This window comes from Microtus oregoni, unplaced genomic scaffold (assembly GCF_018167655.1).
Source record: "Microtus oregoni isolate MIOR12 unplaced genomic scaffold, Mior012 000052F_ref0000163, whole genome shotgun sequence".
NCBI classification, from domain to species: domain Eukaryota; kingdom Metazoa; phylum Chordata; class Mammalia; order Rodentia; family Cricetidae; genus Microtus; species Microtus oregoni.
The window spans coordinates 1729357-1801445 of record NW_024543828.1 but is presented as its reverse complement, the minus strand read 5'-3'; positions in this window follow the sequence as shown (position 1 = coordinate 1801445).

The window sequence follows — 72089 nt, the reverse complement described above, 5'->3', positions numbered from 1 at the left end:
AGAGGCTTTCAGGGGACCAGCGCAGCGGCAGACCCAAGCGGCGGGGACAGGCCTGCAATAAGGAGAGCAGATCGTCCTACTACAATTGAATCAAAGAGGTAGGCGTTTGGTTGGCCAGGTCACTGGCACAAGGGGAGCCTGGTCCTGTCCTGAAGATCCTTCAGAGGGGTGAGAGGGTTCTTGGCCTGCAGCAGGAACCACGAAAGAGAGTGAGGGCATTTTGTAAGCAGAGCCCTTGGCCAGCAGGGAAACCTGATCCGTTTTTTTTTTTTTTTTTGATTTTTCGAGACAAGGTTTCTATGTGGTTTTGGAGCCTGTCCTGGAACTAGCCCTTGTAGACCAGGCTGGTCTCAAACTCACAGAGATCTGCCTGCCTCTGCCTCCCGAGTGCTGGGATTAAAGGCGTGCACCACCACCACCCGGCCCTGATCCGGTTTTTAAAGGACCCATTGGATAGGATCAATAGGAGGAGATGGGCAGGCGCCAAGGCAAGAATTCACCCAATAATCCAAAAAACAACATGAAAACATCAGAACCCAATGATCATACAACAGAAGTATTTGAACAACCTAACACAGAAGAAGTGGAAAAAATCGACTTTATGATGATAATAGAGTCCCTTAAACAACATGTAAAAAATGCCCTTATAGAAATGGATGAGAAGTATAACAAAAAGTTTGAAGAAATTAGTAAATACGTACATGATACCTTGGGAAACCAAGAAAAAAACCATCAAACAGGCAATGGAAACAGTTCAAGAATTGAAAACTGAAATGAAGGCAAAGAAGAAAATACAAACTGAGGAACAGCTGGATATGGAAAATCTAGGCCAACGAGCAGAGTCTACAGAAACAAGCATAATCAATAGAATACAAGAGCTAGAAGAAAGACTCTCAGATGCTGAGGACACCATAGAGAAAATAAACGAACAGATCAAAGAAAACAGCAAAGCCAACAAATTCTCAACACAAAACATTCAGGAACTATGGGACACAATAAAAAAACCAAACCTAAGAATAATAGGAATAGAAGAAGGAGAAGAGTCACAGCTCAAAGGCCCAGAAAATATTTTCAACAAAATTATGGAAGAAAACTTTCCCAACTTAAAGAAAGATATTCATTTAAATATTCAAGAAGCATACAGAACACCAAACAGACTGGGTCAAAGAAAAACATCTCCTCACCATATAATAATCAAAACACAAAATATACAGGTTAAAGAAAGAATATTAAGAGCTGCAAAAGAAAAAGGGCAAGTAACTTATAAAGGTAAACCGATCAGACTTACACCTGACTTCTCGATGGAAACTATGAAAGCCAGAAGGTCCTGGATAGAGGTTCTGCAGAAGCTAAGAGACCATGGATGCAAACCCAAACTACTATAACCAGCCAAGCTATCGTTCATTATCAATGGAGAAAACAAGACATTCCAGGATAAGAACAAATTTAAACAATACGTAGCCACAAATCCAGCCCTACAGAAAGTAATAGAAGGAAAATCGCAACCCAAGGAATCCAACACTCCCAACACTGCCTACAATAACCCAGGCATCTAATGACCCTTCACGAGCACATCTCAAAGAAGGGAGACACACAATCTCTACTACAAAAAGCAATAAGAATAACCGGAGTAAACAACCACTGGTCATTAATATCACTTAATATTAATGGGCTCAATTCACCTATAAAAAGGAACGGGCTAAAAGATTGGATACGAAAACAGGATCCAACATTCTGCTGTTTGCAAGAAACACATCTCAACCACAAAGACAGGCACCTACTCAGAGTAAAGGGTTGGGAAAAGGTGTTTCAAGCAAATGGTCCTAAGAAAAAAGCAGGTGTGGCCATACTAATTTCTAACAAAACTGACTTCAAACTAAAATCAATCAGAAGAGACCGAGATGGTCACTTTATACTCATAACAGGAACAATTCATCAGGAGGAGGTCTCAATCCTGAATATATACGCCCCCAATATAAAAGCACCTACTTATGTAAAAGAAATATTACTAGAACTCAAGGCAGACATCAAACCACACACACTAGTAGTAGGAGACTTCAACACACCTCTCTCTCCAAGGGACAGGTCAATCAGACAGAAACCTAATAGAGAATTAAGAGAATTATTGGAGGTAATGAAGCAAATGGACTTAACAGACATCTATAGAACATTCCACCCAAATAGGAAAGAATATACCTTCTTCTCTGCAGCTCATGGAACCTTCTCAAAAATTGACCACATACTCGGAAACAAAGGAAACCTCCACAGATACAAAAAAATATCAGTGTCCACCTGTGTCTTATCAGATCATCACGGGTTAAAGTTAGAAGGCAACAACCACGCTGCCCCCAAAAAACCGACAAACTAATGGAAACTGAACAGTCAACTACTGAACCACACCTGGTTCAAGGAAGAAATCAAGAAAGAAATTAAAGTCTTCCTTGAATTTAATGAAAATAAAGGGACAACATACTCAAACCTATGGGACACAATGAAAGCAGTGCTAAGAGGAAAGTTCATAGCACTAAGTGCCCACTTAAAGAAAACGGAGAATGCATACATTGGGGACTTAAAAACACACCTGAAAGCTCTAGAAAAAAAAGAAGCAGACGCACCCAGGAGAAGTAGAAGACTGGAAATAATCAAACTGAGGGCTGAAATCAACAAAATAGAAACCCAGAAAACAGTCCAAAGAATCAATGAAACAAAAAGCTGGTTCTTGGAGAAAATCAACAAGATCGACAAACCCCTATCCAAACTAATTAAACGACAGAGAGAGAACACACACATAAATAAGATCAGAAATGAAAAGGGGGACATAACCACAGACACAGAGGAAATTCAGAGAATCATTAGATCTTACTACAAATGCCTGTATGCCACAAAACTGGAAAATACAAAAGAAATGGATATTTCTTTAAATAAGTATCATATACCAATGCCAAACCAAGACCAGGTGAATGATCTTAATAGACCAGTTTCTCGCGAAGAATTAGAAATGGTTTTCAAAAATCTCCCTTCCAAAAAAAGCCCAGGACCAGATGGTTTCAATGCAGAATTCTACCAGAACTTCCAAGAAGAACTAATACCTATACTCCTTAATGTATTTCACAATATAGAATCAGAAGAGTCATTGCCAAATTCCTTTCATGAAGCTACAGTTACCCTGATACCAAAACCACAAAAAGACCCAACCAAGAAAGAGAATTACAGACCGATCTCACTCAAGAACATCGACGCAAAAATTTTCAATAAAATACTGGCAAACCGAATCCAAGAACACATAAGAAAAATTATCCATTATGATCAAGTAGGCTTCATCCCAGAGATGCAGGGCTGGTTCAACATACGCAAATCTATCAATGTAATCCAGCATATAAATAAACTGAAAGAAAAAAACCATATGATCATTTCACTAGATGCTGAAAAAGCATTCGACAAAATTCAACACCCCTTTATGATAAAGGTCTTGGAGAGAATAGGGATACAAGGGTCCTACCTAAATATAATAAAAGCTATTTACAGCAAGCCAACAGCTAACATTAAATTAAACGGAGAAAAACTCAAAGCCATCCCACTAAAATCAGGAACACGACAAGGATGTCCACTCTCTCCATACCTCTTCAATATAGTGCTTGAAATTCTAGCAATAGCAATAAGACAACATAAGGAGATAAGACAACATAAGGGAAATCAGAGAAGCATCACCTTTCACGATAGCCACAAATAGCATAAAATACCTTGGGGTAACCCTGACCAAGGAAGTGAAAGATCTACTTGACAAGAACTATAAGTCTTTGAAGAAAGAAATTGAAGAAGACACCAGAAAATGGAAAGACCTCCCTTGCTCTTGGATTGGGAGGGTCAACATAGTAAAAATGGCAATTCTACCAAAAGCAATCTATAGATTCAATGCAATCCCCATCAAAATCCCATCAAAATTCTTCACAGATCTGGAGAAGACAATAATCAACTTTATATGGAAAAACAAAAAACCAGGATAGCCAAAACAATCTTATACAATAAAGGATTGTCTGGAGGCATTACCATCCCTGACTTCCAACTCTATTACAGAGCTACAGTATTGAAAACAGTGTGGAACTGGCATAAAAACAGAGAAGTCGACCAATGGAATCGAATAGAAGACCCTGACATTAACCCACAAACCTATGAACACCTGATCTTCGATAAAGGAGCTAAAAGTATACAATGGAAAAAAGAGAGCATCTTCAACAAATGGTGCTGGCAAAACTGGATGTCAATCTGTAGAAGAATGAAAATAGATCCATATCTATCACCATGCACAAAACTCAAATCCAAATGGATTAAAGACCTCAATATCAGTCCGAACACACTGAACCTGATAGAAGAGAAAGTGGGAAGTACTCTACAGCACATGGGCACAGGAGACCACTTCCTATGTATAACCCCAGCAGCACAGACACTAAGGGCTTCATTGAATAAATGGGACTTCCTGAGGCTGAGAAGCTTCTGTAAAGCAAAGGACACTGTCACTAAGACAAAAAGACAACCCACTGACTGGGAGAAGATCTTCACCAACCCCGCAACTGACAAAGGTTTGATCTCCAAAATATATAAAGAACTCAAGAAACTAGACCGTAAAAGGCTAATCAACCCAATTATAAAATGGGGCACTGAGCTGAACAGAGAATTCTCAACAGAAGAAGTTCAAATGGCCAAAAGACACTTAAGGTCATACTCAACTTCCTTAGTGATCAGGGAAATGCAAATCAAGACAACTTTAAGATACCACCTTAGAGCTGTCAGAATGGCTAAAATAAAAAACACCAATGATAGCCTTTGCTGGAGAGGTTGTGGAGAAAGGGGTACACTCACCCATTGCTGGTGGGAATGCAAACTTGTGCAACCACTCTGGAAAGCAGTGTTTCGGTTTCTCAGGAAATTCGGGATCAACCTACCCCTGGATCCAGCAATACCACTCTTGGGAATTTACCCAAGAGAGGCCCTATCATACAACAAAAGTATATGCTCAACTATGTTCATGGCAGCATTGTTTGTAATAGCCAGAACCTGGAAAAAACCTAGATGCCCTTCAACGGAAGAATGGATGAAGAAAGTATGGAATATATACATATTAGAGTATTACTCAGCAGTAAAAAACAAGGACTTCTTGAATTTTGCATACAAATGGATGGAAATAGAAAACACTATCCTGAGTGAGGTAAGCCAGACCCAAAAAGAGGAACATGGGATGTACTCACTCATGTTTGGTTTCTAGCCATAAATAAAGGACATTGAGCTTATAATTCATGTTCCTAGAGAAGCTAAATAAGGTGAATCCAAAGACAAACACATAGGCATCCTCAGGAATATTAACCTTCATCAGGCGATGAAAGGAGACAGAGACAGAGACCCACACGGGAGCACCGGACAGAAATCTCAAGGTCCAAATCAGGAGCAGAAGGAGACGGAGCATGAGCAAGGAACTCAGGACCACGAGGGGTGCACCCACACACTAAGACAATGGGGATGTTCTATTGGGATCTCGCCAAGGCCAGCTGGCCTAGGTCTGAAAAAGCATGGGATAAATCTGGACTAGCTGAAAATAGCGGACAATGAGGAATACTGAGAATTCAAGAACAATTGCAGTGGGTTTTTGATCCTACTGCACATACTGGCTTTGTGGGAGCCTAGGCAGTTTGAATGCTCACCTTACGAGACCTGGATAGAGGTGGGCAGTCCTTGGGCTTCCCACAGGTCAGGGAACCCTGATTGCTCTTCGAGCAGATGAGGGAGGGGGACTTGATCGGGGGAGGGGGAGGGAAATGGGACGCGGTTGTGGGGACAAGGCAGAAATCCTTAATTAATAAATAAATTTAAAAAATAAAAATAAAAAAAAGAACTCAAATTAGACATCAAAATTCCAAATAATCTAATTTTAGAAATGGGGTACAGAACTAAATAGAGAATTCTCAACAGAAAAATCTCAGATGGCCAAAAGACACTTAAGGAAATATTCAACATCCTTAGCCATCAGGGAAATGCAAATCAAAATGCTTCTGAGATACCATCTTACACCAGATGGTTAAGATCAAAAACCCCAATGATAGCTTTTTCTGGAGAGGATGTGGAGTAAGGGAAACTCTCCTCCATTGCTGGTAAGAATGCAAACTTGTTTAATGACTTTGGAAATCAGTATAGCAGTTTCTCAGAAAACTGGGAATTGACCTACCTCAGAACTCAGCAATACCACTCTTGGGAATGTACCCTAAAATTTCTCAATCATAGTACAAAGACATTTGTTCAACCATGTTCATAGCCACATTATTTGTAATAGTCAGAACATGGAAATAGCCTAGATGCTCCTTAACTGAAGAATGGATAAAGAAAATGCAATACATTTACACATTGGAGTACTACTCAGGAGTTAAAAAAATGACATCTTGAAATTTTCATCTAAATGTGTGGAACTAGAAAAAAAAACATCCTAAGTGAGGTAACCCAGAAAGATGAACTTTGTATGTAATCTCTCATAAGTGACTACTAGCTATAAAGCAATGGATTACAAGCCTATAGTCCATAACCCTAAAGAAACTAAGTAACAATGTTAATTCTAAGAAAAACATATAGATCTACCTGGAAAGGGGAAATATACAAGATATCCCTACAAAATTCGGAGCATAGGGGTGGGAGGAGAATAGAAATTAGAAAGCTAGAAGGAGAGGAAAAGGAGAGGGGGAGAAAAACTTGAGTGAATTGGATAATCTAGATGTAGGAAGAACAGTGATGTGAACAAGGAAAGAGATATTTTGATTGAGGGAGCCATTATGGGGCTAGCAAGAAACTTGGTACTAGAGAAATTTCAGGAATCCACAAGGATGACCCCGACTAAGACACTAAACAATAGAGGAGAGGGTGCCTGAACTGGCCTTGCCCTGTAATCAGACTGATGAATATCTCAAATATCATTATAAAAGCTTCATTCAGAACCTGATGGAAACACAGGCAGAGACCTACAAAGGAGCATTGGGATGAGCTCCCAAAGTCCAGTTAAAGAGTGGGAGGAGTGAGATTATGAATAAAGAGGCCAAGACCATGATGTGTACACCCACTGAAACAGTTTACCTGAGCTAATGGGAGCTTATCAACTCCAGCCAGACATGGAAGGAACCAGCATAGGATCAAACTAAAACCTCTGAATGTGGGTGGCAGTTGTATGGCTAGGGAAGACTGTGGGGCAAATGGCAGTGGCACCAGAATTTATCCCTTCTGCTTGTGCTGGCTTTTTGGGAAATCATCTCTTTAGATGAATACCTTGCTCAACCTAAATACAGTAGGGTGCACCTTGGACTTTCCCCTAAACAACATTCCTTACCCTCTCTGAAGTGCGGATGGGGGTGGGATGAGGGGTAAGATTGATGGAATGGGAGAAGGGGAAGGAGTGAGAACTGGGATTGGTATGTAAAATAAAAAATAGTTTGTTTTTTTAAAAAAAAATAAAATAAAAAGGAAAAAAAGAATAGGCCTTTAATATGCTGAACCAATTTCTAGCTATCTCATGAAGAATAATAATGTGGAAACTGAAGACTGTTGTTTAAAGAAAAATGTGGGACAATACAAGCTGTGCCCTCAAATATTTAGAAAGCTGTTTTCAGACTCAGATGCCTTTTTTGTCACTTTCCACTCTCTTCTGAACTGGCATCTGATTGAGTTCAGGCAATGTCTGATATGTGCAAGATATTGCACTGAAGGAGGAGAAGCAAGCCATAGCATTAAGTTTGGACTTTCTGGTAGTTGTACTACTTTTCTTGTTATCATGGGTACTGTTACACTTCTTTCTCTTTTTAAGTGTTTGTTTGCTTGTTTATTTATTTATTTATTCATTTACTTACTTATTATGTATACAATATTATGCCTGCATATCTACCTTAATGCCAAATATAGCACCAGATCTCATTAAAGATGGTTGTGAGCTACCTTGTGGTTGCCAGGGATTTAACTTTGGACCTCTGGAAGAGCAGGCAGTGCTCTTAACCTCTGCGTAATCTCTCTAGCCTCTCTTTCTCTTTGATCTTCAACTCTTCCTGGAATATTTTTGTCCTGGCCATAACTTCTTAGCTCTAGGATATTTTGATCCCCTTTATGTCCACTTCATTAAATGCTGTGAGTGTTCCATCTGTTATCTGTCTAACTAATACTGAATAAATATTTAAAATGTATAAGATAGTCTAAACCATGGGACAGGAGACATTACTCACCATAAAGTTTTGAGTTTAGCCTCAACATTTTGCCACTAGAGTTCATTTCAAATAGGACTATGATAGAAGAAGGAGACCGTAAGGAGGGAATATTAGGTACAAGAGAGAGTAATGAAGGTAAATCTGAATAAAGTGTAATTATATACAAGGTTGGCCATGTCACAAGGAAACCATTCTTTTGTCATATTGACTAAAAGATTTAACTGAAAATGTTATGTCAAATTGTAGGGTTACTTATTATTGGAAGGGTTCAAGAAGAACTCTAGGCTTTTTTTTTTCTCTTTAAGGAAGGAAGTCTGAACACAGATGGGAATTAAGAATAGATCAAATGTCCTTTAACATGATTTAAGAGACAATAAATCGTTTTGAAATGCTTTATTTATTCTCAGTTTCTCGAGTTTGCCACTGCAAAGTAAGCAGAATTCACAAATTGAGTAATGAGCCATGCCATGGAACTGGGCGCTCCTCTCCTTTCTGAGTATTTTGTGTGAGTGGCATACTAATAGGTACACCAGGCAAAAGGTTAATAACAGACAAACTGCAGTCCCTTTCCAAACATAATTAGAACATCAGAATGTTTGCTTATTCTCAGGAATCTTTATAATATCTTATCGTCCTTTCTCCCTCCCTCCCTCCCTCCCTCCCTCCCTCCCTCCCTTCCTTCCCTTCCTCTCTCCCTCCCTCCCTCCCTCCTTCCTTCCATTTTGAATATTGTCTCAACTATCTTTATGTAAAGATGCTGTTTTAGAGATCTGGGGTGGGGGAGTGCTATGGCACAATGGTCTGTACCTTTTCCCTTATATTTTAAATATACGCTGATTGGCCAGTAGCCAGGCAGGAAGTATAGGTGGGACGACCAGGAAGGAAGTATAGGCAGATCAATGAGAATTCTGGAAAGAGGGAATTTTCAGTCTGCAGTCATCACCCAGACACAGAGGAAACCAGACACAGAGCAAGCATGATGTGACTGCCTCACTAAAAAAGGTACCAAGCCACGTAGCTGACCCCAGACAAGAATTATGGGCTAATTGTAAGTTATGGGCTAAATCTTAGTTGTAAGAGTTAATAAGATAATGGGATAATAGGCCAATCAGTTTATAATTATTGTAGACCTCTGTGTGTTTCCTAGGGACTGAATGACTGTGAGACTGGGCAGGACAGAAACTTCAGTTAACAGAGTGGTGTGCCAAATTCACGTAAAAACCCGAGAGAGCTTGGGAAGTTATTCTAGATAGAATAGAGTTAAGTATGGCTTTTTGATATCAGTACTTTCTTGGGTGGGCTCTGCTTGTTAGAGTTAAGTGCTCTCAGTTAAAAGAGGTTTTCTGGCTCAGCTTTAGCTGCAAAACCTTTCAACTCTTTTAATAGGTCCTGCCATGAAACACTTAAATGGTGTTGATGAAAATCTGACTGTATACTTTTTGGTGGTGGCAGGGACCTTGAAACACCATAGAGTTGCGGCAATAAACATGGCTCTAGCCAGTACCTTTGCCATGAGGCTAGACTCTCAGAAAAAAGCTAAGGAATGGGCTGGATCTAGTCATCAAAGCCACAGCTTTAATCCTACCATATCACTTAACAAAATAAAGACTCATGTGGGTCAGAAAAAGACAGATCTACAATAATGATAGCTTCATATGATGAAAACCTTTAAACTGTTTACACTGTGTTTAAAAATATGTATAGGCTTGTGAGAGAAGAAAATTGATAAAGTCCTTAAAAGAAAAAATAAAAAAAGAGAGTAGTTGAGTGTGCTGGCACACACCTTTAATCCCAGCACTTGGGAGGCAGAGACAGGCAGATCTCTGTGAGTTCAAGGACAGCTAAAGATACACAGAGAAACTCTGTCTCAAAAAGCCAAAAATTAAACATAAAAAAAAAGAAATAGAGGTTAAAATAAAGCCACATAAAATGAAAAATGCACAAAGAGTCTGGATACTGTATGCTATTGTGTTGTCTTTAAATTGTTTGATGACTGAGGAAGAAGCAAAAGCTGCTAAAAGATATTTGATTATAAATGCTGTTGGATTAATCCAAACACACACACACACACACACACACACACACACACACATTGAAAATTCTTTGACTTTAAGATTTTAGTCAAGCCGGGTGGTGGTGGTGCATGCCTTTAATCCCAGCACTCGGGAGGCAGAGGCAGGCTGATCTCTGGGCGCTCGAGGCCAGCCTGGTCTACAAGAGTCTGTCGGGACTGGCACTAAAGCTACAGAGGAACCCTGTCTCGAAAAAACAAAACAAAACAAAACAAAAAAAAAAGATTTTAGTCAAAAGAGAATGTTACTTTGGGAAAAAGTCTTATAAGAGACTTATAATAGTTTTATAAGAGAGGAAAGGCAGGCAGATGCTGATAAAATATCCTGTTTTTTTTTATTGAGAAAAGGAGAAAAAAAAACAAGTTTCCACCTCCTCCCAGCCTCCCATTTCCCTCCCCCTCCTCCCACCCTTCTCCCCCTCCTACCACCCTTCTCCCCCTCCCCCCACTCCTCTCCCCCTCCCTCTCCAGTCCAAAGAGCCATCAAGGTTTTCTGCCCTGTGATAAGTCCTAGGTCCTCCCCCCTCCGTCCATATCTAGGAAGGTGAACATCCAAACTGGCTAGGCTCCCACAAAGACAGCACATTAAACAGGATCAAAACCGCGTGCCATTGTCCTTTGCGTCTCATCAGCCCTCATCGTTCGCCATGTTCAGAGAGTCCAGTTTTATCCCATCCTTTTTCAGTCACAGTCTAGCTGGCCTTGGTGAGCTCCCAATAGATCAGCGCGACTGTCTCAGTGGGTGGGTGCACCCCTCGTGGTCCCGACTTCTTTGCTCATGTTCTCCCCCCTTCTGCTCCTCATTGGGACCTTGGGAGCTCAGTCCAGTGCTCCAGTGTGGGTCTCTGTCTCTATCTCCATCCATCACCAGATGAAGGTTCTATGATGATATGCAAGATATTCGTCATTATTGCTCTAGGATAGGGTCATTTCAGGTTCCCTATCCTCAGCTGCCCAAGGAACTAACTGGGGACCTCGGCTTGGGCACCTGGGAGCCCCTCTAGGGTCAGGTCTCTTGCCAACCCTAAAGCGGCTCCCTTAACTAAGAATTGTGGTTCCGTGCTCCCCTGTCCAACCTTCCTTTATCCCAATCCTCCTGTTTCCCCAAGGCACCCCCTCCTTCCCTTCTAACTTTTCTCTCCCCATCTCCCCTTACTCCCATTTCACCCCACCCCCAAGATCCCAATTTTCTCCGTTTTTATTTTCCTTAACTATTTTCTACATTTTAAAATTTTTCCTCTTATGGGCCAATGCATTCAGCTTTTTTCAAGCCTCTTTTTCACCCGTTGCTAATCCATTCTTCAGTTTTCCACATGGTTTTCAGATTCTGAAATACCACGGCTAAGCTGTTTCTTTGTACCTAATTTTCGTTGCCTGTCAATTTTCTTGAATCTCTTTCATAATGTTGAGGATGACACTTATTGAACAAAGGGAAATTCATACATATTGTTATCTGCTTCCAACCTAAACATATAGTGAAAGGTTTGTGTCCTGTTTTTCCTTTGAGAAAATTGAAGTTGTGAAAAAAATCAGGGAGAATTCCTATCAATGCACCATTGTAATAGTGGTCATTTCACACTGAGTAATCAAATAAAATTTAAAATAAAATAAAATGTATTATATTCTACATAGATACATAATAAGAAAGCATGCATCCAGAATCTTTCAAACATACTAATTATAACAGAATTCCTTTCTTCGAATATTTTAAAGAATGATAATCATGTTGATGTGCTTTTCAACCACACTGCCAAAGTTTATTTTGTTATGTTAGCTCTTTGAAGTGGTCTCTGAAGCTTTGAAAACTTCACCAGTCATTAAGAGAAAATTTTATTTACAAACACTGGGCTATGGATTTAGAATTTCAAAGAATCTTTTGATTATGTTGATTGATAAATGTGTATTATAGGAAGAAAGTAGGGATAAAATAATTGCAAAAAGAGTGTGTTGAGCCAACTAAAATAAAACTTGTTCTGCAAAAGAAGTTATTGTCTTCACCAGTCCTGGATCTCTGAGGATAAAAATGTAGAAAACACAGCACACTTGTAGTATTAACAGACACAATACCTTCACCATTCATTGTATGTAAGCCATTGTTTAAAACACACAATCTGTCAGATAGAACCCACATTATATTCTTTTTTTAGTCATTTAGTGCTGAATTAAAGATCTTATTTAAATGCATCTGTGTAGTATGCTACTAAACATGCAACATAAACTGACATGATGTAAAAGTGTGGAATATAGTCTAATTTTGAAAGGCTTGATTTCATGTTAGATTAACTTTTAATCATTATTTTTCTACTATTTCAGAATCTAAAAAATGTATGTCTCTCTGTGTCCCAGATCATAGTCTAAGAAAATGTAACTATATAGATACCTTGTATTTTTTTTATATCTGTCTTTCAGCACAATGTTGATATAGATGGTAAACATGAACATCAACTGTATAGACTTCTAATGTTCTACATTAAAACTACTGGATGAATATTACAATTTGAATTTAAATTAATTAAAATGAAATGAAGAGCCAGATTCTTCCAGTCATGTTAATATACTTCATTTTACATTAAATTAACATGAATAACATTTTGATGCATAATAATGCATTTTCAAACATTTTCCTTACTGTCTTTGCATCATGTATATCTTCCTTTAAATTATATGTGCAGTAAGTTGATTTTACTCCTGCAAATACAGGAACTTTTTTTTTCTTTTGAGACTAATCTTTTTGATGATTAAAATGGCAGATTACTGCATTTTATTTATTTTTAATGAGTCTAACACCTTTTACCTATTTATTTATTTTTTTTATTTTTTTATTTTTTTTTGGTTTTTCAAGACAGGGTTTCTCTGTGGTTTTGGAGCCTATCCTGGAACTAGCTCTTGTAGACCAGGCTGGTCTCGAACTCACAGAGATCCGCCTACCTCTGCCTCCCGAGTGCTGGGATGAAAGGCGTGCGCCACCACCGCCCGGCCAACCTATTTATTTTTTAATTTATTATTTTGTTGTTTTTCTCGAGCTATATTTTTTCCACACTCACTTCCCTTCCTCCCTGCTCCCCCTACCCTTTTCCATTATCCTCACCCATCCAGTTTACTCAAATCTTGTCTTTTTCAATGTCCTTCATAGATTACATCCATGTATGTCTCTCTTAGGGTTCTCTTTTTTGTCTAGGTTCTCTGGGGTTGTGAATTGTAGGATGGTTTTTCTTTGCTTTATGTCTAAAAGCCACTTATAAGTGAGTAAAAATTATATTTATCTTTCTTGGTCTGGATTAACTTACTCAATATGATGTTTCTAGATCCATCCATTTGCCCACGAATTTCAAGATGCAACTGCAGGAATTTCTAACACTATTTCAGCATAACCTAGTTATATCTCTATAAAATAACATGTTTGGGCAGGTATGGGCTCAAATATCATATTCCAAAAGTTCACTTTGAATATTGGCTTAAAAAAATATATATATCTAATTACTAAGTATAATTATGAATATGTGGAACATAAACATTTTACTAATATTTTATGGAGTTAGAGAGATGACTTAGCATGTAAGGGTGTTTGCTACTCTTCCAGAGAACCCAAGAAGGCTTCCTAGCTTAAGCTTACAAGTTGGGTGGCACCCAACTTCCTGAAATTTAGCTCCAGGTGATCTGACACTCTTTTCTAGCCTTTATAGGCATCTCTACACATGTATACAAATATACATATATGCACACATATACATAAATAAAAACAATATAAATATTTAAGATTATGACTTTTGTCTGATTTGTATAGCAAATTCTACTTGTTTGTATTATGTTTTTAGAGATCAGTAAATTATCAACCTCTGTTTTGACCAAAAGCTTTATATATTAGCTTGGATATTTATTTGAATATGAAATTTGTGTGACTTAAAATCTAGTATGTTTAGTTTTATAAATAAGAATTGTTGTGCCCAAGTTGAGACCCCCAGAGAGACCACCACCAGAATCCAGACAAGTCCAGAATGCAAAAGCAAGGTTTATTTAACAAGCTCTCCAGCTAGTCTGGGGGTTCAACCACTACTCAATGCAGCACAGTAGGGAAGAGAGCTTCTCATCATTTGGGGTTGATATTATATAGGCAAAAACAGCAAGCCAGGTTTACTCGGGGTCAAAAGGGTTAGTTTTGCTGAGTACAGAGTATAGACTACTTCTGTATACCCTCTTTCTGCTTTAAGTGGCTACTTCTGTTTCTGTGCATGCCCCCCCACCTCCCTCCAAGCAGTTATTTCTGCTCCTGTCTAGATCACAAAGCTGGGTGTTGACTGGGTGTTGACAGGAAGCTAGCTGCTAGGAGTAGTTTTTTTTTTTCCCTGCTAACTCCTATGCTGTTGCAAAGGGCATGTGTCTTAACCAGCTCCTAATCAAGTAAAGCTTCTTAAAGTTTTCCATGTCCTTACAGAAGCACTAGAAAAATGTTACCAGAAATTTAATGTTGTTAATGCAGCAACACTGACTTAACAGTCTTTATAGAAAACTAACTTAAAGAGGGATATGAGAACTTTAGGTCTTTTAATATTTACATTGAGTCTTTGATATCTCTGTTAATATCCATTTTTAAATCTTTGACAGTCTTTATTTATTGGTCAAGATTGATAAATAACAATTACATTACAATATAAAACAAACTGAGAGCATTTTTATACACAACTTTTACATTTACTTTTATTCATGACAAAACCTTACTTCCAAAAGCTATGGAAAGTGGAGCATTTAAGAACCTATGGCAACTACAGAAAAAAATATTATTCAGACGACTAAGGAAAAGTGGATCATTGGACTGTAAAAGTCATGTTATTATAATATTTTACCATTAGGCAATATATATTTCACTATCTGTAAACTGGTATTTGCAATATTGGTTGCTATGATAAAAAATTGAGAAATACTGTTATGAATAGTTATTTGCAGCACTGAATTTTTATACTATGGTATAAAATTTTGATTTTAAATTTACCAAGAATTTCCTTTATACTTGTTTTTAAATAATGACTTAACTAGAAACCATGTCTGAGAATAGTAGTATTGCCTAAGTGTAACACTACATATCATGTTTTATTAATGTTATTTAGCACTATAATATGTCAGTTTATTAAAGACATATGAACACATTCATATCCTCTTATTTCACATGAAGGGCTATTGAAGTAACTACCCTGTATGTTTTTAAAAGAATCTAAGATACCTGTTGATTAGAATATGAATATTTTCCCAGTTTATCCTAGAAAAATAAAATTTTGAAATCATGGAGGATGTTATTTTTCACAAGTGTTTGCATGTGCTTTATATAAGCAGAATCATATATGCAATAGTGTATTAAATAAAATAACTCTACTACATGTAGAATTTTCAGAAAATATTAGTGTTTAAAACTACACTTCAATTGAATACTATGTGAGAAAGTAATGTAAGTATATGTGATTTTTTCCTTATTGAGTAGTGATTAAAACATGCGGTAGAAAGGAACTGAATAGGTTATCTTGTCTTTTCTGCACTTCTGGAAAGGTTCACCAGGGTCATAGTTCTAAGATATTTTTTGCTGATGAATAATAGTACTCATAGTATTGTAGTATCTGGTAATTGGTAACCTAAATGTCTCCATTTAGCACTTCAAGGAAGAAAGACCATGATTTATTTTTATCAGTAGTCAGGGTAGTTCTCTGCTTCTTTTTATATCATTTGATCTCAAGTTTAATGTTCTATATATAGTTAGCACTAAACATAAGATGATTATTGAAGTAAATATATCACTATCATATAATGATTTATCACCAAAGCAATTGTTCACATAAACATTCAAGTGTTTGAGTGCTTGGCCTTAAACAGTGAATATTAAGGGAGACAAGAAAGAAAGAATGTCAGAACAAGAGAATAACGTGGTTTGCTAGGAAAAAAAATGCCTACTGGACATGCTAAGGTTACTGCTGTACTCAAAAACTCATTGTAGCTGTGGTTATCTGTTTGTGATCATGTGCATTAGTTTTTCATTTATGGATGGGGGAAGCCACATTAAGACTCATCACTCTCTGAATTGGTAGGTAAAGATTTTTAGGGAGAAGATGTCAGTTTCTCTAATGGCATATCCACTTGTGAGTTTCCCATGTTCTAGACATAACTTCACACACATTTATGTGATAAATACTAATTAAATTTACTTGGACACACATGTGTACATATAAACACACATATGTATGCACTAACAGTCTTTCTCTCAGCAAGTCAGAAGAGAAATTCATGGGAAGTATAACTTCAGCATTAGAAGGAGAAGGAATAAGAAAGGGGAATGGAGATGAAAATGATGAAAATGCGCATATATGCATATGAAACTGTCAAAGTATAAAAATTAATTAAATTCACTTTAAATTAAAAGAGAAAACTTAAGACTTCTAGCTAAGGTAGGAAGACAAGACCCATATTCAACTTCCTACCTGAAATTTTACATGTCAAGTAAATATGCATTACTGAGGGATGGAAAACATGAAAGCTGAATAATATAAGGATTGCAACTTTTCACACATTATCAGAGTTACTCAAGTATGCTGCAGACTCTTTTTATGAGCATACAATCCCTAGAATTGAAAACAAACAACTTGACAGTTTTAGAAAAAAATCTGATTCAATTCAGACAAGGAAACAGTCCTCAACCATGGGGTATTAGATAGAGAACTCAGAAGGAACTTGCCTCAATGGTAAGGAATAATTAGTCCTACTGAACACTTCAAGTGCCATTTATCAACTACATCTGAGAACAAAGTTCAAGAATATTTATAGAATTATAAAAAGAAATACTGACCAACAATTAATCAATTCTCAGGCAAGCAAAGCAACAGACCATAAATTACACAAAGAAGATAAAAATCATCATTCAAAAAGCTATCCAGACATAACACTGATGGAAGAATTAAGGAGATAAGGGAAATGAATAAATTGTGAAAATATTATATATTTTTAAAGGCAAGAAACAGATGCTATAAAAATCCACAAATTATTCAAAGTGAAGTAGACAATGCATTGAATGTATAAATGCCAAATAAACATTACAGAAGATAGGCTTCATCCCCACAACCTATGTGAAAAAAAAACCAGGTATGGTGGCACATGCTATTATTTTTGAAGTTCTGAGGAGGTAGGGATAAATGGAGTCATTGGACTTACTAGTTAGCTTTGCAGCCTAGCCCACTTGGTGAGTCTTGTTAAGTTACAAAGCCTGTATAAAAAAATAAGGCTGTCCTCCTTGTTATCTAGCCTCTGGGGCTGTGGATTGTAGGTTGGCTATCCTGTATTTTACTCCTAATATCCACTTATTAGTAAGTACTTACAATGTTTGCTTTTCTGGGTCTGGGTTACCTAATTCAATGTGATTTTTTTTCTACTTCCAACCATTTGCCTCCAAATTTCATGAGGCCATTGCTTTTATTTTTACAGCTAAGTAATATTCTATTGCTTCCCCTCCATGTCTCTTAATATTATATTAAGATAAGAAACAGAAATTTCAAGTAATAACATGAAGAAAGAAAGTAAAGTCATTATAAAATCCCCTCTAACCTCACCTGTCCAGATCCATGAGCAGAGCTGATCATATATTTGGTGGGATATTCCCTTAACTCCTTTATGACTTATATGATGAAGACCAGGTGGTTCCTCATGCCAAGTTGACACACATTGTAAGCATCTAGTATTAAAATTGTCTGTTCCAGTTATCTATCATGTTATTACTGCAAGGCAGATATTTCTGTCTATTGGTGGAATATGACATAAGTTATGATCCTTGATCTTATGAAATGTTTCTTAGGAAACAAATTGGCATACTATCATCAGATAAAGTTTATTATATTGCTTTATATACCACTGCATAAAATCTAGTCCAGAATTAATGTTTGTGTTCATAAGAACCTACTGGCATTCTGCAGGGTGACCAGCATCAATCCAATGTGGCATGATTTTTTTCTGTATAATGTTTCACTTATACATCTCCATCATCGGGTCTCTATATATTTTGTGGCAGATACAATATTTATTTGTCATCTCTACTACATACCTGCTCACAGTATCCAATATTTTCACAGTCCTAAGAGGGTACTCAAGTAAGAATACTAGAATATCCTCTTGTCAATCCCACTCATCTTCCAAAGCTGGAAGAGATTTCTGATGAAAGACATTAGTACATTGAACTTCAACATATTTTATTAAATCATATAATGATTTACATAGAGGCCTCCACTTAATATGCTTGTTTTCTAATACTCTGCCTGACCATATGGCCAGGCAATTGCCTACTCTATAGGAGCCAGAAAACACAAATATATGAGGTTTTTGTCTTTGATAAATTTTTTCCCAATGTTAAGAAAACAGCTTGCTATTAAACTCACTGAGATGACTTGATTTTTATTTTATAAAAGTAGTAGCTTTCCAAAAGGATTTTACCCTTTCATCTAGAACTGCAATCTATAAACAAAGCAGCTGTTTAGTGGTCTGTCGAGCACTGCTTTTAAGGCACTATGTAATGATAAAATTCAGTGGCTACTTATGAGGTTTTAAATAAGTCATATGGGGAAGGGACCCTTATTGTACCTCTTGCTTTGGCTCTCTTGATAGCTTTATCCTTTATAATCACATTCTACTTTATTACAGAACTACTATGGACTTTCATTTCATGATTAATGTTTCTATTGGCTATTATCAAAAAAATCATGGTTTCAAAATTATTTATGTTTTTTGATTATAATTGAAACAAGTAGCTTACTCTTGAAATGGAAACTTTCTAATCAATGCTATGGGGCCTTTTTTCAGGCAGGACAGCATAGTAGGTCAAATGATTTGTGACTATGTTGGTCTTTACAGTTATCTTTTGATAGCCTGCAGAGTACCTTCCCCTGTCAAAGACACTAGAACATATGGGTTAAGATTCTATTTACACATTAATTGACCTCTCCATTTACAATGAGTTACGTGGATGTTGTCTTCAGAAATAGGGCCTTGCTGTCAGTTTGTGGAGAGTTACCTATAGTCTTGGCAACAGTCTGGATTGTTTAAAGATTACCATGGATCCCCTTTGGTCAACAGCTCAATTGGACATAACCCAGTCCCAGTATAGGAAGTTTCATTTGGAGGTAAGAGATGACTAGGTGGGACTCTGTCTCCCCCATTACTTGGAGATCCCATGAGGATCACCTTCATGTATTATAAGAAGCTTCCACTGCTCTAGATTTTAATACCATTCCTCAAATACCTCTTGGTTCTAGCTGTGTCTCCCTGCATTCTCTTCTTCAACCCCATTTCCCCTCCTCTCTCCATCTGATACATTTCATACCTGTTCCCAGTCCACCCATAAAATCTATTGTATCTCCTACCTAGTTCCTTCCTCCATAACTAGCCTTTCTGGATTTTTGGACTGTAACTTGAATATTATTTATTTAATGGTTAATTTGCACTTATAAGTGAGTATTTACAATATTGGTCTTTATGGTTCTGGGTTACCTCATTCAGCATGATTTTTTTCCCTAGTTGCATCAATTTGCTGCTAATGTCATGAAATTTTTTTAAAGTAGCTGAAGAATATACTCTATTGTGCAAATGAGGAGCATTTTCTTTATCCATTTATTGGTTGAGGGATAGCTAGGTTGTTTCCATTTTCTGGCTATTACCAAAATAATTTCTATGAACATAGTTGAGCAAGTTTCCTTGTGGAAGGATGGAGTGTCTTTTGAATATATGCTCAAGAGGAGTATAGCTGGTTCTTGAGGTATAATGATTCCTAATTTCTGAGGAACTACCACTGTTCAAGTTTCCACTCCCACAAGCAGTGGAAGATTGTTCATCTTACTCCATATCCTTGCCAGCAGGAGCTGTCACTTCTGTGTTTTATCTTAGTCATTCTGACAAGTGTAAGACAAAATCTTAAAGTAGTTTTGATTTGAATTTCCATGATGGCTGAAGATGTTGAACATTTCTTTAAGTGTTTCTTAGCAATTTAAGATTTCTCTATTCAGAATTCTCTGTTTAGATTTGTACCCCAGGATTTAATTGGATTATTTAGGTTTTTTTGATATCTAGCTTCTCTAGTTCTTTATTTATTTTGAATCTTTGTCTTCTATCAGTTGTGGAGTTGGTAGAGAATCTTTTTTCCATTCTTTAGGCTGCCACCTTATTCAAATAATGGCATCCTTTGTTTTACAGAAGCTTTTCAATTTCATGATATCTTACTTATTATTATTGTTGATTGAGTGTCTTAACTATCAGTATTTTGTTCAGCAAGACTTCTCCTGTGTCAATGCATTCAATGTCATTCCCTACTTTCTCTTCTAACAGATTAAATGTATGATTTTAATTTATTTTTGATGTCTTTAATTCACTTGGACTTGAATTTTGTAAAGGTAGATAACTAGAGATCTTCTCCATGCAACTACTTTGACCAGCACCAAGGAAAAACAATGAAACAGATAATGGAAACAGTTCAAGACTTGAAAACTAAAATGGAGGCAATGAAGAAAACAAAAGCTGAGGGCCAGCTTGAGATGAAAAATCTAGGTAAACGAACAGAGACTACAGAGACAAGAATAACCAACAGAATACAAGAGAAAGAAGAAAGAATCTCAGATGCTGAAGACACTATAGAGAAAAAAACCACACTGATCAAATAAAACAGCAAATCCAACAAATTCTGATCACAAAACATCCAGTAAATCTGGGACACAATAAAAAGACCAAACCTAAGAATAGTATTGGTAGAAGAAGGAGAAGAATTACAGCTCAAAGGCCCAGAAAATATATTCAACAAAATTATAGAAGAAAACTTTCCCAACCTAATGAAGGATATTCCTATGGAGGTAAAAGAAGCATACAGAACACCAAAGAGAATGGATAAAAAAAAACCCTCTCCATATAATAATCAAAACACAAAAATACAGAATAAAGAAAGAATATTAAGAGCTGCAAAGGAAAAAGGTCAAGTAACTTATATAAGCAAACTGTTCAGACTTACACACGACTTCTCTATGGAAGCCATAAAAGCAATAAGGTCTTAGATAGATGTGCTGCAGAAACTAAGAGACCATGGATGCAAGCCCAGACTGTTATACCCAGTCAAGCTTTCATTCACCATCAATGGAGAACACAAAATATTCCAGGATAAAAACAAATTTAAATAATACATAGCCACAAATCCAGCCTTAGAGAAAATAATAGAAGTAAAATCACAAACCAAGGAATCAAACAATGCCCACAAATTCAAACATCTAGCGACAGTTCACCAGCACAACTCAAAGAAGGGAAATACACAAACTCTACCACCAAAAAAGAAGAAAAAAATAACCGGAGTTAACAACCACTGGTCATTAATATGACAATATCAATGGACTCAATTCACTTATAAAAAGGCACAGGCTAAGAGATTGGATATGATAACAAGATCCAACATTTTGCTGTTTACAGGAAACACACATTAACCTCAAAGACAGACACTACCACAGAATAAAAGGTTGAGAAAAGGTTTTTCAATCAAACAGACCTAAGAAACAAGAGGGTATGGTTATACTAATTTCTAACAAAATTGACTTGAAACTAAAATCAATCAGAAGAGATGGAGATGTACACTTTACACTCATAACAGGAACAATTCATCAGAATGAAGTATCAATCCTGAATATCTACACCTCTAATATAAAAGCATCCACTTATGTAAAAGAAACGTTACTAAAACTCATGGCAGACAATCAAACCCCACACACTAATAGTAGGAGACTTCAACACTCCTCTCTCGCCAATGGACAGGTCAATCAGACAGAAACCTAACAGAGAAATAAGAGAATTAATGGAGGTAATGAATCAAATGGACTTAACAGACATCTATAGAACATTCAATTCAAATAGGAAAGAATATATCTTCTTCTCAGCATCTCATGGAACCTTCTCAAAAATAGACCAACACACTTGGTAACAAAGCAAACCTTCACAGATACAAAAAAATCTTAGTAACCACCTGTGTCTAATGGGATCACCATGGAATAAAGTTAGAATTTAACAATAATTCAACCCCCAGAAAGCCTATAAACACATGGAAGCTGAACAGTCAACTTCTGAATCACCCCTGGGTCAGGGAAGACATAAAGAAAGAAATGAAAGTCTTCCTAGAATTCAATGAAAATAAAGATACAACATACCCAAACCTATGGGAAAATATAAAAGCAGTGCTAAGAGGAAAGTTCATAGCTCTAAATGCCCACATTAAAAAAAAAGATGGAGAAAGCTTACATTGGAGACTTAACAGCACAGCTGAAAGCTCTAGAAAACAAAAAAAAATAAAAGAAGCAGACTCATCCAGGAGGAGTAGAAGACTGGAAATAATTAAACTGAGCGCTGAAATCAACAAAATAGAAACACAGAAAACAATCCAAAGAATCAATGAAACCAAGAGCTGGTTCCTTGAGAAAGTCAACAAGATTGACAAAACTTTATCCAAGCTAATCAAAAGGCAGAGAGAGATCATGTAAATTAACAAGGTCAGAAATGAAAAGGGGGACATAACAATAGACACTGAGGAAATTCAGAGAATCATTAGGTCTTACTTCAAAAGCTTATATGCCACAAAGTTGGAAAATATAAAAGAAATGGACTTGTTTTTACATATGTACCATTTACCAAAATTAAATCAAGACCAGGTGAACAATTTAAATAGACCTATAAGTCGTGAGGAAATAGAAGATGTCATAAACAAACTTCTAACCAAAAAAAAAAAAAAAAAAAAAGTCCAGGACCTGATGGTTTTACCGGAGAATTTTATCAGAACTTCCAAGAAGAGCTGATACCTATATTCCTTAATGTGTTTCACAAACTCTTTTTATGAAGCTACAGGCATCCTGATTCCAAAACCACACAATGACCCAACCAAGAAAGAGAATTACAGAACAATCTCGCTCATGAACGTCGATGCAAAAATTCTCAATAAAATTCTGGCAAAGAGAATCCAAGAAAACATTTAAAAAATTATCCATTACAATCATGTAGGGTTCTTCGCAGAGATGTAGGGCTGGTTCAACATATAAAATGTAGGGATGGTCTAACGTATCAAAATCTATCAATGTAATCCATCACATAAATAAACTGAAAGAAAAAAATATGATCATTTCATTAAATTCTGAAAAAGAATTCAACAAAATTCAACACCCCTTTATGATAAAGGTTTTGGAGAGATTAGGGATATAAGGATCATACCTAAATATAATAAAAGCTGTATACAGCAAGCCGACAGCTAACATCAAATTAAATGGAGAGAAACTCAAAGCCACTCCACTAAAATCAGGAAAAAAGACAAGGCTGTCCTCTCTCACTATATCTCCTCAACCTATTTCTTGAAGTTCTATCAATAGCAATAAGACAACATAAGGAGATCATGTGGACTCATATCAAAAAGGAAGAAGTCAAACTTTCGTTATTTGCAGATGATATCATAGTATACATAAGCGACCCCAAAAATTCTACCAAAGAACCCCTACAGCTCATAAACACCTTTAGTAATGTGGCAGGATACAAGATCAACTCTAAAAAATCAGTTGCCCTCCTATACACAAAGTATAATGAAGCAGAGAGGGAAATCAGAGAAGCATCACCTTTCACGATAGCCACAAACAGCATAAAATATCTTGGGGTAACTCTGACCAAGGAAGTGAAAGATCTATTTGCCAAGAACTCTAAGACATTGAAGAAAGAAATTGAAGAGGACACCAGAAAATGGAAGGATCTCCCTTGCTCTTGGATGGGTAGGATCAACATTGTAAAAATAGCAATTATACCAAAGGCAGTATATAAATTCAATGCAATCCCCATCAAAATCCCAACAAAATTCTCCACAGACCTTGAGAGAAGAATAATCAAACTTATATGGATAAACAAAAAACCCAGGATAGCCAAAACAATCTTATACAATAAAGGAACTTCTGGAGGCATTACCATCTCTGACTTCAAACTCTATTACAGAGCTACAGTAATGAAAACAGTTTGGTATTGATATTAAAACAGAGCAGTGGACCCATGGAATTGAAGACCTGGATATTAACCCACAAACCTATGAACACCCGATTTTTGACAAAGCAGCCAATATTCAACAATGGAAGAAAGAAAGCATCTTCAACAAATGGTGCTGACATAACTGGATGTCAACCTGTAGAAGAAAGAAAATAGATCCATATCTATCACCATGCACAAAACTCAAGTCCAAATAGACCTCAATATTAATCTAGACACACTGAACCTGATAGAAGAGAAATTGGGAAGTAGTCTACAACACATGGGCATAGGAGACCACTTCTTATGTATAACCACAGTAGCACAGATAATAAGGGCAACATTGAGTAAATGGGACCCCCTAAAACTGAGAAGCTTCTGTAAAGCAAAGGAAATTGTCATTAAGACAAAAAGGCAACCTATTCATTGGGAGTAGAACTTCACCAACCCGCATCAGACAAAGGTCTGATATCCAAAATATATAAAAAAAAAAACTCAAGAAATTAGACATTAAAATGCTAATTAACACAATTAAAATATGGGGCACGGAACTGAACAGAGAACTCTCAACAGAAGAAGTTCAAATAGCCAAAAAACACTTAAGGTCATGTTCAACCTCCTTAGTAATCAGGGAAATGCAAAACAAACAACTTTGAGATACCATTTTACACATGTCAGAATGGCTAAAATCAAAAACATTAAGGATAGCCTATGGTGGAGAGGATGTAGAGTAAACACTTTTAAGCACTGCTTGGCCCATTATATCTAGCCTCTTCTCAGCTAATTCTCACATAATAATTTAGCACATTTCTAATAATCTGTGTAGCACTGCTAGGTGCGCTTACCAGGAAAGATTCTGCATGTCTGACCTGGCAGCTTGCTTCATCGCATCTGGCCTTGAGAGGAGCTGCATGATGTCTGTCTGAGGCATCTTACCTCACTTCCTCTTCCTCCCAGCATTCTGTTCTGTTTACTCTACCCACCTACGTTCTAACCTATGAGGGCCAAGCAGTTTATTTTTTAACCAATGACCTTCCTCCATCATTTCCCCTTTTTCTGTTTAAACAAACAAGGAAGGCTTTAACTTTAACATAGCAAAATTACATATAACAAAACATTTATCAAGTAAAAATTACAATATTTATATCTTTTTTATCTTTATCATAACTAAGGAAAACTACAACTGTAACTAACTATTCTTGAACACCATCAAAGACTCCAGAAAGATACAATATTACCTAAGCAAACAAGAAATAAGCAACTTCCAAACTCTAGAAATGACAGAGACATCTCGCTGCCTGGACAGTCACCCAAAGTTTCTCTGTACTGTTGGGGCATCCATCTTCAGCCTACAGGCCCATAGTATCCAGAGACATTTCCATGAAGCAGGAAATTTCAAAGTCAGTTCAGTCACTATCTGTTGTGTCCTGCAGAATGTCTTGCAGACTCCTCCATGAATCAGGAACCCCGAAAGATCATCTCACCTTTAAGCAAGTTCAGCAGTCCTCTCTCTGAGGGTTCTCTGTGTCCAGTTTATGCAATAGTCCAGGCAAAGAGCAGTTTCTTGCCCAAATGGCTATCAAACTCCATACGGAGTCTCTTCGATGCCCATCTTCCTCTTGAAGTAGATTGGTACTGCCAGGAGCAGACGTGTCTCATTGTCATGAAAATGACTAAGTTATTAAAACATTTAAAATGCCATATTCTGCAGTCTTTGAAAGATATGAAGAATGTATATCTAACTGAAACATATCTCTATATATCTAGAAAATATAACTAACATGACTACAAGCTTGACTATCATTAATGATTATCCATTAACAACCTATATACATTACATTTTTAAATGAACTACACAATCATAATATCTTAGTCAAGATCAGAAATACATACATACATATATATATACATATAACAAGATTGACCTTAAATTTAAATCACTAAAGCAAAATCCATATCAATGCAAATTATTCATATCTATATCATATCTCCCTTTAAATGTAAAAGAACATTTATAAACAATATTTGGAAACATGGGCACAGTTTTTTCTCTCCAAACTTCTTCCTGCTGAATGGGGACACTGTTATTTAGGTCTTTCATGGTATAACCTGTGTGCTAGATTTATCTCAGTCAGCAGTCGAGTGAAGTAATTTTTTGAAGGTGTTCACAGCAACCTTTAGGGAGGACGTGGTCTATCGTACCATATTGTGATAGAAGCAATCCACATGGTTTCATCCTCTGTGGAAATAAAAGAAGAAACTCCTTTCCAAAGCATCATGTACTTATATCCAAATTTTAAAGTCAAGGTATTTTCAAAATATCTATCTTGGATTGGTTCAGCAGCATTTATAAACAAATATCTTTTAGCAGCTGTTGCTCTTTCCTCAGCATTCAAGCAATTCAAAGAGAGCATAATAGTATACATTATCAAAATTCTCTATGTATTTTCCATCTTTGTGTGGCTTTATTTTAACCTCTCTTTCATTTATAGTGTTATTTTTTTTTTTTTTTTTTGCTTTTTGAGACAGGTTCTCTGTATATCTTTGACCTGGAATAACTCTGTCAACCAGGCTGTCCTTGAACTCTCAGAGAACTTCTGTTTCTGCCTCTCAGTCATTGGGATTAAGAGCATGTGTAATCTATTGCAAACTTGTGCAACCACTTCGGAAATCAGTGTGGCAACTTCTCAGGAAATTCAGGATCAACCTACCCCAGGATCCAGCAATACCACTCTTGCCAATATACCCGAAAGATGCCCAATCATACTACAGAAGCATTTGTTCAACTATGTTTATAGCAGCATTATTTGTAATAGTCAGAACCTGGTAACAACCTAGATGCCCCTCAATGGAAGAATCGATAAAGAAAGTGTGGAATAAATACACATTAGAGTACTATTCAGCGACAAAAAATAAATGACATCTTGAATTTTGCATGCAAATGGATGGAAATAGAAAACACTATCCTGAGTGAGGTAATCCAAACCCAAAAATATGAATATGGTATGTTCTCTCTCATTAGTAGATTCTAGTCATAAATAAAGGTCATTGAGCCTATAATTCTTGATCCTAGAAGCTAAATAAGAATGTGAACCCAAAGAAAAACATACATTTATCCTCCTGGATATTAGAAGTAGACAAGATTGCCAGGCAAAAATTAGGAACTTGGCGGTGGGGTGCAGTATGGGGAAGAGAAGAGGGGGTGAGAGAAAAGAATACGGGAGGATGGGGAGAGCTTGGGGGAATGAGATAGTTGGGATGGAGGCAGGGTGGATAAGGGAGCAGGGAAGTAGATATCTTAATTAAGGGAGCCATTTTAAGGTTGGCAAGAGACTTGACTCTAAAGTGGTTCTCAGGTGACCAAGGAGATGTCCCCAGCTTGTTCCTTGGGCAGCTGAGGAGTGGGTGCCTGAACTTTTCTTGTCCTATAGTCACACTGATTAATATCTTGCTTATCACCATAAAACCTTCGTCTGGGGATGGAAGAAGATAGAGAGAGAGAGACATACATTGGAGTACTGGACTGATCTCCCAAGGTCCAAATGAGGAGCAGAAGGACAGAGAACATGAGCAAGGAAGTCAGGACTGCGAGGGGTGTGCCCACCCATTGAGACGGTGGGGCTGATCTAATGGGAGCTCACCAAGGCCAGCTGGACCGAGACTGATGGAGCATGTGATCAAACTGGACTCTCTGAATGTGGCTGACAATGAGGGATGACTGAAAAGCCTTGGACAATGGCACTGGGTTTTGATTCTACTGCATGGACTGGCCTTGTGGGAGACTAGTCTGTTTGGATGCTTACCTCCTAGATCCGGATGGACCGGTGAAGACCTTGGACTTCCCACAGGGCTGGCAACCCTGACTGCTCTTTGGACTGGAAAGGGTGGGGGAGGGGGATTGAAATGGGAGGAGGTGGAAATTTTTAATAAAATGAAAAAAAAATAATAGTTGAAATAACCCTTGAGGAAAGCACAGTAATTTTGATATTACAATTTTAGTGCATACATAAACTAAATGGAAGAGAAGAAGAGCCATAATTTTGTGTTTCTTAATGCATAAAATCTGTTGATATAATTGGAGGTATTATGGCCAGTATATTTGTTATCACCATAATGGTGTAGTATTGTGTGTAACTTGTAAGAAAATGTTCCCGGCCTTATAGATGTCCCTACCTTTAAAATATAAGTCAGTTTATTGAAGCACTGTTCACTTTTTCCCTTTGGAAAAGATGCTTCCAGGAAAAAAATCAGTTTTAGGCTATTTGTGTTTTGTGGCAAAAAGAAAGCCCTCAAATGTTAAGGAAAATTTCTTAAAGGAATTTTGTCAATGTGCTGTTTTAAATACAGTACTCCTTTCTGTCCAACAAAGGCACTTCCATCAAGTGCTCTTCAATAACTCTATTATTTAAAAATCAGCAAAATGAAAGTAATGCAATAAGAAATTAGAGAAAAGTTCCTAGTTTTGATTTAAATAAACCTTAGATGACATTTTCCATACAATAATGGAACCACATTGTAAGTTTGGTGAGTTCTACAATTGGAAGTTTACGTTTTTTAAAAAAATGAATTATTTATTTATATTAAAATGAAAACAAACAATATTTTTTTATTTTGCATGCCAATCAAAGTACCCACTTCTTCCCTTCCTCCCCTTTCTTCCACCTAACCCTTCCCCCCATCCACTCCTCAGAGAGGGTATGGCATATTGCTTTGGGAAAGGTCCAAGGCCCTCCCTACTATACATAGGATGAGTAAGGTATCCATCCAAAAAGAAATATGTTTCAAAAATGCCAGTACAAGCAGTAGGGATACATTTGGTGTCACTGCTAGTGGCCCCTCAGTCTGCCCCAACCATACAGCTGTCACCCACATTCAGAGAGACTAATTTGCACCTATGCTGGTTCCTTCCCTGTCCAGCTGATTTGGTGAACTCCCACTAGCTCAGGTAAACTGTTTCAGTGGGTGTACACATCATGGTACTAATCTCTTTGCTCATATTCTCACTCCTCGACTCTTCAACTAGACTTTGGAAGCTCGGTCCAGTGCTCTGATGCAGGTCTCTGTCTCTGTTTCCATCAGGTGCTGAATGAAGGTTCTGTGGTGATATTTAAGGTATGCATCAGTCTGACTACAAGACAAGGCCAGTTCGGGCACCCTCTGCTCTATTGGTTAGTGTCTTATCTGGGGTCATCCTTGTGGATTCCCGGGAATTTCTCTCCTGCCAGGTTACTTGCTAGCCCCATAATGGCTCCCTCAATTAAAATATCTCTTTCCTTACTCTCATCTCTGTCCTTTCTCCATCTCTATTATCCTGTTCACTCAAGTTATCCTCCACCCTCCCCTTCTCCTCTCATTATCCCCTTCCATCCTCCCTATTCCTTCCACCCCCATGCTACCAATTTTGTCAGGTGATCCTGTCTATTTCCCGTTTCATGGTAGATCTATGTATGTTTTTCTTAGGTTTACCTTGTTACACAGCTTCTCTAGTATCATGGACTATGACCTCAATATCCTTTGCTTTACAACTAGTATCACTTATGAGTGAATAGATACCATGTTCATCTTTCTGGGTCTATGTTATCTCACTCAGGATGGTTTTTTTCTAGTTCCATCCATTTGCATGAAAATTTCAAAATGTCATTTTTTTCCACTGAGTAGTATTCCAATGTGTAAATGTGACACTTTTTTTTTTATTCCTTCTTTGGTTGAAGGGCATCTAGGTTGTTTCCAGGTTCTGGCTATTACAAATAATGTTGCTATGAACATAGCTGAACCAAGTGTCCTTGTACTATGATTGAGAATCATTTGAGTATATGCTGAAGAGTGGTATTGCTGGATCCTGAGGTAGGTTAATTCCCAGTTTTCTGAGAAACCACCATACTGTTTTTCAGAGTAGTTGTACAAGTTTGCATTCCCATCAGCAATGGAGAAATGTTTCCCTTACCCTACATCCTCTCCAGCATAAGCTATCATTGGTGTTTTTGTTCTTAACTTTTGTGACTGGTATAAGATGGTATCTCAGAGTAGTTTGGATTTGCTGATGGCTAAAGATGTTGAACATTTCCTTAAGTGTCATTTGGCCATTTGAGATTTTTCTGTTTAGTTCTGTACCCCATTTTTAAAATTAGATTATTTGGAATTTTGATGTCTAAATTGAGCTCCTTATATATTTTGGAGATCATTTCTCTGTCTAATTTAGGGTTGGTGAAGATCTTTTCTCAATCAGTAGGATGCCTTTTTGTCTTATTGACTGTGTCCTTTGCGTTTCAAAAGCTTCTCAGCTTCAGGAGATCCCATTTATATATTGTTGTTCTTAGTATCTGTGCTATTGGTGTTATTATATTTAGGAAGTGGTCTCCTGTACCCATGCATTGAAAGCTATTCCATATTTTCTCTTCTATAAGGTTCAGAGTGGTCAAATTTATATTGAAGTTTTTAATCTACTTGGATGTGGTGATGGAGCTGCGGGCAGGCCTGCTTTTTGTCCCGCTCGGCTCCCGCATGGTTAGCTTTACACCCAAAATAACAACACACAAATTGTATTCATTTAAATGTTGCTTGTCTCATTAGTTTCATCCTCTTATTGGCTAACTCTCACATCTTGATTAACCCATTTCTAATAATCTGTGTAGCACCACAAGGGGTAGCTTACCAGGAAAGATTCAGCATGTCTGACCTGGTGACTGGCCCCATAGCATCTGCCTAACTCCCTTCTTCCCAGCATTCTGTTCTGTTTACTCCACCTACCTAATTTTCTGTACTATCAAAGGGCCAAGGCAGTTTCTTTATTTAACCAATGAAATCGACACAAAACAGACCCAGATACAACAGTTGGACTTGAGTTTTGTGCATGGGTATAGGTATGGAATCTATTTTTATTCTTCTACAGGTTGACATCCAGTTATGCCAACACCATTTGTTGAAGATACTTTCTTTATTCCATTGTATATTTTATTTTATTTGTCAAAAATCATGTGTTCATAGGTGTGTGACTTAATAGCCAGGTTTTTGATTATATTCCATTGGTCATCCTGTCTTTTTTTATGCCAATATCAAGCAGTTTTCATTACTGTACCTCTACAACGGAGCTTGATGTCAGGGATGGTGATGCCTCTATAACTTTCTTTATTGTACAGGATTGTTTTGGCTATCCTAGCTTTTTGTTTTTCCATATGATGTTTCAAGGTCTTTGAAGAATTGTGTTGGGATTTTGATGGGGATTGCATTGAATCTGTAGATCACTTTTAGTAGGATTGCCATGGGAGATCTTTCCATTTTCTGGTATCTTCAATTTCTTTCTTCAATGTCAAAAAGGTTGTTCAATCCTTTGGTTAGTGTGACCCGAAGATATTTTATATTACTTGTGGCTATTATGAAGGGTGGTGTTTCTCTGATTTCTTTTTCAGCTTCTTTATTGTTTGTATATAGGACGGCTACTGGTATTTTTTTTTGAGATTATCTTCTATCATGCCACATTACTGAAGATATTTATCAGCTTTAGAAGTTCCATAGTAGAGTTTGAGGTCACATATGTATATCATATTATTGTCTGCTAATAATAATAGTTTGACTTCTTCCTTTCCAATTTGAATCCTCTTGATCTCCTTTGTTGTTTTATTGCTCTAGCCAGAGCTTCAGTAACTATATTGAATAAATATGGAGGGAGTAGACAGCCTTGCATTGTTCCTGATTTTAGTGGGATTGCTTTGAGTTTCTCTCCATTTTATTTGATGTAGGCAGTAAGACTGCTGTATGTTGCTTTTATTAATTTTACTTATATTCCTTGTATCCCTGATCTCTCTGAGACCTTTATTATAAAAGGATGTTGGATTTTGTTAAAAGTTTTTTATGCATCTAATGATATGATCATATGGATTTTTCTTTCAGTTTATTTATATTGTGGGTTACATTGATATATTTTCATATGTTGAACTATCACTGCATCTCTGGGATGAAGCCGACTTGATCATGGTGCATGGTTTTTTTTTATGTGTTCTTGGATTTGGATTACATGTGTTTTATTGAGTATTTTTGCATGTATGTTCATGAGTGAGATTGGTCCAAAATTCTCTTTCTTGGTTGAGTCTTTGTGTGTTTTTGGTTTCATGGTAACTGTAGCCTCATAAAAAAGAGTTTGGCAATGTTCTTTCAGTTTCTGTGAACACTTTGAGGAATATAGGTATTAGCTCTTCTTTGAAGTTGTGGTAAAATTCTGCACTGAAACTGTCCGGCCCTGGGCTTTTGGGGTTGAGAGGTTTGATGACAGCATCTATTTCCTTGCAGGTTATATGTCTATTTAAATTGTTCACCTGGTCTTGGTTTAATTTTGGTATGTGGAATCTATTCAGAAAATTGTCCATTTCTTAAAATTTTACAATTTTGTGGAGTACTAGTTTTTGAAGTACGGTGTAATGATTCCCTGGATTTACTCAGTATCTGTTGTTATTTCTTTCTTATTTTGTTAATTTAAATGTTCTCTCTCTGCTTTTTGATTAGTTTGAATAAGAGTTTGTCTATCTTGTTGATTTTCTCAAAGAACCAGCTCTTTGTTTCATTGATTCTTTGTATTTTTTCTTTGTTTCTGTTTTGTTATTTCAGCCCTCAATTTTATTAGTTCCTGTCTTTTTCTCCTGGGTGAGTCTGCTTCTTTCAAGTGTTCTGTTAAGTCACTACTGTGAGCTTTCTCCACTTTCTTTATGTAGGCACTTACTGCTATGAATGTTCTTCTTAGCACTGCTTTCATAGTATCCCATAGGTTTGGGTATGCTGTGCATTTATTTTCATTGAATTCTAGAAAGTCTTTAATTTCTTACTTTATTTCTTCCTTGACCTAGGAGTGGTTCAATAGAGCATTGTTTAATTTCCATGTCTTTGTGGGCTTTCTGAAATTAGTGTTACTGTTGAATTCTAGTTTTTAAACCATAGTGTTTCAATAAGATACAGGGGTTACTCCATTTTTTTTTGTATCTGTTGAGGTTTGTTTTGATAGCAAGTATTGGTAGTCAGTTTTAGAGAAGGTTCCATGAGGTGCTTTGAAGATGTTATATTCTTTTGTGTTTGGGTGGGATGTTCAGATGTCTGTTAATTCCATTTGACTCATGATATCTTTTAGTTCTCTTATTTCTTGGTTAGATTTATTTCTGGTTGACCTGTGCATTGTGGAAAGTGCAGTGTTGAAGTCTCCTACAATTTGTGTAAGAGATTTGATTGTGATTTAAGCTTTAGTAATGTTTCTTTTACATACAGGGATGCTCTTGTATTTGGGGTATAGATGTTCAGGATTGAGACCTCATCTTGATAGATTGTTCCTGTTATGAGTATAAAGTGTCTTCCAATTCTTTTTATTGATTTTAGTTTGAATTCTATTTTGTTAGATATTAGGATAGCTATAACTGCTTGTTTCTTAGGTCCATTTGATTGGAAAATCTTTTCTCAACCCTTTCTTCTAAGGTAATGTCTTTCTTTGAGGTTGAGGTGTGTTTCTTGTGTACAGCAGAAGGATGGATACTGTTTTGTATCCATTATTTTAGCTTATGTCTTTTCATAGGTGAATTCAGTCTATTAATTTTAAGAGATATTAATGACCAGTGATTGTTAATTCATGTTATTTTTTGTTAGTAGTGTGTATGTGGTTCTCTTCTTAGAATTTTGTTGATATGAGGTTATCTGTTGCCTCTGTTCTTGTGGGTACAGTTAGCTTCCTTGGGTTGGGGTTTTCTGTACTTTCTTTAGGGCTAGATTTGTGAATAGGTACTGTTTCAATCTTCTTTTATCAGGGAATATCCTGTTTTCTCCATCAATGGTGATTGAAAGCTTTGCTGGGTATAGTAGTCTGGGGTAGCATCTGTGATCACTTAGTGTCTACAGTACATCTGCCCAGGACCTTCTGGCTTTGCGGGTTTCCATTGAGAATTCGTCTGTAATTCCTCTAGGTCTACCTTCATATGTAATTTGTACTTTTCCTTTCCAGCTCCTAATATTCTTTCTTTATTCTGTATGTTCTGCATTTTGATTATTATATCTTAATGGGATTTTTTTATTCAGTCTATTTGGTGTCCTGTATGGTTCTTGTACCTTCATTGGGGTATCCTTCTTTAGGATGGGAGAGTTTTCTTCTATGATTTTGTTAAATTTATTCTCAGTGCCTTTGAGCTAGAGTTCTTTTACTTCTTCTATCCCTATTATTCTTAGGTTTGGTCTTTTCATGGTATCCCAGATTTTCTGGATGTTTTGTGTTAAGAATTTGTTGGATTTAACATTTTCTTTGACCAATGAATCTTTTTTTCTCTACATTATCTTCATCACATGAGATTCTTTCTTCCATCTCTTCTATTCTGTTGGTTATTCTTGCCTCTGTGGTTCCTATTGGTTTACCCAGATTTTCTATATCCAGATTTCCCTCTGTTTATGTTTTCTCTATTGCCTCTATTTCAGTCTTCAAGTCTTGAACTGTTAGCTTCACCTGTTTGATTTTTCTTGGGTTTCTTTGAGAAATTTATTAACTACTTTTATTTTTTGATTTGTCTTTCCTTCATTTTTAAGTGAGTTTTTCATTTCCTCTTTTAAGGTCTCCATCATCTTCATAAATTTATGTTTAAGATAATTTTCTTCTGCTTCTTCTGGGTTAGGGTAATGAAGTCATCCTGATGTATGATCAATGTGTTCTGGTGTTACCATGTTGCTTTTTAGGTTGTTGGATGAATTCTTGGATTGGCTCCTACCCACATCTTCCTTCAATTGATGTGGACAGTGTCTTTGTGTCTTGTTCTAATCCTTGCAGTGTTACTTAGGAACTCTTCTTGGTCTGTTTTATACTGTCACTGTCTGTGTCTCAGGAGGTTTGGAGCAGCCTACCTCTTGGTCTGTTCTGTATAGTAACTTCTGTATGTGTTTCAGAAGTCCACTGAGGTTGCCAGGGGGAGGGGCACAGGAGGATTTGGGGATGGGGCAGGATTTGTAGCTTGCGTAGTCCAATGTTTGGAGTGGGGTTAATGGAGCAGCCTATCTGCAGAACTCTCTCCTGCTGACTGGCTAGAGAAGCTGAGGCAGGTGGGTGAGGGTCCCAGTGTTTTGATCCAGTATGGACCTAGAGGGTGGGCTGTCCAGCCAGATGGCTGGTCACTCTCCTCTTGGTCCTCTCTTTGTAGTAGCAGGCTGTGTTTCAGTGGAAATTTACTTCTAAATCAATCATAAAGTGCAAATCAATCATAAAGTGCAAATGAGAATTTCAGTAGTCTTTATGTAAGAAAAATGTACAATGGAAGAGTATTTAAAATGAAAGGTATTACCGATTATTAGCCCAATTCTATATTACTATATATATATTATTAATGTATATGTATTATGTATTATATATATGTATATGTATAATGTATATGTAATATGTATTATTATGTATATATGGAGAAACAATGTTTGTAAGTGCTTTTCCCTAAATATAGCAATTTTTATTTATCAGAAAAATAGAAAACACAATTAAGAGCTGTTATAATATTTCTTAGAGTGTTAGGTGGTAGACAAAGAGTGATATAAGTGTAAATGAATAAGGGTATATTATTCCATAAAGATAGCATCTTACCAAACAAAAGAGATATTTCCAGTAAATACTTCTGCTTTAAATATCTGCTTTAAAATATCTGTGACTGCTTTAAAATTCACCTGCCACTTACTGCTGAAAAATCATTACATTTCTTCATTCATATATTCCCTGAATATATATGAGTTTACAACAATGATTCTTCTTGATGAAATATGTAATTTATTAAATGATTTTGAGTTTACTGTAGATGTTACAAAAATGTCTTGAAGTTTATTTTGTCAATATTATGGTTTTGAATTTGTGAGCAAGAAAATATAAAGCACATATTTCACAAGTGATTATTAATAATAGGCCTTTGATGTTGAGCACTATTTAAAATAGTTGTTTTCTTATCTCTTTTAGCAAAGAGGATATTATCTGCACACTGTTTCAAAAACTATAGAGTCATACAATTTTGGATTTGTAGCATTTTCATGAGTAATTTTGCTTTTTGAAATAATTACTTTTGTAGTAAGATCTAATGATTCTCTGAATTTCCTCTGTGCCTGCGGTTATGTCCCCCTTTTCATTTCTGATCTTATTTGTTTGCGTGTTCTCTCTCTGTCGTTTAATTAATTTGGATAGGGGTTTGTCGATCTTGTTGATTTTCTCCAAGAACCAAGTTTTTGTTTCATTGATTCTTTGGATTGTTTTCTGTGTTTCTATTTTGTTGATTTCAGCCCTCAGTTTGATGATTTCCAGTCTTCTACTCCTCCTGGGTGCGTCTGCTTCTTTTTTTTCAAGAGCTTTCAGGTGTGATGTTAAATTCCCAATGTATGCTTTCTCCGTTTTCTTTAAGTGGGCACTTAGTGCTATGAACTTTCCTCTTAGCACTGCTTTCATCGTGTCCCATAGGTTTGAGTATGTTGTCTCTTTATTTTCATTAAATTCAAGGAAGACTTTAATTTCTTCCTTAATTTCTTCCTTGACCCAGGTGTGGTTCAGTAGTTGACTTTAACCCACAAACCTATGAACACCTGATTTTCGATAAAGGAGCTAAAAGTATACAATGGAAATAAGAGAGCATCTTCAACAATTTTTGCTGGCAAAACTGAATGTCAACCTGTAGAAGAATGAAAATAGATCCACATCTATCACAATGCACAAAACTCAAGTCCAAATGGATTAAAGACCTCAATATCAATCTGAACACACTGAACCTGATAGAAGAGAAAGTGTGAAGTACTCTACAACACATGGGCACAGGAGACCACTTCCTACGTATAACCCCAGCAGCACAGACATTAATGGCCTCATTGAATAAATGGGACCTCTGAGACTGAGAAGCTTCTGTAAAGCAAAGGACACTGTCACTAAGACAAAAAGGCAACCTACTGACTGGGATCTTCACCAACCCCACAACTGACAAACGTCTGATCTCCAAAATATATAAAGAACTCAAGAAACTAGACAGTAAAGGGCTAATCAACCCAGTTATAAAATGGGGCACTGAGCTGAACAGAGAATTCTCAACCGAAGAAATTCAAATGGCCAAAAGACACTTAAGGTCATGCTCAACTTCCTTACCGATCAGGGAAATGCGAATCAAGACAACTTTAAGATGCCATCTTACACCCGTCAGATTGGCTAAAATAAAAAACACCAATGATAGCCTTTGCTGGAGAGGTTGTGGAGAAAGGGGTACACTCATCCATTGCTGGTGAGAATGCAAAATTGTGTAACCATTTTGAAAAGCAGTGTGGCGGTTACTCAGGAAATTCGGGATCAACCTACCCCTGGAGCCAGCAATACCACTCTTGGGAATATACTCAAGAGAGGCCCTATCATACAACAAAAGTATATGCTCAACTATGTTCATAGCAGCATTGTTTGTAATAGCCAGAACCTGGAAACAACCTAGATGCCCTTCAATGGAAGAATGGATGAAGAAAGTATGGAATTAATATATATGTATATATATATATATATATATATATATATATATATATATTGAAGTACTACTCAGCAGTAAAAAAACAAGGACTTCTTTAATTTTGCATACAAATGGATGGAAATAGAAAACACTATCCTGAGTGAGGTAAGCTAGACCCAAAAAGAAGAACATGGGATGTACTCACTCATATTTTGTTTCTAGACATGAATAAAGGACATTGAGCCTATAATTAGAGATCCTAGAGAAGCTAAATGAGAAGGTGAACCCAAAGAAAAACATATAGGCATCCTCCTGAATATTAACCTTCATCAGACAATGAAAGGAGACAGAGACAGAGACCCACTTTGGAGCACCAGACAGAAATCTCAATGTCCAAATCAGGAGCAGAAGGAGAGACCGCACAAGCAAGGAATTCAGGACATCGAGGGGTACACCCACACACTGAGACAATGGGGATGTTCTATTGGGAACACACCAAGGCCAGCTGGCCTGGGTCTGAAAAAGCCTAGGATAAAACCGAACTCGCTGAACATAGCCAACAATGAGGACTACTGAGAACCCAAGAACAATGGCAATGGGTTTTTTATCCTACCACACGCACTGGCTTTGTGGGCGCCTAGGCAGATTGGATGCTCACCTTACTAGACCTGGATGGAGGTGGGTGGTCCTTGGACTTCCCACAGGGCAGGGAACCCTGATTGCTCTTTGAGCTGACGAGGAAGGGGGACTTGATTGGGGGAGGGGGAGGGAAATGGGAGGCAGTGGTGGGGAAGAGACAGAAATCTTTAATAAATAAATCATAAAAAAATAATTAATGAAAATAAATAAATTTTAGAAATAATATTGCAAAAACTAATTTAGTACAAAATAATCTTATACTTGTCTTCAGTTTAATCAGTGGAGATATTCACAAATACTGATGGTGTAAGGGAATGCGTACTAAAATAATTAACAAAGTTCTATTCTTATATAAATCATCAAATTACTGACTCTCAAAATACCTTATTTGTAAATAATACACAAATACAAAAAAATGGTTACATTATTATGCCCATTGATTAATGTATCTTTCAATCCTCATCAGAGAAGCTTCTCTTTGCAATCGATAGTGATTAGTTCAGAGACCCACAAATTGTTAAAATGAAGAGAAATATTAGATTGTGGTATGACTAATACAAAATAGGACATCTATATTTCACTGCCATGCATGGATCAGAGATTGTTATGGAAGAGGATGGAAAATAATATAAGAGCCAGAATACTCTATGACTAAAATGAAAGAGTGTACTTCCCATAGCCAAGAGGACAACTATATGTTTTTCCTTTGGTTCACCTACTTACTTAGCTTCTTTGGGATCACCGATTGTAGACTCTGTGACCCTTGTTTATGGCTAGAAACCAATTATGAGTGAGTAAATCCCATATTCATCTTTTTGGTTCTGGGTTACCTCACTCAGGATAGTGTTTTCTATTTCCATCCATTTGCATGCAAAATTTGAGAAGTCATTGTTTTTTACTGCAGCGTAGTACTCTAATGTGTAGATATTCCACACTTTCTTCATCCATTCTTCCATTGACGGGCATCTAGGTTGTTTTCAGGTTCTGGCTATTACAAATAATAATTGCCGGGGAGAAAATTGAGATCTTGGGGGTGGGGTTGGATGGGGGTAAGAGGAGATGGGGAGAGAAAAGGGAGAAGGGGAGAATGGAGGGAACTTGGGGAAAAAGGAGGATTGGGATAAAGGAAGGTTGGATAGGGGAGCACGGAAGCACAATTCTTAGTTAAGGGAGCCACCTTAGGGTTGGCAAGAGATTTGAACCTGGCGTGGCTCCCAGGTGCCCAAGCCAAGGTCCCCAGTTAGTTCCTTGGGCAGCTGAGGATAGGGAACCTGAAACGACCCTATCCTATAGCAATACTGACGAATATCTTGCATATCATCATAGAACCTTCATCTGGTGATGGATGGAGATAGAGACAGAGACCCACACTGGAGCACTGGACTGAGCTCCCAAGGTCCCAATGAGGAGCAGAAGGAGGGAGATGAGCAAGGAAGTCGGGACCACGAGGGATGCACCCACCCACTGAGACAGTGGAGCTGATCTATTGGGAGCTCACCAAGGCCAGCTGGACTGTGATTGAAAAAGCATGGGATAAAACCGGACTCTCTGAGCATGGCAAACAATGAGGGCTGATGAGAAGCCTAGGACAATGGCACGGGCTTTTGAACCTATGTAATGTGCTGGCTTTGTGGGAGCCTAGCCAGTTTGGATGTTCACCTTCCTAGAAATGGACGGAGGGGGGAGGACCTAGGACTTACCACAGGGCAGGGAATCCTGACTGCTCTTTGGACTGGAGAGGGAGGGGGAGAGGAGTGGGGGGAGGGGGAGAAGGGTGGGAAGAGGGGGAGAAGGGTGCGAGGAGGGGGAGGGAAATGGGAGGCTGGGAGGAGGTGGAAACTTGATTTTTTTCTCCTTTTCTCAATAAAAAAAGTTAAAAAAAGGAAAGTGTGACTTATGAATACAACACAAAGCCATACACATGAACTCACACAAACAAACCAAATTCTGGCATGCTGAAGTGAGTTGGCTGTGAAGGTCAATTCTGGATGAAGAGTTATTGGCAATTGATAGCTGCTGTGAGAGGAAGAGAAGGATTTCTCTATGAGTGTAGCCCATGGTAAGCTGGTTATGCTCTGGTGGAAAGCCACATGTTCAAGAACATTTGAATACCACAAATTGTCTTGGTTTATTTTTTTTAATTGGACATCAAATTTAGTGGGTATGAAATGGCAGTGTATCTGGGAAGATTAAATTGGGAGTCACAAAATATCACCACAGCAGTTTTCTGTTTCTTTATTTATTTGAGTTTAAAGAATGGGTCTTACTTAATCTAGACTGGTTTGGAACTTAATATTTATTCCAGGATGACCTTGAATTCCTGTTCCTTCTGCCCCCAGCGTCCAAATGCTGCAATTACAAACATGAAAGACCATGTTCAAGTTCCCATTGTGTGTGTTTGTGTAAACAGCATCTCCAATTATTACACTTTTAGAAACGTTATCCCAGAAATACAATGATTTATCTCACAAATTACCAGCATTTTACCCCAAGCTGTTAAGTGAAAAGTTTATAATTGAAAAAAGAGAGGAAATAACCAAAATGTTTCATAATGAGAAATTGATTGCCTAAGTAATATTTCATTCATAAGGAAGTCCTGTGTAAATTTTCAAAAACATAAGCCAAATTTGTTCTTTTAGTCATACAGCATTATTATTAAGAATAAAAAACATTCTGGTGAGCCAGTTAGTAATGAATGACCTTGGATGAGATGCTTAACCTCTTTGTAGCATTATTATTTTTACTGATTTTTATTGAGCTCTACATTTTTCTCTGCTCCCTTCCCTGCCTCTTCCCTCCCCTTTCACCCTTCCCCAAGGTCCCCAAGCTCCTAATTCATTCAGGAGATCTTGTTATTGTCTATTTCCCATGTATATCAGATCTATGTATGTCTCCCTTAGTGTCCTAATTGTCTAAGTTCTCTGGGATTGTGATTTGTAGGATGGTTTTCTTTGCTTTATGTTTAAAAATCACTTATGAGTGAATACATATGATAACTGCCTTTCTGTGTCCGAATTAGTTCACTCAAAATGATGTTTCCTAGCTCCATCTATTTTTCTGCAAAATTCAAGATATCATTATTTTTTTCTGCTGTGTAGTACTCCATTGTGTAAATGTACCATATTTTCTTTATCCATTCTTTGGTCGAGGGGCATTTAGGTTGTTTTCAGTTTCTGGCTATGACAAACAATGCTGCTATGAACATAGTTGAGTGCATGTCTTTGTGGTATGGTTGAGGGTTATTTTTTTATAAAAATATGTCCAATAGTATTAGCCAATTCACAGGGTAATGCTCTTAGAATATTGACTGTTATGTAGTAAATTTCATATAAATGGTTTCCATCATCATTTTAAGCATTGACTTTCAGATAATAGCTTGGAAATGTTAATGCATTTTTCCAGAAGAGTTTTAGCCATTTGTTTTATTTGCATTCTTTAAAATTGTGTTTTATTTCTTAACATGTTTTATGTGTCAACTGAAGTACCATGTTCAAAAAGACACAGGCATTTGATAAAGGATGGACAATTGGAAACATGTCCTGGGAGCATAAATGCCTACTTATTTCAGAACAGTATTAACTCCATAAACATTTTCTCAGAGCAAATGTTCAGTAATACCCTTGACTTTTGTGAAGAGAAAAATAAGGATTTATATAGAAAGCATATTGCCATCCTGGAAATCATCCTTGAATAAATTCGTGGCTAAGCTGCTTGATTTTGTGTTGCTATAATGAAATATAGAAACATATGAAATTTACTGTAGTGTTCTGAATTACAGCTAAAAAGGACAGAAAAAATTTCCATTTATTCTTATGTTCTTGGAAGGGTCAGTTAATAGTCTGTGACTTTGCACTTGCTGAGTCTCTGATCTGTAAAATGTATTAGATACCTCAACACTGAATGTGATATTTCCTTTAAGATCCATATTTGTGGCTTCTAAAATTCTATTTTATATTAATTTTGCAATAGCCTCATAAAATCATTGTGGCAGTTTATTCTCATTTTATTGATAAGGAAATAGACATTCCTGATGAAAATTACTTTTGATAAAGAAATTATGTATGTGATAAAATCAAGATTTTAGTCTTTATTTGCTAGATTGAGAAAAGATGATCCTTCTACTGTGGCATTCACTTACTAATTCTTTCAACTGCACAAGAAAAAGATCTTTGTATATAGTTGTATTAAATGGAATTAAATAAGTAGAAAGAAAATCCTTATTCCACATAGTATGTTAATTTGACTTAGGAGAAAAATGAGTAAAACAGAAACTATTATATGTAATAACAGAAATGGTTGTATTGACACTGTGATTACCCACAATGTTTTAACAGAACAAGGTATATGTTGTGTTGTACTAAAACTTATTATGAGATTTGAGATAATCAGGGAACTTGATGAAAGGTGTCAAGCAATAAGAATAGTAGCAAAGGTAATGAGAGCATATTAAACATTTATCCTTTAGAGACAGCAGAAAGTAATGAAGCAAGAAGTAATGAGTGGACTTGTGGATTACAAAGATGAAATTAGTAATATGTAGCACTGTGGATCTGGTCAAGTTATGTGTCAATGGTGTTCCAAGAAGTAGGAGATGCTGTTTTTCATACAAATAGCATGGGAAATGTTTCAGGAGAATCAAAATGACAAAAGTAGAAAATAAATTGGAAGAAACAAAACCAGAGGAATATATTATAAGAGGGATAGTGATATTTTAATTATTCAACATAAATGTAACATTTAAGCATTACACATAGATAAGAGAGAAGTTTGCCATATAATTGTTTTCTTCCATGAAGTAACTCTAAGTAGAGGGAAATTTAAAAGTACAACTTCATAAGGAACTATATAGGGAAGAATTTTTTAATTAAGTAGGAAATTACCTTTCCACTCTCACCCTCTTTATATATTTTCAACATCTGTGATAATTGATATCAAGAATCCTCTATTCATATCACAAAAGCAACACATGGGACACTCTAAGTCATTTTATTGAGGGTAATAACTCGAATTCACATAGAATATTGATCTGACTTCTGAAATTTAAGAATATGCAGGTAGTTAGATTATATAGTAAACAGATCTACAAAGAGCTAATTGGCATTGTTATAATTAAAGCAAAAGGTTTCTGTAGTGGTTTGAATGAGAATTTCTTCCACAGTGTTGACTTCTGGTAGAAATATTTGGGTATGCTTAGAAGGAGTGACCCTCTTGGGGAACTATGCCACTGGAGGAGGTCTTTGAGACTTTAAAGACTCAGTGTCACTTCCAGTGTGTGCTTTTGGATTCATGCTTTTGGTTCCTGCCAGTATTTTGTTACTTACTGTCATACTTCTTCACAGTCATGGAATTTTGTCCCTCTAGCACTTTAAATGATAATAAACTATTTATTATGTAATTTACTTTGGTCATTTTGTTTTATCGCACCAAGAGAAAAAATACCAAATGAATTCCATACTTAAATTCCAAATGCTAGCACTAAGGGAATTTTATAAATATCTTCTCTAGTACATGGATTTGTGCAGATTGCATGGACCAATAACTAATGAAACTTGGGAGTGTTCTCAACAAAATGGTAAGGAAGTGAAAGATTCAAACCAAGACAGACAGGAGAGAATACACTTGTATTTTCTTATTCTTCTTCATAACAGTAGTTACTAGTCAGCACATAGACCATAGTATTGCTATGTTTCTGTTGTGATTAATTATGATGGTAAAAATGATTTCAATCTATATGTGTTACATGTACATATTGTTTACTTTCAAATACATTATCCTCAATCTAAGCATTCTCATCTCTTTTGGTTTTATTTTATATTTTAATCATCTATTTATTTTACATTTGTAGTAATAAGGGCGGCGGGGCTGCATCCCCAGCACCCCAGCCGCCCGCACGGCTAGCTTGTGCCAGAAATAACAACACACAAACTGTATTCATTTAAACACTGCTTGGCCCATTCTTTTCTAGGCTAATTCTCACATATTAATTTAGCCCATTTCTAATCATCTGTGTATGGCACCCCAAGGTGCGCTTACCAGGAAGATTCTAGCCTATGTCCATCCTGGGTCGGAGCTTCATCCCAGGAGAGGGGCATGGCATCTCTCTCGGGCGTCTGCTCCCGAGAGGAGAGCTGTTGTGAGTGAGCTCACTTCCTTTTCCTCCCAGCGTTCTGTTCTGTCTACTCCTCCCACCTATCCTCTAACCAATAAAATGGGCCAAAGCAGTTCCTTTATTAGCCAATGACCTTCCTCCATCATACATTCCACCTGTAGTCTCTCCCAATCCCCCAGCAACATGCTCACCTGCCCAATGCCTTCCTTTTCTGTCTCCCTCCAAAAAAAGGCATCCCTCCCATTAATGTCAATAAAACATGGCATATCAAGTAAGATTAAACACCCCCATGCATTAAGGCATAAGGTGACATGGTATGAGGAGCAGTGTCCTAAAGCAGTCAAAAGAGTCAGAGATAGCTCCTGCTCCCACTGTAAGATTCCTATAAGAGTACTGAGCTACACAAGTGTAACCTATATGCAGAGTACCTAGGTGAGTCCAAATGTAGTCTCTGTGAGATCCAATGAGCCCAGGTTAGTTGTTTCTGTGAGTTTTCCAGTGTGTCCTTGAAATCTCTTGCTCTTCACTCTTTTCTCCTCTCTGCAGGATCCCCAAACTCCACCTAATGTTTGGCTGTGGGTTTGCACCTGTTTCCATCCATTTCTGGAGGACACCTCTTTCATGACTATTGGGACAGGCACCAATCTTGTTACAGGAGGAACATTCTGGCTATGTATCCGCTATTGCTCAGAGTCTTAGCTGGGATAATCCTTATTGATTCGTGGGATATTCCCTGCACCTGAAATGCCCCCTCCCCCAATGTCTCAGCAGTCTTCCTCAGCATTCTTCCCTTCCATGTCCCCTGGAACCTGATCGCTCATGTTTCTTATTCCCACTTGTCCTCAGTCTATATTTATATTTCCCCCTTATAGGGGGATTTTGATGTTTCCTATGAACCCTCCAAATGGAAGGAACTAGAAAAATTCATCCTGAGTGAGATTACCAAGACCAAGAAAGACAAACATGATGTGTACTCACTCATAAGTGGATATTACCAGTAAAATAAATGATAACTATGCTTCAATCTACAGACATAGGGGAACTAAGCATTTTCATTTTAAACTTAACTACATGCTCTCCTCATTCAACATAAAGATTCAATAATCTAATTAAATACTTTTTACTTAAGAGAATCCAAAGAAAGACTAGGTTGGTGTTCCTTTTAAGGGGAGCAGAGAGACAAGTGTTGATATGAGCAATGGAGGAATGGTAAGGGTTTGCAAAGAATGACTAACATGTGTTAGTGACTATCTTAATATTATGGTCAAGGCAAAGAAGTTGCTCAGTAAGATGGTCTAATATCCTTAGGGACTTGGAGAATGATGGTTCCTTCTGTAGTGATGGCAGCAATTACCACAATAGATAAATACAGGTGCTTATTGTAGCATTTCCTGCTTTTGTATTATATATCTTTGACAGAATGTACACATACTTTACTTCCTCATAAATAAATACTTGTAGTCTATTTTATTCCACAAAATCATTTAAATCCATTATATTGTTGATTTCAAGTAAAACTGTGTTTAGAAGATTATAGTACCAAACTAACAATGCTAATTACCTGGATCAGATACAAAAACTGTGGAAGTTCCCTCTTTTTAATGTAATAAACTTTTAATACCAAAATACTGGATCATATTTTGTTTTGTCATTAAAAGTAGATATACTAGATTCAAATTGAGTTGTGCATGCTTGGATTCTCCTAGGTCTTACTCTACCAGAGCAACCTTCAAAGAATTTAAATTATTTCTTTTAATGATATATAAAGAATAAGAGAATCCAAAGAAAGACTAGGTTGGTGTTCCTTTTAAGGGGAGCAGAGAGACAAGTATTGATATGAGCAATGGAGGAAAGGTAAGGGTTTGCAAAGAATGACTAACATGTGTTAGTGACTATCTTAATATTATGGTCAAGGCAAAGAAGTTATATTTGTATGCATGCATGAATGTTTTGCTTCCATGTATGTGTGTGCATCAAATGCATGTCTGGCATCCATGAATACCAAAAGAGGGCACTAAGGTCCTCTGGTTTTCTAGTTAGAGATAACTATCAGCTGAGAACCTCTGCAAGAGTAGTAAGTGCTCGTAACCATTGAATCATGTTCTCAATCCCCTTACATTGTGTTTGATCATTACTCAAATATCAAACTCAATAATATTTCATCAAATTCTGTTTATATTTTTTTCTGTTTATATTTTTAAAGCAATTGTTACCTCATATACTTTAACTCTAGTTAGTAACATGATAAATATTATCCTTGATATGACATGAAATAAAGATCAAAACTTGTCATTAAAAATTATCCATTCCATTGACCTGAGATTCTTCTGGCAACTAAGGAATTCTGAAAGTGGAAGAAGTAATCTTACCCAAAGAAAATCATATCAATTGGTTATACAAAATGATATAGTCATCCCTGAAAAATATATACATGATTAACCTTATATAGATTAATCAGGTTGTAACATAAACAAGGAAAAATGTTACTAAATTTTAAATAAAGCAAGGAGTTAATCATTGGAGGGTTTGAAGGGAGGAAAGGGAAGGGAGAGATGATGTAATTATATTATAATGTCAGAAAATAATATTTAAAAAATAAGAAAAAAATTATCTTTGCATTTTTAAGGTTGTTCATGTGTGATTAATTCCAGCACTTGGGTGACAAAGGCAGAGAGAACTCTGTATAAGTTCTAGTCCAGTCTCATTGCATGGAGGCTACTTGGTCATTCCCAGCTGCTTAGCACAGCAAAGTTTCAGCTCGTCTATCTCCAGCAGCTCCAATGCGTCTCCTTCTGACTCTGCCTTCTTCCTCCCAGCATTCTATTTAGCGTTCTCCTCCTAGCTCTGTTCCCCTACAGCTATGCTATAGGCCCAAAGCAGTTCCTTTATTAACCAACAAAAGCAACACATAGACAGAAGAACACGCTACACCATTTATTTCTCTACAAACTGCTTCCTGCTGTTTATTGGGTGGAGTATTTTCTTTGTGAGGATGTTTACAACAACATTTAAGGAGATCTTGTTCCACCAAACCATATTGGTCTGGAGATAATCCACAGGTTCTCATCTTCTGTGAAAACAAAAGACAAACTTCTGTTCCAAAGCAAATTATCCTTAGACTCAAATTTTAAAGTCAAGATACCTTTATATTATACATGCTGGGTTAGTTCAGCAGTCCATACAATGAAATGTCTCTCTGTACTTAGCTCCTTCAAAGTCAAAAAAAAATCAAAGAATATACAATAATACACACAAACCAGACTCTCTGTGAATTTTTTATTTTTACATGGCTTATTTTTCTTTACTCCTTTTAATCTATGACTGTCTTTACTCTGTCTCTTTACCATGTTTTTGAAGCACTAACTTTATTTTATGACTCTCTATATTTTTCTTCATTCTCCCAGGCCTACGTACATTTATGCAACACTGTGACCCATTTATAGGTCTTTTTATAACTGAATCTGTCCTACTGTGTATCTACAATTCTTTAGTGTCCAGCAACACTTTTGCTTTGGACTTAGCAGCATTGTTTGTAATAGCCAGAACCTGGAAACAACTTAGATGCCCTTCAATGGAAGAATGGATGAAGAAAGTATGGAATATATACATATTAGAGTATTACTCAGCAGTAAAAAACAAGGACTTCTTTAATTTTGCATACAAATGGATGGAAATAGAAAACACTATCCTGAGTGAGGTAAGCCAGACCCAAAAAGAGGAACATGGGATGTACTCACTCATATTTGGTTTCTAGCCATAAATAAAGGACATTGAGCTTATAATTCACGTTCCTAGAGGAGCTAAATAAGAAGGAGAACCCAAAGACAAACATATAGGCATCCTCCTGAATATTAACCTTCATCAGGTGATGAAAGGAGACAGAGACAGAGACCCACATTGGAGCACTGGACAGAAATCTCAAGGTCCAAATCAGGAGCAGAAGGAGAGGGAGCACTAGCAAGGAACTCAGGACCGTGAGGGGTACACCCACACACTGAGACAATGGGGATGTTTTATTGGGAACTCACCAAGGCCAGCTGGCCTGGGTCTGAAAAAGCCTGGGATAAACCCGAACTCGCTGAACATAGTGGACAATGAGGACTACTGAGAACCCAAGAACAATGGCAGTGGGTTTTTGATCCTACCACACGTACTGGCTTTGTGGGAGGCTAGGCAGTTTGGATGCTCATCTTTCTAGACCTGGATGGAGGTGGGCAGTCCTTGGGTTTCCCACAGGTCAGGGAACCCTGATTGCTCTTCGAGCTGATGAGGGAGGGGGACTTGATCGGTGGAGGCGAATGGAAATGGGAGGCGGTGGCAAGGAGAAGGCAGAAATCCTTAATAAATAAATTATAAAAATAAAATAAAATGCATGGTGGAGCTGCTTGCCCCTCTGAGCCTTTCATACTGCCCCACTTCCAGGCACAAAATCAGACCAAGTTGTCATCAGGCAAGCTGCAGCAGTCTGCTCACAAACCCCACTCAAATGCTCTATCTCCTGAAAGAGCCAGAGGTGGAACTGGCAGCATGGCCCAGAAAGCCGACATTTTAAAACAGAGCAGCTTTTTTTTTCTGCTATGACTGAATCAGGAAAACCTCTCTTAAAGGATCTTCAGCACACTACCAGCAAAGAGCAAGAAACTGTGTGTTAAACTCTGTATTTTTTTTTTTCAATTCAGAATTCCTTTTCAAGACTTCTCAGGTTTTATGTGGATTTAGATGGCCCCATGTTGGGGCAGTATTTAAACTTACCAAGAGAATATGAATATGAAAATTTCTGGCAAATTTCTTCTTTGGGGATAGCTGTCAGTAGACAAAGACACATTTGTGTACACAAATTAAAATGCATATGTTTACACATGTGGCTAGAGGTACTTGACTTTTTCCTATAGTATTTGGTTGAAATTATCTTCATGCCTCTCTCTATAAATGCTGGGAAACAGCTTGTTAAAGAATTTGGGGGAAATTGTCTTTTCAGTGTGTGCATCATTTGGACTACAATTATTAGACTCTTCTTTGAAATACCAAGTCAGAGATCTCAAGATTTTTTTTCTTTAAGAAATTGAAAATTCATTGCATAAATAACATCATAGCTATAACTGCAGATGTAATATAATTAGTACCATAGAGTTTTGTGTTACTGTCAAAGGAAAGGTAATAGCAAGCACATATCCTTGGTCAGAAAGAAAAGATTCAGGGAAGTTTCAGGAAGCAAAATATTATCAAAATTAGTGTGGCATATTAATGTTCAATTAAAAATGGATAAAGACATAGAAATCTGCCACTAATATTGCACATCCCTATCCATATACAAATACATATAATTACAAGCATATTCACACACACACACACACACACACACACACACACATAAACATAGCACTGAATTCTAAGAAGTGGTCCTAAATAACAAGAATATTTGAATCTCAATATTGATTTTAAATAGTGATATAGAGTTTTCTGTACCAGTGTATATGGGTCAGGAGATAGAAAGACTTATGTATAATAATCTATTTCTTAATTTATAGCTAGTTTATTTTCAAAGAGATAAGGCCTAAGTGAGAAAGTGATCTTATACATTGAACTAGTCAAAATGCAGAATAATTTTACAATTAAGCAGAAGGAAACAATGACAAGAAATTAAATCTATCTTAGAGAAGAGTCAGAGTACAACATGCTAGATGACTCCATTCATATGAAACTCAAAGGTAGGAAAAATATTTATGCCAGTAGGACAGTGTGATCATTATATATATTAGATCCTATAAAGACTTAAAACAAAATATAACAAAATAAAACAAACAAGGAAACAGGGGTCATTAAAATTTGTTTAAGGTTCCCTTGGAAAGGAAACATGAACCATGTTTTAAGGGAGATAATTTGTGACTTGTTGCATGAGAATCTCAAAGTGAAAAAGAATCCCTAAATTTAGAATTATTTCTATTAAAAATATAAATATAGGGATGGAGACTGGAACAGGAGGATCAAATAGGAAGGTAAAAGATAGATGAAAGAGGGGGACAGGGAAGGAATATGGGAAGAAACACCTAAAATAAAGTAACATTTGAGGGATAGTGTTTTATTTCTGTGAAGAGGTACCATGACCAAATCAATTCTTGTAAAAAGAAAGCATTTAATTGGTGTTTGTTTACAATTTCAGAGGTTTAGTTCATTATCGTAATAGCAGGCAGAATGTAAGTGGAGAAGTAGCTCAGATTTCTACATCTGGATCTACAGGCAGCTGGACAAGAGAGAGAGAGAGAGGGAGAGAGAGAGAGAGAGAGAGAGAGAGAGAGAGAGAGCTAGTGGTCCTGGCTAGGTCTTTGAAGCTTAAAGCCCACCTCCAGTGACACACTTCCTCCAAAAAGGCCTCATCTACAATAACAAGTCCACACCTTCCATTACAATGCTACACTTAATAATCCTTCCCAAATAGTGTCACTCCGTGAAAACTAAGCATTCAAATAGATGAGCCTATGGGACCATTCTTATTCAAACCATCATATATAAAAATCTCATACATTAGAAGATGCTTAAAATATAAACATATATGAAGGTAACTTAAATTGCCAAATAATGGGAAGACAGAACCCCACCACAACATATCTTTTGACCAAAAAGAATATTCCAGTACAGGGAATGGTTTACATCTAATTGAGTTGTTTACCAAGGGAATTACATGGGAACCCACAAAGAAGCAAAGCTATTGCCAAAGCTATAGGTTGTTCTCTGTCAGTTGATGGCAAGACCCTATTGCTGAATACAACATCTACAAATCTCATTGAACAGAAGAAGAAATCAAACTGGTGCCAACATAGAGCCTACTCATATGAACTAAAATCTTTGGTACAAGAAGGTACTCTACATATATGTTTTTATTTTAGGAAGCTTCTGTTGTATTAGATTTTCATATGTGGTGGTTTGAATAAGAAACATAAACTTTAACCCATACCCAAACACTCTGTTTTACAATTGTCTCTTGTCTGCAAGATATGCTAGTAAAATGTTGACACAAAACTTTTGTGAGTAATCAAAGTATCTAATTTGACTTAAGGCATATACCTCGATATGGAACTTATATCTAACTATACTATGTCTATACTCATAGATCATTGCCATGTTCATCTGTCATCAGAGAATCTTCCTTCTGCACTAGATGGGAACAAATATAAAGACACACCAATAATTTGTAGACAGTTAAAGACCTCACAATATTCAACCCTAAACAGGATGTCTCCATCAAATATCTCCCATCAGGGCTCAGGGAACTTTGAAGAAGAGGAGATAGAAAAAACTGTAAGAGCCAAAGAGGATGTAGGACAAACCAAAGAAAGAGGCATTCTATATCAACAAGATCAGTGCAGAAAGACTGGGCAGCATGCACAGCATCTGCACCTGTCTGATCAAATCTTTACCAGAAGAGTCCTTGAGATAAAAAAAGTGGGCATGTGTTTACACCCTTAACCAGAGCAATATCCAATTGATAATCATTTGCCAGTGAAAATTTTGTTTCCTCCAAGGGAGTCTCACTTTATAAATAAACTACTCTTAAGTGTTGCCCACATGTCCAGCTATAGATGATCAACAAAAAATTAACTCAATGGCATTTTGGAGGTTATTTCTTTCTTAATATTGGGTCAGAATATTTTTTACTTTATATGTTTTATTTTATTACAATCTATCTGTATATTTATTTTCTCTTTACCTCCTTTAATCATGTGGCTTCTTTGCGTATTTATTATACCTTCAAGCTTTGTTGTTTTATGGGATTCTTGAATGTGTGAAAATGTTGGTCCCTTGTTCTATATCTGTTTCTTTTAGCATTTCTTGGGCCTCTTTTCCTTTTTTGTTTGTTTGGTTTTCTATTCCACTGTGTTAGTTTTTGTTTTATCTTATATTTTATTTTATTATTATCTTTTAGGAGCTTTGATTGTTTGATAATGAGACACAGAAATGGGGTGGATCCAGATGGAGGTGAGGTAGGAAGCAAATGAACGAAATAAAAGTATTGGAAACTATAATCAAGATATACTATATGAGAAGAAAACTATGTTCGATAAAAGGAAAAATAACAAAAAATAAGATAAATATAAATTACCCACTAAAGTCACAAGTGGTAAAGAGTTAAGTTGTCTAATTTGTTATCTGAAAAGCAAGTATTAGAATGCAGAAAAATGATCTAAGAAAGACTATATGATAATATGTTTGAAATAATGAAGATTGTATGTAGATGGAAGTTTCTGTCCTGTTCAATCCTGCAGCTATTTAGTTACAATGAAACACACTGAGGTTTATATTAATTGCAAACTGTTTGGCCTATTGGCCTAGGCTTATTATTAACTAGCTCTTATAACTTATATTAATCCATAAATCTTATCTATGTTTGGCCACATGCCCTGGTACATTTTCTCAGTAAAGCATTCTATTCTTGCTTCTTCTGTGTCTGACCTTTCCTCTTCTCAGAATTCTCCTAGTTTGGTTGCCCTGCCTATACTTCCTGCCTGACCAAACACTGATTGGTTAATCAGTGTTTTATTAAGCCAATATAAGTAACAAATCTTTGCAGTAGGACAGAGCATTCTTCCACAGCATTGGAATAAAAACATTTCTTAAAGATAATAATGAATGGAGTAGAGTGTGGTTGATAGAGAACATGCAGAACATCAATAAATAAATCATAAAATAGTGTGGTGTATATACAGATAGTCTTTTCAATCCTATTTCAAAACTTTAATAATAGGCGGAAATAGAATAATATACATATATACACATCTAAAGTACACATGTACACAAAAAACATACACATATATACATCTAAATATACACATATAAATAAACACAGGTATAAACAAAATATAATGTGCACATATTTAAATATACACATATTCACACAAAACATAAATACATTATTTTCAAGAAAACATGGGCTGTGGTTATATGATAGTGGTATGACATTCGTTTCTGTTCAACCTTATCTCGGGTCCATTTTCCACCAATAAAAAATGACATAATATTAAATATTTTTGAAAAATATCTTTTATCTGGTCATGATGCCACAAACATATATCTTAGCATTTGCGAGTCTGAAGCAGTGTTATCATGAGTTTAAATACATTTTTCTCTTCATAGCAAATGTATATCTCTAAAATTAATCTAAATACAAAATATTGACTATGGACTAGAATGGAAAAGAAATCTAAGTAATTACTGAATGATTTAACCATGAATATAATTTCTGTAATTACAACAAAATTAAAACAAGTTAAATATCAGTTATGAGAATTAACTATCACTTTCTTGTTTGAATGTTTAATTATGAAAATAATGGCTTTCAATAGTTTATGGATCCATGAAACCTATTAAAATTATGATTTATTCATTATTACATCATGAAAACCTCACTCATCTCAGAAAAAAAAAGATGTAGCAAAATTGGTACATAGAAAATTTTATTTATCAATGGAAACTTAGTTATATATCAAAAACACTGAAAAGTAATGTGATATATTGAACTCCTGAATAACAGATGAAAAATAACACCATTCAAGTAAGAAGACCAGAAAGGAACAATATAAGTGACTAAAATTAATTTATAAAATGAAATTTCAAGTTATATCAATAAATCATCAAACCTCAAAGTAATTTCATTTGAAAAGTGGCAAACATCAGACAAGAATGGCTACAAATGAAAGGTGACATGGCAAAAATAAAGTCATTGTTTAAAGGGGTTTAGAACTATATATATTATGAAGATTCAAACATGATGAGAGAATTATAAGCAGCAAGTAGTCTCTAAATTTGACAATTAAATGGAGTAAAATTTTACTAGATAAATTTTAAATTGAAACTATATACACACACACACACACACACACATATATATATATATATGTTTATACATAGTGCTTTTAGTTCTTCAATTATATTCAATAACAAAATCTCAGTTTACAATAAATCTTTTCCAATATGAATGATTAACCATTACTCCATGTTTAAAAATTATAAAACTCCTTTAAAGTAGCCATTATATATGCTTAAAACTTTAAGATTACAACCCATCTGAAGCAATGTATCTCACATGCCTTTGAGCTTACAGACTTAATCGATTTTCTTTGAAATCACAGTTAAGAATTCTATTCTCCCTAAGAGCTCTTGGCACCACTTCTGCAAAAAGAGCTTAAAAGAGCAAAGGCCCATATATCAAGGCTGTTAGAAAATAAATCATTTCTTAGGGCATGATCTTAACAAACCTGATAATATTCCAGGCTGGTAGAGTTTTAGACTTTGTCTTGCTAAAATTTTACTCTATAATGCAGGAGTCATTTTATTGACTCACCTGATTCAATTAATCTATGACTTATATTTTAACCTTACCACTTCATTGTAACTGTAAGGAATTATTTCAGTTTGACATATTTCTTACTCATCTCAAGTTGATATAAAAACACAGGCATTCTTAGCACTAGGTATAGTTATAAAATATACGAACAAAAAGAACTGGCATGAGTGAGGCTTGACCTAAATTAAGTCCGATAAAAAAGAAATGTAAAAATAAGAAAGAAATGTTGAATTTTGTATTGCATAGCGTACATAGCAAGTATAAACACAACACAAGTAGGCCCACATATGTGTGTATGCATACTTACATGCAACTATTTACATATACATCAGCAGAGAAAAGACAGGTGGTATGTACATTATTATTTTTTCCCACTTTTTTAAATTTTTTTTATTGCGAAAAGAAGAAAAAAAACATAAACAAAAAACAAGTTTCCGCCTCCTCCCAGCCTCCCATTTCCCTTCCCCTCCTCCCACCCTTCTCCCCCTCCTCCCACCCTTCTCCCCCTCCCCCCACTCCTCTCCCCCCCTCCCTCTCCAGACCACAGAGCAGTCAGGATTCCCTGCCCTGTGGTAAATCCTAGGTCCTCCCCCCTCCGTCCATATCTAGGAAGGTGAACATCCAAACTGGCTAGGCTCCCACAAAGCCAGCACATTAAGTAGGATCAAAACCCCCTGCCATTGTCCTTGGTGTCTCATCAGCCCTCATTGTTCGCCATGTTCAGAGAGTCCGGTTTTATCCCATGCTTTTTCGGTCACAGTCCAGCTAGCCTTGGTGAGCTCCCCATAGTTCAGCTCCACTGTCTCAGTGGGTGGATGCACGCCTCGTGGTCCCGAATTCTTTGCTCATGTTCTCCCTCCTTCTGCTCCTCCTTGGGACCTTGGGAGCTCAGTCCAGTGCTCCTGTGTGGGTCTCTGTCTCTATCTCTATCCATCACCAGATGAAGATTCTATGATGATATGCAAGATATTTGTCAGTATTGCTCTAGGATAGGGTCATTTCAGGTTCCCTATCCTCAGCTGCCCAAGGAACTAACTGGGAACCTCATCTTGGGCACTAGGGAACCCCTCTAGGGTCAAGTCTCTTGCCCACCCTAAACTGGCTCCCTTAACTAAGAATTGTGGTTCCGTGCTCCCCTATCCACCTTTCCTTTATCCCAATTCTCCTGTTTCCCAGGTCCCCCCTCCTTCCCTTCTACCTTTTCTCTCCCCATCTCCCTTACCCCCATCCCACCCCATCCCCAAGATCCCATTTTCTCCCCGGAAATTTGGTCTACTTCCCTTAGCCAAGAGGACAACTCTATGTTTTTCCTTGGGTTCACCTTCTTACTTAGCTTCTTTAGGTTCACCTCTTGTAGACTCCGTGGTCCTTATTTATGGCTAGAAACTTTAAGAAAAAAATTTAAAGTTTAATAGCCTTCTATCAAGGTCATATATTTAACTAATATTTGTGGTAGGACTGATTTTAAGACTTGATTGTTTACTCTGTAATACAGTCTAAAATAATCTGAAGATGGTTATTAGCCACAAGTAATGAACTCATAGTCCTCTTAGCTTAATTATCTACTAGGTAGTAATATTATAATTGGTTCCTCAAAAAGCAATAGCACAACTATTTGTTTTATTTCCCTCTTTTTGATAATTACATTTCTTTCTGGCACTCCTTAGTGCTTTCAACACTAATCAACTTCTATTGAAATAAAACGAGGGTTAGACACCATAAACTTCCATAACTGAAGGCTGTTCCAATTAAGTGATTGTGATCTCTGTGTGTGTGTGTGTGTGTGTGTGTGTGTACACACACACAGAGGAAATGGCTATTGCTGAACAGAACGTTTTTCTAAACCAAGTCATAAATAAATTTCTGATGGAAAGACAAGAATGAATACTGAAAATCAGAGAGAAGATACTATTGATAATTTAGAATCTATGTGGAGAAATTTTCTCAAATGTCCTTAACATATTTTCCATAGATATCGAAAATTTAGTCTAATTATTAAATGAGCAGTGATTTTAAATATGTCCTGATGCATATAGCAAAGGCTTATTACTGAGATCTACAAACAACTTTTGGTTGTGTTATCCTGTTATGTGTGGCCCCTGGCTAGTTCATTTTTATTACGGACACCTAAACTTTGTATCTGTCTATATTTTCTTGGAAGGGTTTACATGTGTTTTACTTCTCCTGGACAGTGTACCAATAACTTCAATTGGAAATCTTCATGAAATTTCCCATGATGTTCCAAAAACCTACTTAGATATAAATTGTTTAATTTGGAGTTGTTTTCAAAGCAGCCAGTTACTTAACCAGAGTATATTTTCATGACACACACACACACACAAACACCTTCTGCCTGTGTTTCCATACAGCCAAATTGTTGTTCATTTTCAAAATGGGAAGCAGACTGGTACTGGAGTCTCTATACTATAATGCTATGTGGCAGTTTCCCGTTACTAAAATGCAAGAATTTGATGGCACCTTAGCAAAGGTGTTATAACTGAAGCATTTGTGCTCTTGACAGAACACAACTAAAACACATGAGTAAAGGTTGTACATGCATACTAACTGTTATACTTCCTTTTCTCAAACAAAACATAAGCATTTTTTTAAAAAACATAATATCCTGTGATGCAATCCTAATGATTCTTATTAAATTAAAAGCCTGGAGTAAGACACTGTGGTGTGAAAGCTGAAAGATCATTGAAGTAAAGGAGCCAGCCACTAGAAATATGTTTTGCCTCTACAGAATTTTTAAATCAAAGTGAACAAGAATCTGTCTCCATGAATACTCAGACTAAATGTGCCAAACTCCTGTCTCCTCCTGCCTTAATTTCTTCTTTCCACCCAGCCATATCCCTTCCTATTTTCACCTTTCTAGTGTTGTGATTAAAGGTGTGTGACTCCTAAGTATTGGGATTAAAGGTGTGAGCCGTCACAACCTGGCTTTGTTTCTCTTTGTGACTGGATCAATCTAGGATAGCCTAGTGTCCCCTTGAACTCACAGAGATCTTTCTGCCTTTGTTTGCCTATTGCTGGGATTAAAGGTGTGTGCCACAATTGCCTGGCCTCTATGGCTAACTAGTGGCTTAGCTATGAGTTCTGATCTTCAGGCAGGCTTTATTTGTTATAACCCAAACAAAATATCTTCACAGTATCCATTCCTTCTCATATGAATATCTCCTATGAAATCAACCTGTCACTAGGTGAACCCTGCAGAATTTAAGATACATATATCCATGTGGGTGAAGCTCCAGAAAGATGTGTCTCTGTTGTTAATTTATTTTCTGATGTGCTGAGACCATTGCAAGTAGGCAGTCTTCTATTCCTGCCTGCTACATGTTAGTATGCACAGAAAAACTTAGGTGGAAATGCTGAGGATATTTAGGTCATTTAACAGCAGTAGTAAAACACAAATTGACAGGAAAATTGCTGACATCATTAGTATGAAGCATTAACATCTGTACCTTACACATGCCAGATGCATAATATCTGTTAATTATAGTTATAATGGGAGACCACTGGGAACATGAATCAGGACTTATGTGAAATTTTTGCTAATTTCAGAAAGGCAGAATTCTAATTTTATACTATTTGATTTGAATAGATGAAAACTGTATAGGCAAGGATATTGATAGGTGACCCAAGTCTATCTTATTTTCATTTAAGGGCATATAAATAATCTTAATATTAGTTAAAATAGAAACATAAACTTACATTTCTTTATTCAAAAAGACAGAAATCATTTAGTTAAAATGTACTTCTATGCTATCTTCTGTGACTTTTATTCATTAGTAAACTATACTGATTCTTATCAACCACTACTATTTTATTATTAATTTCAATGTTTCACAATCACATTTTGTCATTTGTCTTTGTGTGTTAGTTAATGATTTTTGAATTTGTTTGAGGGTACAGATATATATCTGATATGTATTATAAATAACCACATCTTGAGGTGAGGAAATGACTCAATGGATCAATGGATAAGAGCACTTGATGCTCTTCGAGATGACCTAGGCTCAGGTTCTAGTATCCAAGTCCAGGAGCTCACAAATTCCTGTAATTCTGGCTCCAGGAAATTAGACTTCTAGCCTCCATGGGAACCCACAACATCAAACACACACACACACACACACACACACACACACACACACACACACAGAGAGAGAGAGAGAGAGAGAGAGAGAGAGAGAGAGAGAGAGAGAGAGAGAGAGACTTAAATTAAAGAGTAAAATTTAAAAAATAACTTCAACTGTTGGAAACACATATGGCCTGAAATGAAAGATTTAGCCATTTGATGAATATACAGAATGTGGAAAAGTTAATAGTGGAGCTTTATAGGTGAAATAAATGGAGAGTTTGGGGAATAGGAAAATCATCATTGCTATAGCAAATGGATGATAACTCACGCCAGGTTTGACAGACTTGACTCATTTGTCCTTGAGGATTTACCCTTGACAAAAGGAAATGAGAGATGCCATTTAGAACCTCTCCATGTGTTTCTTTACAAGCAGTTTCCAATATATTACCAGATTCTTCAAATGCCCTTTAATGGCATTTAACAAGACTGCCAGTGATTGCCAGGTTTTATATACTTTGTACATTTGCATTATGTTTTAGTTTTCATTTTATATTATCCCTTCTAATGGGTTAGAATTTAGTATTTTCTCTTATTGTTCTAAAGTTGCACTTATTTTTTATTTATTTATTAAAACTTGCACCTCCTCCCTTCCTCCCATTTCCCTCCCACTCCCCCCACTCCCTCTCCCCCCTCCCTCTCCAGTTCTAAGAGCAGTCAGGGTTTCCTGCCCTGTGGGAAGTCCAAAGTCGTCCCCCCTCCGTCCATGTCTAGGAAGGTGAGCATCCAAACAGACTCGTCTCCCACAAGGCCAGTCCATGCAGTAGAATCAAAACCCAGTGCCATTGTCCTTGGCTTCTCAGTCAGCACTTGTTGTCAGACACATTCAGAGAGTCCAGTTTGATTCTATCAAGCTCTGTGAAGAATTTTCTTGGGATTTTAATGGGGATTGCACTGAATCTATAGATTGCTTTTGTTAAAATTGCCGTTTTTACTATGTTGATCCTCCCAATCCAAGAGCAAGGGAGATCCTTCCATTTTCTGGTATCCTATTCAATTTCTTCTTCAATGACTTAAAGTTCTTGTCAAATAGATCTTTGGTCAGAGTAATCCCAAGATATTTTATGCTGTTTGTGGCTATCGTAAAAGGTGATGCTTCTCTGATTTCCCTCTCTGCTTCGTTATACTTTGTGTATAGGAGGGCAACTGATTTTTTGGAGTTGATCTTGTATCCTGCCACATTACTAAAGGTGTTTATGAGCTGTAGGGGTTCTTTGGTAGAATTTTTGGGGTTGCTTATGTTTACTATGATATCATATGCAAATAACGAACGTTTGACATCTTCCTTTCCGATATGAATCCACATGATCTCCTTATGTTGTCTTATTGCTATTGATAGAACTTCAAGAACTATGTTGAGGAGATATAGTGAGAGAGGACAGCCTTGTCTTTTTCCTGATTTTAGTGGAATGGCTTTGAGTTTCTCTCCATTTAATTTGATGTTAGCTGTCGGCTTGCTGTATACAGCTTTTATTATATTTAGGTATGAACCTTGTATCCCTAATCTTTCGAAGACCTTTATCATAAAGGGGTGTTGAATTTTATCAAATGCTTTTTCAGCATCTAATGAGATGATTATATGTTTTTTTCTTTCAGTTTATATGTATATAATGGATTACATTGATACATTTGCATATGTTGAACCAGCCCTGTATCTCTAGGATGAAGCCTACTTGATCATAATGGATAATTTTTCTAATATGTTCTTGGATTCAGTTTGCCAGTTTTTTTTTTTTTTTTGATTTTCAAGACAGGGTTTCTCTGTAGCTTTTTGCTTCCTGTCCTGGTACTAGATCTTCTAGACCAGGCTGGCCTTGAACTCACAGAGATCTGCCTTTGCCAATATTTTATTTAGAATTTTTGCGTAGATGTTCATTAGTGAGATTGGCCTGTAATTCTCTTTCTTGGTTGAGTCTTTGTGTGGTTTTGTTATCAGTGTAACTGTAGCTTCATAAAAGGAATTTGGCAATGACTCTTCTGTTTCTATTTTGTGATACACATTAACGCGTACAGGTATTAGCTCTTCTTGGAAGTTCTGGTAGAATTCTGCATTGAAACCATCTGGTCCTAGGTTTTTTTTTTTTTTGGTGGGGAGATTTTTGATAACAACTTCTAATTATGTGTGACTTACAGGTTTATTTAAATTGTTCACCTGGTCTTGATTTAACTTCGGTATATGGTACTTATCTAAAAAAAGTCTATTTCTTTTTACATTTTCTAATTTTGTTGCATATAGGCTTTTGTAGTAAGATCCAATGATTCTCTGAATTTTCTCTGTGTCTCTGGTTATGTCCCCCTTTTCATTTCTGATTTTAATAATTTGCATGTTCTCTCTCTGCTGTTTGATTAGTTTGTATAGAGTTTTGTCAATCTTGATTTTCTCTAAGAACCAGCTTTTTTTTCATTGATTTTTTTGATTGTTTTCTGTGTTTCTATTTTGTTCACTTCAGTCCTCAGTTTGATTATTTCCAATCTTCTACTCCTCCTGGGTGAGTCCGCATCTTTTTTTTTTTTTCTGGAGCTTTGAGGTGTGCTGTTAAATCTCTAATGTGTGCTTTCTCCATTTTCTTTATGTGGGCACTTAGTGCTATAAACTTTCCTCTTAGCACTGCTTTCATAGTGTCCCATAGGTTTGAGTATGTTGTGTCTTTATTTTCATTAAATTCAAGGAAGACTTTAATTTCTTTCTTTATTTCTTCCTTGACCCAGGGGTGGTTCATTAGTTGACTGTTCATCTTCCATGAGTTTGTAGGCTTTCTGGGGTTAGAATTGTTGTTGAATTCTAACTTTAATCCATGGTGATCTGATAAGACACAGGTGGTTACTACAATTTCTTTGTATCTATGGATGTTTGCTTTGTTACCAATTATGTGATCAATTTTTGAGAAGGTTTATGAGATGCTGAGAAGAAGGTATATTCTTTTCTCTTTAGGTGGGATGTTCTATAGATGTCTGTTAAGCCTATTTGGTTCATTACAGCTGTTAGTTCTCTTATTTCTCTCTTAAGTTTCTGTCTGGTTGACCTGTCCACTGGTGAGAGTGGAGTGTTGAAATCTCCTACTATTAGAGTATGGGGTTTGATGTATGCTTTGAGTTCTAATAATGTTTCTTTTACATATGTGGGTTCTTTTATATTAGGGGCATAGATATTCAGGAATGAGACTTCCTCCTGATGAATTGTTCCTTTTATGAGTATAAAGTATCCTTCTCCATCTCTTCTGATTGATTTTAGTTTGAAGTTAATTTTGTTAGATATTAGTATAGCCACACATGCTTGTTTCTTTGGACCATTTGATTGGAATGCTTTTCCCAACCCTTTACTCTGAGGGTGTGTCGGTCTTTGAGTTTGAGGTGTGTTTCTTATAAACAGCCGAATATTGGATCCTGTTTTTGTATTCATTCTCTTAACCCGTGCCTTTTTATAGGTGAATTGAGTCCATTGATATTAAGTGATATTAATGACCAGTGGTTGCTAACTCCTGTTATTTTTCCTGGTGGTAGTGTTTGTGTGTTTCCCTTCTTTAAGTTGTGTGGTGGAGGGTTGTTAGATGCTTGTGTTATTATGGATGTTGTTGGCTGCCTTGGTTTGTTGTTTTCCTTCTAGTATTTTCTGTAAGGCTGGATTTGTGGCTATGTATTATTTAAATTATGTTTTATTTTTCATTTTATATTATCCCTTCTAATGGGTTAAAATTTACTATTTTCTATTATTGTTTTAAAGTTGCACGTATATACATCGCTTGCTTGTATTAGTCTAAGACTTGTGAATTGGGTGGCGATCTCATGACCTAATCATCTTTTATAGATCCAGATCTCAACTATAGTTTATTGAAGATGAAATTGAATAAAGAAGTTGCTTTCAGTCAATGACTTAACAGAATTTAGCCAGGCTAGAAGAAATATATAAAGAGAGACTAGGCAGAGTCACAGAGAAGCCATGAAAACCCCCTGGAGACAGACACAGGATAGAAACTACCAGGTAATCCACAACCATGTGGTAATACACAGATTAATAGAAATGGGTTAGCCAAACATGTAAGCGTTAGCTGGCAATATGCTGTGATTATTTCATGGTCTGGATAACCAAGAATGAATAAGCAGCCTTCTCCCAATAGACTGGCACCCCATGTGGCCAACTAAATTCACTTAAATCCTGAGAGAGTTTGGAAAGGAATTCTAAACACACACACACACACACACACACATACACACACAAAACAGAGTTTAAAGCAGTTTGTTGCTCCGTTTGCAGGTGGCAAGCAGAGAGGTGGCTCCTTTAAGAGTGTTCCTGACTCAGCTTTAGTGGGAAGAACTGCAGTTTTCTTAAAGGAAGGCTTCCTGATTTGTGCTAGTAACAGGAACAGCCCTGGCTCTTTTGGGGGGTTGATGCCTGCCACCCACTTCTGATGGAGGAAGGCCATTGTTTAAAAAATAAAGAAACTGCTTGGCTGTCCCTCATAGGTTAAAACAAAAGTGGGAGGAGTAAACAGAACAGAATGTTGGGAGAAAGAGGAAGTGAGCTCAGAGACACCATGCTCCTCTCTCCCGGGCAGACGTGATAGCTCTTCTCTCTGAGGCAGACGGCGATGCAGCCAGCCACCAGGTCAGACATGCTGAATCGTTCCTGGTAAGCGCACCTCGTGGTGCTATATAGATTATTAGAAATGGGTTAAGAGGCTGAAACTAATGGGCCAGGCAGTGTTTAAAAGAATACAGTTTGTGTGTTTTTATTTCGAGGCATAAGCTAGCCAGGCAACCGGGGTGCCGGGGATGCAGCCCCACTGCTCCTATTACAACACACTTCAGGTCCCGATGCTGATGTGCCCATTCAGGATCAGGAGGAAAGTAGATGAGACCATGCCCAGAGGTCAGCACTCCCTGCCTGGACAGGTGGTGAGATCATGTCTGCTAGGTGTACATAGTCAGGAGAGCATGGTGGATTCCTGCCACCATACACAGAGATATTTCTAGGCCTCACACTGTGCTGCATGGCATATTTAGCTATTACTCAGATAAAATGGGTTTATGTGTTACATGCTCCTTCTCAGAATTAAATTCATGAGCAAGGCTCCTTACTGGCAGTCCCAGAGCTGGTGGTAATAGTACCTCTGCCATTTTGAAAGGCAGTGAGAGGTATAGACAGCACTCAGGGCTGTTGTGACCAAGCTGCTTAATATTTTAAAAGCTCTCCAGGATAGAGAATGATTACAGATACATAACAGTACAGATTTAGATATAAAAGCCCTCTAAATAAGACTCAGTGTGTTTTAAAAAATGTATGTAGGCTTGGGAGAGAGAAGAAAAAGAATATAGAGAGTCAGAAAAGGAAGTAAATGGTTTAGGAAAAAAATAAAACAAAGTCTTTAAAGCGACATAGTACAGACAGTCATAGATTAAAGGAGTAAAGATAATAAAATAAATATTAAAAAATAGAGTAAAAACCTAAGCCATGTAAATATGGAAATATACAGAGAGTATGGGTTATGTATATTATTGTGTTTTCTTTGAATTTTTTGACTGCAGGGAGACTTTTGATCCTGAGGACTGAGAAGCTAAACCAACATATAGGTTTTAAATGCTTCTTGACTTCAAAATTTGAGACTAAGGATTTATTGCTTTGGAAAAGATGTTCTGCTTTTGTTTCCACAAAGGATGAGAAGGACATTATTAACTCTATACTTCAATTTTGAATTTAAAATAACATGAAGAATTAAATTTCATGAAGTATTAAATTATGCCATATATATATATATATATATATATTCAACGCAATCCATTTTATTTTGAAAATAGTGTAACAACACATTCTAATGGGGTGCATAAATACACTGATGGTGGTTGTTGCAATAGAGCAATGGATGTAGAAAGGAACAGTCTCTAATTCATTTGCAAATGAATTTTGCTTTCTTTCTTCCTTCACTTTTTAAAACAAATTATTCTTAACAATACTGCGAAATTTTCATAGTAAGAGAGATAACCTATCCTTTAAAAGAATAAAAATGATTTAATTACATTGAAGAAAATGGCCATAAATTAGTTATTTTTACAAGTATATATTTACAGTAATTATTTTTTTAGATCACAGAGACTCAATAATCCACTAGAATGTAGTCTAAGAGAATACATGCCTGCTTTGCAGTGGCCAAAACCATTTAGCCATTGGTACAGTAACTTCTTTACTTACTGAAATAGCCATTGTTAAAATGCAAGTCTTTATTATTCTTTGGGGATAATAATCACTGCATGGGCATAGATTATTAATTTTGACAGTGGTGTCACAGCATTATTGAGAAATAGCAAGAGCTAAAGTAAGATATTTTAAATATAGAGTAAAATTAAATTATCATTTAAGTCAACTGAGAAGTGTTAAGAGATATAAATGTATCAAATAAAGACTAAAGTATAAGTAGCAGACTATGATGAGCATAAGGAATTTCTGCCATAATAAAAAAAAAAAAACAGGAACAGCCTTTGCATTGGAAAAAGAATGCATAAAGGTAGGAGAAAACATCATGACACACTAAGAACAACTCTGAACTGAAATTAATTAAGGAAGAGATGAACTGAAAATGACCAGTGAACATATCAGAAACATGGCATAACATGACATATATTTATTTTCACATTTCTATTAGTGCTATTAAATAATTGATGTTGAGTTCTTTTTTTATTTACTTAGACTTTTAAATGCAAATTCTTAGATTATTACAATTTTTGTCAGACTTGTATGTTTACATAATATAATTTCATATTCATTCCATCCTTCTTAGTTTTTCATTCTAGATTGAAAAGAGTAAAACTAATCCAGGATTGCATTCAATTTACCTTAGGTATAAAGATTGGGTTCTTATTTCAACCCTCAAGGAAGGAGAATGGTATTAGTTCAACTATTTCAAAGATACTGAACAATCATTTTGATCATGAGTAAGAGATACATGCTTTGTTTAAAGGCCTGTAGAATTTGTGTTGAATGAGGTAAAAAGAGGTGTTGTTCATTTTTTTTTCTATTCATTGGCAGTTTGAAACAGATGGATCTTTCTATTATTACACATCAGAGAGTTTGAACAAATGCTTCATTGCTTGTTTCTGATAGAGATTTCTTTGATAACTTTTTTCTTCATACAAGAGTTAAGATGCATGTATGAGTTTAGGACAAAAACAAACAAACAAAAATTCCTAAGTTTAATGATCACTTGATCACCTTTGTTTGAATTTATTTCAGTCTTATCAGTTAGGCAACAGAATGCTGAGGATTCAAGCTTTCTTACATGATGTTATTGACATCTCAGATGCCTATTCAAATATTTCTCACATCTTTTTCTTTCTAAGAAAACTTTCATTGTGTTCAGATAGGCATTTCCAAATCATATGATGCATTTTGTGCCTTCATCATGGTCAATGTATATCTGATGGAGAATCAATCTACTTAGAAGTAGATGTAATGAGACTCAACATTTTTTCTCTTTCTGTTACTCCATATAGCAGTGTATGTGATTCCTTACTTTACATTTGTATTATGCAATTGTTGTATGTGGCACCAGATGTACTGTAACCGTTTGTCTAATATCTAGATGATGATGCCAGAACATAGAAGAGTGAAAATCCTAAAACACACACACACACACACACACACACACACACACACAAGCTTAAAAACTGTAACTTGAGCATAACTGTGATTTACTGTTATTTAAGAAATGGCACTATCTTCTGAGCTAATTAGAATCCAAGAATTTTGCTCTTTACAAATCTGTACCCAACAGATACACCAAAAATATACATTGAAGCTGGGTGATGGTAGCACACACCTTTAATTCCAGCACTCAGTAGGCAGAGGCAGGTGGATCTCTGTGAGTTTGAGGCCAGCATGACCTACAGAGAGAGACCCAGGACAGGCACCAAAGCAACACAGAGAAACCCTGTCTTAAAAATCCTACACACACACACACACACACACACACACACACACACACACACACACATTGAGGTTTGCTACTTTGATGAAGTGGCTAAAGATCTATAAAATCTTTGAATAAATGTGATGTTGCAAGCCATGTTTGTTAAGAATATAATTCAATCTATTTATAGAGATAAGGGATAGCAAATCGCTGCAGGCTTTGGGGTTTCAGAACTCCACTGAACAAATAGAATGAAAAAAAAATCATGTAACTAACGCCAGTTCTAGCTCTTCATTTCAACAAAGCAGTCCAAAGAACAACCAATCCATCCATTACTGAAGGAAAATAAATAACTTTTCCTTAAATTTGAAAACAATGTGCAGAGAATGACAGACCTGGGAACATTATGTTTTGAATAGGATGTCTTCATCAAATCCCTCCCCTCAGGCTTCAGAAGGAGAAACAGAAACAAAGATTGTAAGGGGATGGAGGATATAAAGGAAACAAAGCGTTCTAAATACAGGAGGATTATCACACATATGATCTCTGAGAGACTGTCATAGCATAAGCAGATCCACAGGGGTCTTGGCCAGATGGAGTCCTAGTGTTGCTAGAGGAAGTAATCACAAGCCCCTATCCCTCACACAGAATCTATTTTCAGTTGCTAAACGGTTACACATGTATGAAAAGCTAATTTTTTCTAGTGGAGTTTCAATGGTTATGCAGACCACTCTTAAAGTCAGGCCCCATATACAGCAGTAGATGAACTCAAAATGAATTCAAGTGACATTTTTGGACGTTCTTTTTCTTGTAATGCTTTGTATATGTGCCATTTGTGCATATATTATGACTACCAGCTTTTTGTTTTCATGAGATTTTTGTGTGTGAACAGGTATGTCTCTGTATTTTTATGTTTCTTTCATTTTTACTTTTTTATTCTGCTTGTTTATTCTGTCCTATTCTACTTTTGATTTTGTTTTTTATACTATTTTATTGTTATTTTTGAATGCATATATATTTTATTAGACAGAGAAGAAAAGGGTGTGCATATGCATGGGAGGAGAGGTAGGGAGGATCTGGGAGGAGTTTGCAAATGTAAAACCATAATCAGAATATAGTGTATGTGAAAATATGTTAAATAGAAAAGAAATTAAAAAAGAAAATATCTGAAAAAAGTCTTAAATTTATTCATCCACTCATGTATTTCTTAAACAAAAATCTAGCCAGCAAGGATCAATCTTCAACGTCATTATCAGCTTGATTTCTCCAAGTTCAATGATTTAAGTATGTGATATTTTCAATAATAGTGCCTTAATGTCAAATTCTGGGGGTTAAGACTTGAGGGGCATTGTGTGGCATACAGGGAACTTCATTGGTAAACACCTCCAAAAGATGTAGCCCATTCCTAGCAATGTATTTTTTCCTTGTTACCCTGTGGTTTGTAGAAAGGGAATTCCCACTCCATACATACAATGTACAAAGACCTCAAAAACTAAACAGCAAGTAAGCAAACAACAGAAACAATATACAATTGGAAATGGGGCATGGAATTAAACAGAGTTCTCATAAGCTGAAATTCAGATGAATGAGAAATACAGATACTTTCAACACCCTTGGTCATCAAGGAAATTCAGATTAAAACTACTTTGAGATTTTATCTACCCGAGTCAAAATGTTTAAGATTTAAAAGAAATGGTGATGAATACTGGCATGGATGCTGAAAAGGTTAACATTCACATCTGGTGGGAAGGTAAACTGATAAAGTTACTATGGAAATCAATGTGGCAATTCCTCTAAAAACTGAAATAATGAATGACTAATAAAAACTCAGAGAGAAAAACTGGGGTTTAATCTGAGGATCTGAAAAGCAAAGCATCTGGCTACTGACTCTTACCTCTACCTCAGTCTGAAATGGTGACCCTGACTACAGGAGTCTCAAAATGAGACTGTGAGTGAGAGCTGTCTCCTCCCATTTTATAATCCTCTCTAGTTCTGGGATTAAAGGCTTGTACCACTGTGATTAAAGGTTTGCACTGCCTGGTTTCTGTGGCAACTAGTGTGGCTGCTGGAACTAAAGGAGTATTACCACTGCCTAGACTATAAGGCTAACCAGTGGCATATTTTATTCTGTGATCTTAAGGCAAGTTTTTTTTTATTAAAATGCAATTGAAATGCCACTACATTTCCACAGTGCTATGGGATAATGCTCTTGTATTTTGTAAAGATTTGTCAGTTGAATTGGTTTAATAAAATGCTGTTGGCTGATACCCAGGCAGGAAGTATAGGTCGGATGACCAGACTAGGAGAATTCAGGGAAAAGGAAAGTCTCAGTCTACAATCTCCAGCCAGATGTAGAAGAAGCAAGATGAAAATGCTGCACAGAGAAAAGGTACCAAGCCACATAACAACAATGTGGTATAAAGGGCTAAATAGAAATAATGGAGCAGGGAGAGTTAAGTGGAGTGAGAGATGGGAGGGCAGGGTATCGCAGCTAGGACAAAGAATGACAGATAAGACTGCAGACCTTTCATAAAAGTTACAGCATAATTTACTACTGTGGAAGCTAATATATAGTTTTTTATGAAATGCATCCCTTCAGTCAAAAGGGTTTCTCTTGTACCAGCCTGATTGTCCCAGCTAAAGGTAAAACTTCATGCCTATCTTCTCTTTCCAGGATAAGATATTCTCTCAATTGATCAAGTAAAGTTCCTGTGCATGCTGTTACAACCACAGTAAATTCATATATCCATCTGTCCTATGTGTGTGAAATCAATAATTTCTTGTAGTAATCCACCACTCTTGGCTCTCAAAATCTTTGGATAACTTGCAGTAACGACTTTTTGGTAAGGAATATTGTATAAGTTTCTTAAAATATATGCATATGCAAGTAGGAAAAAATTAAATAGCATTATCCTATAATGGTCAAGCTATCAAATAAAAAGCCTGTTAGAAGGAATGAATTAATTCCTTTTATATTGTTGGCCAATGGTATTCCATAGACTCTCAAACATTTTGGTTTAATGCCAATGCTTTTAGTTACCCTCCAGAAATTGATGGTTAAGATCCTATTTATAGAGACTCCATCTGTGAATCATAGATCATGGAAAAGTCAATCTGGCTCTAACTTGGAAGCACAATCCTAACTAGTTTTCATAGTAGTGGAAAGTGCTGTGCACACTATTGAAAGATAAAATTATTGCCAGTAATATCAAGCTTGTATCATGCAAACTTCAATAATAATTGTCCTAATAAAAGATATCTAGTAGTCCAATAGTGGTGCGAGTACTATGGGAGTTATCAGCCATGTTCTGATTGTATTTAAAGTGCTCTCTATGAGACGAAACCTATACTGATACTGTTATTGGAGTCAAGAACTAGACAGGTCATAATTCCTAGGGTACAGCCTACTGCTCTTATTCAGCAGAATGGACAAATTATTAAACAGCCTCCTATGATTTATTGCTATAATCATACGTCAGCACATCTTCCAATCTTCATAAGAGAAGCTTCTTTTTTAGTAGATGGACATTAACATAAAGACCCACAACTAGTTAAAGTGTAGAAAACATAAAACAGCAGAGTGATTGATTAGTCTTAAATGAAATATCTATATTAGTAATAGCAATACTATTCCTAATACACTACTCCTCCCAAAGCTCAAGGAACATATTTTTTAATTTTTATTTAAATATTTTGATTATCTTACAACAAACTCTGTTTCTTTATGAACTTTTTTACATAAAATTTGTTTTTGTTGACCTTCCCTCCAGTTCTTTCTCCCATCTCCCTGCCCCCACTTTTCTGACATGTTTTGTTCCAGTTTATTTGAAATAAGCATCAAATCACATAAAATGATAAAGTAGATTGCTTCTCTGCATCAAAAAGATACTTTGCATTAAAGAGGTCTATGAATTCTTCACATTTTTTCAATTAATAATTATTTCCAGATATCTTTATTACAGAAAATGAACTTCCAAGGTGAGATACTTGTTTACATGATGGTGAAAGACTGATTTTATGGAGAAAGGGATAAGTTTAGGAGGATAAGAAGTACAGAATTATTTAGCTTTTCTAGGATCACAAACTATAGGCTTCATGTCCTTTGTTTATGGCTAGAATCCACTAATGAGTGAGTACATACCGTATTCACCTTTTTGGGTCTGGGTTACCTCACTCAGGATAGTGTTTTCTATTTCCATCCATTTGCATGCAAAATTCAAGATGTCATTGTTTTTACTGCTAAGTAGTACTCTAATGTGTAGATGTGTCACACATTTTTAACCATTCTTTCATTGAAGGACATCTAGGTTGTCTCCAGGTTCTCGCTATTACAAATAATGCTGCTATGAACATAGTTGAACAAATGCTTTTGTAGTATTATTGCGCATCTCTTGAGTATATTCCCAAGAATGGTATTGCTGGATCTTGAGGGTTGACTCCCAATTTCCTGAGAAACCGCCACACTGATTTCCAAAGTGGCTGCACAAGTTTGTATTCCTACCAGCAATGGATGAGTGGTACCGCTACTCCACATCCTCTCCAGCAAAGGCTATCATTGGTGTTTTTTTTTTTTTATTTTAGCCATTCTGACAGGTGTAAGATGGTATCTCAAAGTTGTTTTGATTTGAATTTCCTTGATCGCTAAGGAAGTTGAACGTGACCTTAAGTATCTTTTGGCCATTTGAACTTCTTCTGTTGAGAATTCTCTGTTCAGTTCAGTATCCCATTTTTTAATTGGGTTATTTATAGCTTTAATGTTTAGTTTCTTGAGTTTTTTATATATTTTGGAGATCAGACCTTTGTCTGATTTGGGGTTGGTGAAGATCTTTTCCCATTCAGTAAATAAGAAGATAAGCAAGGAAGTCAGGACCACGAGGGGTTGGTCCACCCACTGAGACACTGTGCCTGATCTAACTGGAGCTCACCAAAGACAACTGGACTGGGACTAAAGAAGCATGTGATCAAACTGGACTCTCTTAATGTGGCTGACAATAGGGGTTGACTGAGAAGCCAATGATAATGGCACTGGGATTTGTTTCTACTGCATGTACTGGCTTTTTGGGATCCTAGTCTGTTTGGATGCACACCTTCCTAGGCCTGGATGGATTGTGGAGGGCCTTGGACTTCTCACAGGCCAGGGTACCCTGCCCTCTCTTAGGTCTGGAGGGTGAGGTGTGAGTGTGAGTGGGGGAGT